The 72,089-nt window shown below is 34.3% G+C and overlaps 3 protein-coding genes across 18 annotated transcripts; 1 reads left to right on the top strand and 2 right to left on the bottom strand.

Moving 5' to 3' along the window:
* Positions 1–3,199: 3,199 nt before the first annotated feature.
* Positions 3,200–12,488, top strand: LOC113714863 (uncharacterized). The gene is made up of 13 exons (XM_027238983.2): positions 3,200–3,332; positions 3,568–3,938; positions 4,588–4,716; positions 5,094–5,186; positions 5,334–5,413; positions 5,911–6,024; positions 8,701–8,774; positions 9,660–9,736; positions 10,839–10,922; positions 10,995–11,087; positions 11,185–11,292; positions 11,370–11,444; positions 11,827–12,488. The coding sequence occupies exons 2-13, from the start codon at positions 3,657–3,659 to the stop codon at positions 12,277–12,279; spliced, it is 1,662 nt and encodes a 553-aa protein (XP_027094784.1). The 5' UTR covers positions 3,200–3,332; positions 3,568–3,656; the 3' UTR covers positions 12,280–12,488.
* A 1,658-nt stretch (positions 12,489–14,146) lies between these two features.
* LOC113714824 (uncharacterized) lies at positions 14,147–22,841 on the bottom strand. Of its 12 annotated transcripts, none has more exons than XM_072069102.1 (12): positions 22,772–22,841; positions 21,169–21,224; positions 20,913–20,971; positions 20,697–20,754; positions 18,499–18,594; positions 17,812–17,865; positions 16,174–16,215; positions 15,929–15,961; positions 15,683–15,724; positions 15,523–15,561; positions 15,374–15,390; positions 14,147–14,463 (listed from the first exon to the last, which is right to left on the bottom strand). In XM_072069102.1, exons 2-12 carry the CDS (start codon positions 21,177–21,179, stop codon positions 14,402–14,404), a joined length of 513 nt encoding a protein of 170 aa, XP_071925203.1. In that variant the 5' UTR covers positions 21,180–21,224; positions 22,772–22,841; the 3' UTR covers positions 14,147–14,401. The 12 variants fall into 12 exon arrangements, with proteins under 12 accessions (XP_071925203.1, XP_071925202.1, XP_071925200.1 ...); XM_072069101.1 differs by lacking the exon at positions 22,772–22,841 and adding an exon at positions 22,677–22,745; XM_072069099.1 differs by lacking the exons at positions 20,697–20,754; positions 22,772–22,841 and adding an exon at positions 22,353–22,380 and having other exon boundaries at positions 18,571–18,594.
* An 11,864-nt stretch (positions 22,842–34,705) lies between these two features.
* On the bottom strand, positions 34,706–39,693 carry LOC113714932 (uncharacterized). 5 transcript variants are annotated; one of them, XM_027239080.2, is made up of 8 exons: positions 39,471–39,690; positions 39,191–39,246; positions 39,019–39,085; positions 38,276–38,308; positions 36,930–36,968; positions 35,676–35,708; positions 35,493–35,531; positions 34,706–35,085 (listed from the first exon to the last, which is right to left on the bottom strand). In XM_027239080.2, the coding sequence occupies exons 2-8, from the start codon at positions 39,225–39,227 to the stop codon at positions 35,055–35,057; spliced, it is 279 nt and encodes a 92-aa protein (XP_027094881.1). In that variant the 5' UTR covers positions 39,228–39,246; positions 39,471–39,690; the 3' UTR covers positions 34,706–35,054. The 5 variants fall into 5 exon arrangements, with proteins under 5 accessions (XP_027094881.1, XP_027094880.1, XP_027094882.1 ...); XM_027239079.2 differs by having other exon boundaries at positions 39,443–39,687; XM_027239081.2 differs by lacking the exon at positions 38,276–38,308 and having other exon boundaries at positions 39,443–39,693.
* Between the last annotated feature and the right edge of the window lie 32,396 nt (positions 39,694–72,089).

The raw sequence follows: 72,089 nt of genomic DNA on the forward strand, positions 1-72,089 counted from the left end.
GAAGAATGTACACAATACATTTGCAGTGTTAAGTTTCCTTACAAAATGGAAACTAGATAGAGCGTACAGTAATGGCTTACCATCAAAAGCTGTCATCGATTCCTGCAGGAAGAGACCATATTTATTGAACCCTTTAATTGTTTCTTTCACCTAAGATAAACCATAGGCTAATCAATTAACTATATATGAAACAATCTTTCAGTCAAGAACACGTATTTAACGAACACACGGCTACGTTAGTTGTGAATCAACTTTTCATCACTGGATGGGCTCTCCATCTCTTTTTGCGCTTGATCATAAGCACGTTGATGCTCGCACATTTGTTATATATACAAGTGTTTCCAGCGCTGCACATAAATGAAAAGGACATAATACCAAATCAAATGCAAAGGGATTTAGGAGAAGGGACTAAAAGCTCACTTGGTTGAAGAGTGTCCATGTTCTAGCAGTGAGCTGCAAATCCATTACTTGGACAAAGAGGGACTTGGTTCAACATTTTTTCAGGATAGCAAAGCACAAGAAAGATCCAAGGAGTCCATTGATGATTAGAAGAGAAAAAATTTTTTAAAACCATGTATTCAACTAATACAGCACGAGCACTTCACACTGCATTCGGTCAAATGAGTAGACTGTCATCCTAAAGACATTTATCCAAACTCTAGGAGTCAAGCATTAATCAGAAAAAGGACCCTCACTGCACCCAAGGGGTACAGGTGTTTGAGGCAAGTTTACATAGGTCATAGACTACAGAAAGAAACAAAGGCCAAGTATTCCCAGATGTAAAATAAAGCTCATATACATAAATTTTAAAAGAAAAAAATATTGCATGAAGAAACAAAAGCATCATATCCTTTGATTTATTGTAATTTCGTGATACATATTCTTCTCTGTCTACCTGTCTCAAACTGAAGTTGGGCAGCTCGAAGCTTAGGAGGAAACAATGCTCCAAACATCAAGAGTGCCTTGAGTCGCTCTTTCTGGACCTGAAAGAGAAGGAATTGAGATTAATGGATGATTCTACAAACAACAGCTAAGTCTTCTATACTGACATGAACATAAACAAGTAAATTTTTTCTTCAAAAGAAAATCTGTCATCATAAGATTAGAGTTGCAACCTCTGTTTTCAAACTCGGACCGGACCGGCCGGTCGAACCGGTTGAACCGGGAACCGGCCAGGTAGCCGGTCCGAGTCACATTAGAAAACCGGAAATTTAAAACCCGGTCAAAGCCGGTCAAAAACCGGGTTTGACCGGGTTTGACCGGGAAAAAACCGGTTTTTCCGGTTCAACAGTATTTTTTTAAAAAAAAAATTCAAACTTTTTAATATTATGTTTTGACCCCCTAAATTGTTAAAACTTATTGATATACCTCAAATATTTGATACTTTATAAATATTGTCCTAAAATTTGATGTTATTTTTCAATTAAATTCATAATTTTAATTCTAAACTTGTTAATATTTATTAAATAATATAAATTGCTACTTGATTGTTCTAATTTCTTTGTATTTTCTTGTTAAATATATTTGAAACATCAAATATATATGAATATGCCTTTATTAATATCAATATATTATTAGATATTATATATATAACATTTTAATTTTAAAATAATTTTTATTTATGACGTCATCCGGTTCGACCCCTATCGACCCCCGGTCGAACCCATTGACCCCTGACCCCTGACCTCGGCCGAGTCGCTATCCGGTCCGGTTCTGAAAACATAGGTTGCAACACAGCGACAGTTGTAAATTCACATTGTTCAGTACTAAGGATTGGTAGTAACATGGACACTTACTTGGTGATGAACAGAAAGTGGAGAACCAGTATTTTTCCTCCCTTTAGACCCAAAAAAAAAAGGGCTTAGTCTCAATATATAGAGCAAGCACAAGAAGAAAAATAAGGGTGAAAGCTAACTAAAACTTTTGAAATGTCTTTTGCAGAACAATCCACTAGGTTAAAGGAAATTTATTGCAGAAATTAGAAATAGATTTTGGTCAAAGATTTCACGCAAATGGTCGAGTTTTACTGTAAATTATGACTCCTTGAGTAGAAAAGTATTCAACCTGTTAAAAAGATGGGAATTAAGACTGAACATCCTAATCTGAACTGGTTGGGGGAAAAATTATTCGAATATTAGAGCCAGAATGGGAAAAAAAAAAAAGAAAAAAAGATCCTCCTCTCCGCCCACCCTCCAATACTACTAATTGGGAGGAAGAGGAGAAAGAGGAGAATATGTGCATGGCTTTCTAGTGTCTCATAGAGGCGCGAACCTTTCACGTCTAAGTGACCACGCTTTTGTCAACATCTTCTTTAGGTATTGGGATAATTTCAAAAACATCCCCTCAGGTTTCTAAAAGTTTCACTATAATCCCCCTAAGATTTTGAAAATAATCACTAACCTTCCATAAAACCCATATCTTGTAACAATTTATCCCAATTCAAAAAAGTAACAATAAAAAAGTAATTTAATTTTAGGTGTAAGAAGATCACTTGACTTCAAAAATGTCCCTCACATGTAATAATAGTTAATTTAATGACTTGATCTAACTTATTATTTATTACACATGATTAACCAAAAATTTTTACCATATGTAATTAAAATGTAATAACTTTTAAAATTTAATAAAACAAAAAATTTTTTCTTACCTTAAGACTCTTGTTATTAGTTATCACCATGGTAAACAATAGAACCAAAGCCTCCTCACGTCTAATTCCTTTTAATCATCAAGTACATAAAAAAAGCAAGCATAATATTGGAACCCTTTTCTAATGTCAAATTAATTTTTTAGCATAACAAAATTATGGTTAATTATGGCTCAATTATTGCTCGTGTTTGAATCCTTTTATTTATTTGGTACATCATATATGATTCCTTTATCGGTCAAGTGCATTAAACACATCTAGTATTTTTTCCCTTTTTATTTAGCCAATTAGTTGATTTCTAAAAATTCAAAATATGGTTAATTTGGTTCAAAGCATTTTACTTGTTTCTCTCTACAAATATGTGTAAAGATATAATATTGAATTTTTAAGACACTAGTGTTGTTTTACTGTTAATGATGCAAGTATTAGGTCCCAAAATGTTGATAGGGAGATGAGTTAGTATTTTTAAAAATTTAGAGGAGCTAAGTGAAATTATTAAAAATCTCAGAGGAGGTTTATCAAATTATCACAATTAATTTAGAGAACTCCTGATGCCAATACAACAAAGACTCGCGCCGCCTTCTTTCATCTAAGTCCCCTCCCTCTCCTTCTGCTGCACCAACAGTCCGCCACCGCCACCGCCACCGCCGCCACTTATCAATCCTATAGTTTCCTCCACCATCTGCAGGTCCTCTTTCTCTTCTATATCTTGCACTCAACATTTATGTAAACATTAGTCTGTTTGAGCATCAAAGTCGTTTTCTTGCACAAATTATTTCGTGTATCAGAGCTTAATTATGGCGTTGTAGAGAGGGCATTTCGTGTATCGGAGCTTATTTTCTATGTTGAATCGTTTCTGCTTGTTCCTCCTTGATTAACGATTAACTATTCAATGTAATTTGTATTATTAAATTTTCTTTCAGGTTGAATATCCAACCCGAGCAAAAAAAAGAAAAAAAATGCAGAGGCTTTGGAATTGAAAGACAGCATTTTGACATTCGTACCATATAGTATGTCTTCTTCTGTAGAGAAAGTAGAGGCAGTAAATGAATCCGAAGATCAAGAAGATGACGAGGAAGAATTATCTTGGTCCTCAGATTCTGAAATTGGAGAGGCTTTGGATTATTTGGATTCGAAGGATGATTCAGAAATAATGGATGGAGCTGTAGCACTGCACACAAGGCGTCCAAATGCTCATGGAGGGCTTCACTCTCGCCCTAATGCATCTTCTCTTCAACCTCTGTCAAACAGGAACCAAAAGTATACCAGTCACATCAGAGCTTCACCACTGGAGGTAATTCTGTAACATGTTTGGTAATAATATGCTAGCATTCTCTTTGTTGTTTACTGGTTTTCTCTATGTGCTATTGTTTCAATTAAGAGTTTTCCATGGATGAAATTGGAATCCAGTATTCTTTTGGCATGCTGACTGTATGAAATTAATCTTCTGCTCATTCCTCTGGCACGTTGTTTCAGTTTTGTTAATGTCTTGAAATATTTTTTTGGTCCATTAAAAAAAAAAAAGAAATGAGGTAGTAAATACTGGGAATGTATGCTACACTCTTTCCATGCTCTTTCTCGTATTTGGTTTAAAATGTTTTCCAAGTTTCTAATATTTTTCTTGAAAGTAAGAGATGAGTTGCCTACCAAAATTATAAGCAAAAGATCAGAATGCATGATTTCTTTTTCCTAATTTTATAATTTCCTAGTTATATAATAAATCTTGAGATTCAATTTCGGTTGGAATTGAGTATGGCCAATGCAAAAAAGGTATTCACCAATTCTTAAGATGGAGATCTTTGGACGTTAGAAGCAAGACTTGATCGTCCATGCTGCCTCCATCTATTTTAAGATAATTGGCAGTTAGAAGTTTATTTTTTTTACTTTATTTTCCCTGCATGCTTGTGTGCATTTAAGGTTATTAGAATGTCTTGATGGTACAGGAATGGGAAGGAAGAGTGAATGTTGGTATGTCAAACTCTGTTACAACTGCAATTCGTGAGAGTGTACGTGACATGGCCATTGGAAAAACCAAAAGTACAGAAAAAGCGGACCGTGCAACTGTTGAACAGGTAAAATATTTGAGCTTGTAGGTAGAAGATCAGTTGCCTTAACCAAATGTTTCATTTGTTCATTTATTTATTTATTTTGGGGTTGAGAACCTTATGTTTACTCAGTTAATGCCATTTTGTTAGGTTTTCCTTTCTCTCATGCTAAGGGACCAAAATTCCATTATAAATCGAAGTATGCTTTCACCATTTTGTGTTTCTGACTTGGTGACTTAAATACAAAAAATTTCTGTGCATGCTTTATGATTGGATATATACAATAGTTACTGTATTAACTGTGAATTTTCATCCAGGTAGGCACTGTACTTTCTTTCATACTTAATTCTGTTCAGAAGCTTTAACAAGCCTTTCATTGAACTAGCCTTTTCCTTTAATTTCAGGCTATTGACCCAAGAACTCGCATGGTTTTATTCAAAATGCTGAATCGGGGCATATTTAATGATATTAATGGCTGCATTTCTACTGGAAAGGAAGTATGTTACTACTGAGCACTGAGAATCTAAAAGTCAATTATGATGTTTCTTTGTTTATCAATCAGACTTGAACTTTCTCCCAGAAATTTTCGTTTCTGATTGTGATCTTGTGTTGACATATCTTCTTTTCCTTTTCTATCCCTACAGGCCAATGTTTATCATGCTACAAAACCTGATGGTCAAGAACTTGCAATCAAAGTCTACAAAACTTCAGTTCTTGTATTTAAGTATGCATGGTGAACCTTGTTTCTGTTTAATTGATGTATAAGTTCATATAATTTGTTAAGTTATTAGAAATTCTTATCAAATCAAAATTGGGCAAGTTTGGGGGCAAGATTAATTTGTTTCTAGCAAATGTTACTTGGCTTTCCTTGTGCGCATTGATATTCTAGTCTTTGCAATTCTGTGAGATAGTTGCAATATTCTGACATAAATGAAAGCAACTGAATTTATGATGAATTTTTTATGTGAAGGGGAGGAACATACCTTAATTCTGGTATAATTGAAATAGGATTAAGATTCTCATGCTGTGTTCCTATAAATAAGATCTTATTATTGTGCTTTTTGTTCTTTTGGATTTTTGGAAGGCTAGTTATGTATCAAATATGGTTTTCTTCTTCTTTCTACTTTTGAATTCTGACAAATCACATTTCTTTGGTAATTTATGCTGCCCCTTACAAATCTATGACATGCTAATCTTGCAGTGTGCTATTCTGAATGACAGGGATAGAGATCGGTATGTACAAGGTGACTATCGTTTCAGATACGGATATTGCAAGCACAATCCCAGAAAAATGGTCAAGACTTGGGCTGAGAAAGAAATGAGGAATCTTATGAGGTATTAAATGTTTTGACCCTTCTATTTTTCTTCCTAGTTTTTAAATGAAGATGGATACTTTTGTGGCTGAAGTGATATATGTTTTATTTGAGTGCTTTGAATTTTTGGGATTTAATATGAACATAGTTTGTCAGCCTTCACAATGGATAGTTGTTTTTACATTGATGGACTTGGGTAATTCCAATTTGTTGTATTATTTTTATGTTACATGTCGTTAACGTTAAGCATCTATGCATCTTTTCTTTTCATGTGATGTGCATGTCAATAGAAGTTTTTTCTTGCTTTCATTACTTGCAGTTGCTTAACTTGATAATCTCTGGGCTCCATAGCTCATTACAGTGTGTCATGCCATTTGATTTAGCTTAGATTTTTTAGGGCAGATTATAGTGATTGCTAGATCTTTATTTGTTCTCCCATCTTCTTCTTTTCATCAATGAACCTAAACCTTTTCTTCCCCCATTTGTTTTGGCATTTTGTTTAGAGGAATTTATTTGCTCTGCTATTTCTTTTTCTTTTCTTTTCTTTTTTTTTTTTGGTTGTCCCCAGACCTCCTCCATCCACCCCTGGACCTTGTCACTCTTTGAGTAGCACTTTATTGAATCAGATGGAAGATTCACTGTGTACCTACAGCTGATGGATGAAATTTGAGAAACCGCATTAGGCTGATGGTAGTTACTACTGATACGCAAAATTATATAATTTATATTTCAGAGAATGTCCTTGTAGGAATCCACTTAATAAGTTCCTTTTTAGTCGAAATTATTCCAGCTATTATTTTTCTTAATCTGGTTGAAAATCTTTTTTCCTGATTAACCAGTGCCCATATGCCATATAGGTTATAGTGAAAAATCTTTGAGATTTCTTTCTTTGCATACCATCCACAGAAGGTAGAGAATTTTGGCTTTTAATGCTCCTCCTTGTAATAAGTTTGTTTGGGTTACAAGATGGATTTTATGCACCAGCTAGTGCAAGTTAAGTGTCATATATTCTGGCACAGTCTGCTTTTGAATGCGGCGGACTGTTCTGGAATGCAAAGATTCTCTCTTCCCTGACGATAAAATCAAGTTGATTAAGACCAATTCATAATCTTTTAACAGTTCAGCAATCCAAAGAGAAGCTAATGTTTCCACATGTTCCCACTTTATCTTGATGAAATCACGTTTTCAACTTTTAAACCTTTGTTGAAGTGAAGAAACACTGGAGTTATGGTATTGCATCAAAAGAGAAGGGCTATCGTGGCTAATGCAAAGTGCATTGTGAATCTATTAACTAGGCAATTCCGGTGATTGATTTATATTTTGTGGATTTTGTAGTTCAGAATATTTATTATCTCTTGGCATCATGTGCCATTCATCTTGAATATCTTTTTTTTTTTTCTTAATTTCAATCTGCATTATGTTTGTTATTAATGATGGTTTTTTCTGGAGGTGGCAATTTGTCCCAAGTCCCAATGGGTTACTCATGCCCAAAAGGACTTTGGGCGGGATGGGTATTGTAATTTGATATTGGGTTTAAAATGGGATGCATCCCAATTGTACCCATTATTTGATGGGAAATGTTGGGAAATACTTGGGTACCCATTGGGCCCAAATATCTTTCCAAAAAATTTCATTTATCCAAAAATTCATCTCTGAATTTTTTTTTTTTTTGCAAAATCTGATTTTTTTTCACTTCCATTTTCTTTCTTTTCCTTTCTTCACTTTCCTACGAAAGAAAACCAATTAAGTGAAAATGATTTCATTTAAACAGCTTTAAAAAAATAAAGATAACAATAAAAATAAAATGAATTGGTAAAATTTTGGTGTCTACAAGAATCAATGCTTTACTAACAACTGTTGGCACCCTTTATTTTGATTTTATGCTAATTGTTGAACTATCTACATAGATTTTTATATGCAACCCTGTTATCAATTTTTAATTAGCTTCTTCGTTTTTGTGCTAGCTTTATTCAGCATTTAATGTGAATTTCTTTTGTATCAAATTTTGGAAATTTTAAGAATGTCAATAAAAATGAATTTGGTGTTAAAAAATCCTATTTCTAGTCCTTGTGTCAAACAACATTGTGGGTAAGGTTGGATTATGACTATATACGTATCTTTTCCTTTATTTGTTAATCCAATTTTTGGTTTAATCCAGGGAGAAGATATGTTCATTCTTACCAAAATGTTATGTCTTTTTAAAGTAACTATTGATCGTTCTAGAGTGTAAATGAATTCAGAAAAATATAAGTTCACAATAAGATCAAAAGAAATTTAATAAATAAAAATATTAAAGTTATATAAAAAATAAAAAAAAAATTAAAGGAAAAAAATATAGAAAATAGATTAGGGTATTGGGCGGGATCAATCTAAACCCATTCCAAAGTGATCCCGCCCAAGTTAGTCCCAAAACACATATGGGTAAGGTTAGGGCCAAACCCATATGATTCGGTTCCATTTCGAACCCAAGCAAATCCCGCCCATTTTGCCACCTCTAGTTTTTTCCCAAAGGCATGGAGCCAAGCCTATAATGAATTTGATATCAGTAAGCCTCTTGCATTTGTTATATCTACTTAACCAGATATTGCTTGGAAGAAATCCTTCATTTCATGCATTGGTATATTTACTTAACCAATTATTCTTTTGAAGAAGTCTTCCATTTCATAGTTTGAGAGAACATGATCATGGTAAACTACAGGCTAAAGGCAGCAGGAATAAGGTGCCCCACTCCGATTCTGTTGAGACTTCATGTTCTGGTTATGGAATTCATAGGTACTCTACATACTTTTGTAATGCTAACGACTCTTGTCTTTTTCACCATTTGGTGAATGAAATTTAAGAAAAATTGTAGCTGCATGAAGCGCATCTCTTCCTGATATAGAAAGATTTTGTACCAATACCTGGAAGATAGAATAAGTTAGATGGAGTTAGAAACTGATAAAAATGACCTTCCTACAGAAAATTACTGATTCACCATGCAAGGTACTCATAAGGACAATGAAGGAGACAAAAAGTTTCACCAAATTGTATAAGCTTGCTGCAACTCATGCTTTTGTATGTTAGTTATGCTGTTCACATAGCTGACTTATATGTCAGTCAATTATGCTGCTAACAAAGCGGACTCATATGTTGTGTCTTGTAAATTGCATGGCAAATAAAGTTTCTGATAATCAATAGTGGTGGATCCTAAAAATTTAGATGTTTTTGGTTCTGCTTAAGAGAGAAATGCACAATGGTTAATTAGAGTAAGCAACAGGATAAAAGCTTATTTGATCTAATCTAGGCATGTCATCCCTTCTATACTGCACGTGCCTTGGTTTCAGATTCTTGTTTATAACTGTAACTCTGGGTTCTAACTCCAGTTGCTTACCGATATGCTGTTGCACATATAGAACTCAAGTAGATCTGTTTTGGGTGTTCATGGTCATTGCATGGTTTTAGTATCTAATAAAAATACTAATTAGATATTCATTGAAAGGAAGTCTTATACGTAAGCAGAAAATTGATTTCTAGCTGAAAGGTGTGTTTTCAAGAGTATTACTGCCTTGCTGCTGACTTTGCTGTTGCCTTTGCCGCATGTGGGTGAATAAGTCTTTTTGACACTGGAAGCATATTCTCTCAAATTGGTTCAGTTGATGATCACATTCTGTTTTGCAGGTGAGGGAGGTTGGGCTGCACCTCGGCTCAAGGACGCTGCTTTATCTCTGGACAAGTTACAAGAATGTTATGTGGAGGTAATTATGTGTTTCTATTTCTATCTTGGATATCTGATGATGGTGCCTGTGAGAAAGTATGATGGCAATATAACAAGTGCTGTGGACATGCTAGTTTCAGATGGCCCAAGTACCGTGCAAACAAAATAGGCTGTTGGCCCAACATACGTTTATATTATTACATTAAATAAATGATTGGATTCTTTCATGTCCACAGCTGATTCATGTATCTCAGATGCATTCTTGCTCAATATAAGCTCATTTAACTGATTCATGTGCTAAAGTTCTTTCATGGTAGATAAATTGCTGTCAATATCTTGAATATAACTTATAGGTATAACCAATCCATGCAGTGATAACTCAGTTTCTTACCATTTATTTATCGTTATTATCTATTTAGAATCTCAGCTTTGATTCAACACTTCCACATTGGTAAATTGATGTTATGAGTTCCTCAGTTTGGTCGTAGACAGCATAGCAAATACATGATGTAGTGAGTGTCATCAAAATCCACATTGCTGTAATTTTTTCCCTTTTTTTTGATGGGGTTTTTTGGTTTTTTTTTTCTTTTTTTTTGTTTTGGGGGGGAGGGGGTTGGGTTGGGGAGAGTAAGAAAAACTGAGAGAATCCACATCACTGCACAAAAAACTTGAGCATATATAAAACCAGTTATTTCCTGAAGGTTTAATTGCATGGAAGCTTCTTCTTCTGGAAGTTTAAGAGGAAAGAACATGAAAGTTGCAATCACTGGCTGTTTTTTTTCTCCCTTTCTTCTTTTGGATTTTTGGTCCACTTTACTCTGAAGTAGCTTTGCTGTCTTCTTTCAGTTCTCATATAATGCAATGCAATCTCAAATGTGATTGTTGGGCCTTAGAATAGACATGTAGCACCAAATTAAAACTTCTCTTGTTTGTCCTTGTTTGCCAAGTCATTGTAATACCAGATTGGTTCATTTTTTTCATTTTCTCTAGCTCTCGTTATGGATGTGGTTCAAATAGCTAGTTGTCCTAAAAATATCATTAAGGATAAGATTCAACTCTTTGTCTCTTGTGTTGCAGTTGTTTTTCAAAAAGATGGATTACCTAAAAGATTTGCTATTACAGTATTTTGCTTTGTCTTGCAGATCATTATGGTAATGCGCACACTGTACCAGAAATGCAAGCTGGTGCATGGAGACCTCAGTGAATATAATATTCTTTATTTTGAGGTAGGCCACGTCCCTTTCTTTTATTTCAAATTTGTTCTTCTATTCAGCAAACAAAAACCTCTTGATTTGCAGGGGCACTTGCACATCATTGATGTCTCACAATCAGTTGATCTTGATCATCCTCATGCCCTTGATTTTCTTCGAGAGGATTGTGTTCATGTTTCTGTGAGTCTTATCTTTCTTTGGTTGTGGTTCAGCTGAATTATTAATGGGAATGAGCTCCTGAATTGTATTGATAAATGGTTGGAATGATTTGGTTCAGGATTTCTTCAGGAAACATGATGTAGGTGTTATGACAATACGAGAATTATTTGATTTTATAGTTGATCCTTCTATTAATGATGATTCAGTGGATAGTTATTTGGAAGAGGTAAGACATGAGTGCATATGTGATTTATTGTTGCAGCTTGTGACTATTTGAACCTAAACTGTAATTCTATCTCGTAGGTGCAACAAAAAATTTTGGCTAGAGGCCATGTAATTTCTGCAGAAGAAGAAATTGCTGATTCTGTATTTATGCAGGTCCGTAGTTCTCACGATGTTTTTTCAATACCCGATATTGAGGATGTTCTTGTTGAAATGAATTTTACATAACTTCCAGGAACACTTCAAAAAACAAATCCATGTTGAGCATATATCATACATGAGACAAACCCTGTACTGAATCTATTTTGGCGTTTAGCAGACTTCATAAATGAATTAGGAGCTTTGCAAATATGCATCAACTCATTAACCCAATTAAGTCTAGTTAATCATTAAAAACCTTCTGAAATTTTGTTATTTCTTATAATTAGAAGCTCTTTAGCATGCATTTGAATGTAGAGTTGTCACCTTAGTATCAGACTGAGAACTCAGCAAAACTACAAGTCTTATTAATTTTGGGATCTTTTTTCTGTGATTCCAGTCATACATTCCAAAAACACTAGATCATGTCAAAAATGCAGAGGAGGATGTGCAGCGGCTGATTAGTGGTGCTGACACTGGAGACATGTACTATCAAACTATTACGGGTCTTAAGCAGGCCCTTTCTATTTCTGACTCTTCCTTGGCAGAAAGACAGTCACACGAGCAGGTTGGGCAACCTATGGAAGATGTTTCACTACAAGATGAAAACTCAGAATCAGCCAGCAGTGGGTCCAGAAGTGGAACGGATGAAGATGAAAGTGATTCAACTGACACAGAGGAATTAGATTCATCATGTGGAGGCAAGCAGCCGACTGCTGCTGATAGAAAAGCTGCTAGGAAGGAGAACAAGAAGAAAGTTAAAGAGGAGAAGAGGGAGGCTCGCAAACATAAAGTTCCAAAAGCTGTGAAGAAGAAAAAGAAAAAGTTGGCAAAAGCCAAGAAGTATAGATAGGCGGCTAGTTAGCAAGTTTATCTTTCACCGAGGCAGGTAAGAAGCTGCCGCGGCATGTTTGCCTGAGCTATTTTCTGTTTGATGAAAGCTCTCAATTTTTGATCTCATACGTTGCTTCGCACTTTCTCTGAATTCTGACGTCCCAATAGTAAGGTGGTTATTGATGAAGTAATAATAATTCAAGAATAATCAAGGTTTTTTTTTTCAAATTTATTCCTAATGTCAGTATTTTCTCTGATCTGTTTCACATCCCTTCTTTAAACGCTTATTAAGTTCTGTCCAACTTTGTTCTGCCTCAGCAAACAAATAGGCTTTAATGCAGTGATCCATGATGTTCATGATTCGTTTGCTTTGAATAAAAAACTATCACTCATCATTATCTTCTGTTGACATCATCAAGTTTTCTAGTAACGTGTTTCTAGGTAGAGGTGGCAAGATGGGTGATTTGGGCGGGTTTGGGTTGGGTAAAATGGGTAATGGGTATAAGTGAGTCAACTCATTTATATCCATTTAATTAGATGGGTATAAATGGATAAGTCAAAAAATGAGTTGGGTAACCCAATTATCCATTTATAACCCATTTATTCTAAATTTTTACAAGCTCATATAAATTCATTTTTAAACTAAATTATCAATTTATACCATTTTACACCCATCATTAATTTTAAATATTTACTTATTATGCCAAATAAGTCTAATAATCAATTTTTTTTCCATCCGCATGCCATGTCGCAAAATTACATATTATTTAATAATTGAACAATGAGAATCTAAAATTTTGGACTAAATAATATGAAAGTTAACAAAAAAATTTAATCCAAAACTTTGAACCCCTAGTATTTGTGATTTTTATTTTTTGGACACACTTTCAATAATATTACTTACTTGTTTTCGATGAAAGTTGAAGTGGGCATATAATGTAAGTGGTGCAAGTTTCTAACCTGATCCCCGAAATTCAAAGGAAAAACAGTCCGCAATGATCTATGCTAGACTAGCAACAAACATGCAATCCAACTCCAAATGCAAATAATTTTGAACAGGGCAGGGAGGATTTGATTGGAACATAGGAAGAGATTATGAGTAGGAAGTTTTAAATTCAATACCTTTTCTTTATAAAAAAAAAAGAAAAAAATTAAATAATTTTTGACAGCCTTTTTTTTTTCCATGGTTAAGAAGCTTTTTTTTTTTTTTTTTTGTTAAAGTTAAGAAGCATTTGGTTAAGTAGAAAAGACGAAATGAAGGGAAGGAAATGGGTGATTTGACGGGGTTAATTGTCGGTCAAAGAAAAAGTCTGGAAGTTGGGGTTGGGTGAGGTGGTGCCAACTCTTTTTCACCCCGAGAAATACAAAAAGTTTGGGAATGTAAGTTAAATGGGTTAAATGGGTTAGATGGGTTACCCAATTATACCCATTTAATAAATGGGTATAATTGGGTAACCCATTTATATCCATATATAAAAATTTAATATACCCATATTCAATTATTAATGGGCGGGTATGGGTAAAATTAGTTAAATGGTTTTATTTGACACCTCTATTTCTAGGGTTGCTATATTAGTAGTAAAATTAAACGTGCTTCTAGAGTGTAACTAAACTAGTAGTACAGTTAAAAACTTTAATTAAGGTTGTATAGGACTTGGCCGGCAAAGGAGGTGGTGGTTGGTTGAGGTGGAAGAAGAGAGGAGGAAGGGAATTTTTTTTTTTTTTTTTTTGTTTTGAATATTTTGAAGTGTGTAGGTTAAAAAACTTTGAAAAGTTTTTTGAAGTTATTATAGTTAAAATCGATAAACAAAAAATTAGTAGCAGACAAATTTGGGTAAAAACCCATTTGACAAACTGGCACACAATGTATGGTGAAAACACATATGTACACATAAACACATCTACATGTCTTCGCATAAAAATGCACCTCTTAACCGAGGTAGCACTCGGACCATCAAAAGCACAGTACAGTGTGGTGACTTTGACCAAAGTCATCTAGCATAACTCAAAAGCACGGTAGAGTCTGTCTTGACCCAAGTGATCTAGCATAACCAAATGTAGCAGCATAACTAAAAAGACTGACAGGGATTTAAATATCATGAACAATCTCAAAACACCAACGGAAGCATAGTTCCTCCCATTCAGAGCATAATTTCCAGACACTGATATCCAACTTCAGGCCTGTCCAAAGCCTCCAACATCCCTGAGGGGAGAAAAGGGCAAAAAAAAGAAAACAGGAAAAATGAGACCAAAGCTTCCACATGCCACCACAACATACCCAAACTACAGGCTACTCGGTCTTCAAGAATCCACTAAAAGACAGTGCAGCATAGGCACAAGGGAAAAATGACAAAGTGAACCTTTGACAAGCTCTACAAAATTTGAAAATCATCACAATTCAATGAATAAGCCTATACCTAATTAAAATGTCACCCACCAGTGAGAGTAATGCACATTAACACAAAAGTGACTCGTAAGAAAAGATTCTGAACAAAGTGATGCCTATGCTTCAGCGCAATATGCAACCACATCAAAGCTTAAATATATCCCAATCCAGTGTGAAATTTCTTTTAAATGCAAAAGATGTTCAAGGTTATTTGTCAGTAAAGTTGCTGATGAAAGTTGTCTATATTTTGACACAAATACGAAAAAAATAGAACCAAAAAAAAAAAAAAAATTAAGCGACACCCAAGTGTCATTTAAGGGGAAAAATACATGAGATGTGGTGGAAACATGCATGTTTAATGTTTCATTTCAATAAGGAGATCCATAATATGTGGAATCTTAAAGTGAGAGAAAATCTAACAAGATCATGAATTGGTTTACAAAAGACACCTAAAAGTCCTAAACCCCAATACAGTTGGGTAAGCAGGTAGGAGATAGAGGACACAAGGACCAGAAGGCCCTTGCTAAATTTGAATGTCCATCAAATACTTTGAGGTAGCGTACAAAAAGCATGATTTCGTGTATGTGATTTCAAGCAGTAAACATGCATCTGACCATTTTGGAAAGAAGCAAAGTACCCATCTGGTTGATTTAAATGCTATAACACGCATACACTGAAGCTGTCATATAACAAACCAAACAGAATCCCCAAAAACAAAGAGACTTACACATGGATAAGAAACATCTAATAGATAATCCAACCATCAATAGCCAATTGCCGCATGTAGTTCCACAACCAGCAATTGATCCATTCAGTTAAAACCCTTTTGCAGCAAATAAATGTAATAAAATATAGTTATTCAAATTTAGAAAAAACCTGGTGCTTTCCTGGTTTTCCATGGCAGCAACCGGGGAACTGCACCACAATCATAGGCTGTTAGTGATATTCTATATAGCATACAACAAAATATCAATAGGATGTGAAGTTTAAATAGTTTCCCGCTTAAATCCCTTCGCAGCAAATAAAGCACTTGAACCTTGTTGCGACATCCTGCTCTTCCAGGGCAGCAATCCGTGAACTGCACCATAGGCAAAAGTTGTTAGTGATATTTTCAATACCAAACAACGAAATAACCAAAGGATGCAAAGTTCAAATAATTTCCTAGCGTGTCAAAATTCTAGCAAATGCCAATAAAATATGAAAAAAAAATAGAAGTTCAATTAGCAATTCAAGTTTTGCAGCAAGTCTATTCAGCAAAAGAAGATTTTGAAGCAAGTCATACCGCAATCTTTCTATCCGGCGATGGTAGTATTCCCTGGCACAAAGGGCAAAAAGTGGAAACCATCAGTATAATAACCATCATCCTTTGTGTCTGTGGCTAAAAAGCACTCTCATTTTAATTATATGAGAAAAGCAAACTTCCTATTTTTGATCTTGCATGTGTGCAAACACTACTAACTCAGAAGCAAAAAAAAGGGCAAAGGAACTAGTAGTTCAGTAGCAAAAGTTCTGAAAGGAATTATCTACCTCATCCTGCAGTGTCCCTTTAATGTGTCTTCTACGGACGCCCTGCCAACAAAATGCCTTAAATTTAGAGATATATCATGACACAACAATAAACTATCAAAGTGTTTGCCTTTGACCATGAACTGAACATGCACAAAGAGACATAAATTTGTAAGGCAGTTTGAAAACCTTGTGCATCAAACAGTATAGTGGCTTATAAAAGCAATTAAGTATCCCAAAATGTGACACTGATAAACAATAGGTACAAACATCCGCCAAAGCAAAGACGGATACGGAAAAGGCAAGAAATGATTAACATGAATGTTTGAGAGTATCATTAATTCTGGAAATAAAAAGAACATAGGAAGTTGATTATAAAAAACTTGTTTATGTCAGGCTTGCCAATCAAGCCAAAAGAAAAAGGTAACCAGCCGACAAGCAATAACGACGCGTGGGGAAGAACAGTTTCTTTTTCCTCTTCCAATTGCACATCATTGTTATGTTCTCTCCAAAATTAAGTCACCAAAAACGGTCCAACAATAGCTCAACAAAAATCTAAAACATTTCCCACATAATCAACATTTCATCATGGCTAGTCTACTTTCCACATAAGTCGGTGGCTTAAGTATCAGGCAAAGGATGCAACCACATCAACCTTGTTGAAATTGAAGTACAGCAAGCATTGGGACATATGCCGTTGAGAAATGCTGTTCAAAAGGAGGCAGCAATATGCTACACCATGTAGTCTGTCATTCAACCAATCTCTTTGATACATGTACAAAATATTATTTTCTTTTACACAAAAGTCAATTGCTTCTATTTTACCTCCATTAGATCTCCGGCCTCCAATATCATTCTAGGTTTTGAAACAAATACATAATTGAAAAACATGTGATACATAGACATACCAAACTTGCAAAATGTTTTACAATGCAATTCAAATATATTTCTGCAAGCATATGTACTCCTATTCATTTCATGGAATAATCCTCAAAGGACCATTGCCATCAAAATCCATTATCCCTCAATCTCGAGAAAAGCAATCTACTTCTATGGATGTTCTATTTCGACCGACTGCAGTAACTCATTTAAAATCTGTATCCAGCTAGACTAATGAAGGATCACAAGTAGCATTAATATGGTTAAGGGATTGTAGAATCATCTGTGCCAAAATACAACTCCACAAGTATCTCTGCTCCTATTCATTTCATTCTATAAATCTCTAAGGAACATTACCAGCCAATCTGCAGAAAGCAACTTACATAATTTATCAATTGTCAGGATTAACTACGATATTTACAACTGCAGCAATTCATTAGGGAATCTGTTTGCAACTAGAGTAAAGAAAAATCGCAAGCAATGTTAAAATGGTTAAGAAAGCGTAAAATCCTGTCATCATCCTAAACTCAGTATCTAACTTGTTTATGTTTCTAAAAGAATTCCTTTTTTTTTTTCAAAAAGTACAGTCAATATTCTTTCTTGCAGAGAAAAAAAGCAGCTAAATAAGATCCCACATTAGTACACCAAAAGTTCTTTTCACCAAGAAGTAATTATACATTATCATTACCCGTTACATACATTATTATCAGTTTAAATGGAATTCATACAAAAATAGAGGAGAAAAAACTGAAGAGAAAAATTTAGGACATAATCACATACTTTCTATCCATTTCATACTGTTCTCGTTTTTCTGCATTTCGCCGGGCAATTTGCCTGTATTCAAAGAAGAGCAAATCAGCCTAAAATATAAAGAAGTTGAAATGACAAATACAAGTGGTATAAAGCAGCTCTATTCCATCTGTCCTAGCACAGCAAAAACTAAAACAAAATCTGAAAGAGTAATAATTAATAATCAAACACAAAACACTTTCAAAGACATCATAGAAACACCTTAACAAATGGTTGATAACATGCACACAAACGTTTCAATGCAACCATTTCAGGCCATCATCAAGACACAACTGAGAGAATAAGCTCCTAACAGAAGAAGGCAAAAGGCTAATGAACCACAATTACAATCCAACCATGTGAAATATAAACAAGCTTAAAGATACAGAAAAGAAAATAACCACTGTTTCTTCCTCCTCTTCAAGAAAACTGCTCGCTCACCACTATATTTCTGTTTCCTTTTCAAATAGGAAATGTACCCAAAAGGAAGAATTTCTACTCCTTATCAACAACCTGATACTGGTGGAAACTCACACGAGTCCCAGCATCAAACATCACCAGCATTGACATCCATCGATGTACACCATTTAAAATAACCAAGCAGCACAGAGTAAAATTTCAATTTGGGCATTCTTAAAATCTCAAGTCATTTTAGCAAGGCTGATATGTTGTACTCATCCGTTATTTTGTGTTGTCCCCCAAAAATACTTCCAAGGCCACAACTGAATGAGAGAAGAAGCTCGATTATACCTTCCACGAAAATCTGGAAAGAGCCTGTAACCCATGAAGAATAGAAGACTAAAACAGTGAGAAACTCATATCCACCAATACATGAGAGATTCACAAAAGAATAATCAATATAAAACCCAAAAGCACTTCATAAGTAGTAAAGGCAATAAATCCAATGCCCACTGATTTTGTCCATACCCCACACCAATCTGAAGCAACTTTAGAGTCAAGGCAACGGAGCCTAAACCGTTAGAGTTCTAAACTGGTTTCCCAAACTCACTTTCTGTTCTCATTGGATTATTTTATATGATCCTTGTTTGACTAAATGTTTTAACTTGCTCTAGGCCAACTTGATTGGACATCAGTCCAATTCGCTACTTAACTCTTGGAGGATAAAATATGTAAAAGTATGGCATATACCTAGGGCTGTCAACGGTCCGGGTCTGGACCCGGACCCGGCCCGGACCCGCCAATATTTGCCGGGTACGGGTAGGCATATAGTTCCGGGACCCGGATCCGGAACCGTTTAACCTAATAGATTTGCAGGTAGGATACGGAATATGCCGTTCCGACCCGTATAGGACCCGAACCCGTTTTTTAATTAATTAATAATTAAAAATATATACCCAATTTTGTTCAACCCTAAATCCCTAATAGTCTAATACCCACGTAACCCACCGCCGCCGCACTCTCTTTTCCTTTGCTCCTTACCCAGCCCCAGCGACCATTTTTCTCCTCTGCCTCCCAACTCCTGAGTCGCGCCTCCACCACCACCACTCACCACTCACCAGATCTGCAATTTTTCAGGAAATTGACTGAAGTTTGAGTCTGACCGAAAAGGACTAAACGTCTAAACCGAACGTCTTCAGTCTTCCTGGAGTTTCTGCTCGGCTGCCGCCGACTGCTTTTGCCGACTGCATGTCGCAGCTAACGTGGCACACTACAAGAAAGTGAGAAGACTGCAGTTCGTGGACGCGATTCCTAAATCTCCTTCAGGAAAGATAATGAGAAGGCTCATCAAGGAGAAGATGGCAGAAATTTAAATAAGAAGATGCGACCAGTGGGCGTTTTTGCTCAGAACCAACACGGGTTCTGTAGGAATAATCAATTCCCTCCTCTTAGTCTTCGGTAACATATGGGCTGCTATTCCATTCTCACCTTTACTATTGTGATTGTAATAAGCTAATGCGAAATTCACTTGGGTCGGTCCCATGGAGATATTTTAAATACTAGTACTATGTCTGGCTTAAAGCAGTAAAGGCCTCAAATAGTCACAACCACAGCACACCAGCAGTGCTGCCTTTCACACGCCACGAGGTTATCTCATCTCGAAGATCAACATAGGTAATTAAGTAGAGCTCCCAAAGTTTGCCACAGGTTTTAACGGGTCTGATTGCCGGGTAGACCCGGCCCGGATTCGGGACCCGTCGGATACGGGTCCGATGACAGATTAAAAGACCCGTCGGGTATTCGGGCCGAATCCGGAACTAATCTAGTATAACGGGTCCGGGTCCGGATATATGCATTCCGGCCCGGACCCGGCCCGTTGACAGGCCTACATATACCAAACATCCACCTATATATCAAATTGAGATAAGATCAAAAATTGTTTTATTTCCGATAAGTAAAACGAGGACAAAACTTTATCGTCTTCGAAATCAGCCAACCTTCTTAACCCCCTCGACTTTTGTCTTTACAGAACTTTTCCTCCCATTTGATATCTTTTTTTCCCTTCTTTCATTTTTCCTATTATTTGACATCAAATACCACATGTTCCATGGGAATTTATAAAAGAAACAAAAAACAAGAAAGATGCCAAATTAATGCAACATGGCGTACGTTATGACAGTACTACAACAATCCCAAAGTTGACAAGAGTTTGTTTTTGAATACATAACTGCAAAGCAGATAGAAATTAAAGTTCACAAAGCAATCTTTTTAATTGCTTTGGCAATGAAACCATGCGGCTCTCAAATTATCACGAGAGAATGATGTGCTACGTGTACTCTCAAACCGCAAAAATATAGCCCATTTGCGTTCCAATTACGACCATTGCAACTGGATATGCTCATGGACTTGGCTAAGCATATTGACAGACAGAGGAATGAAGGACAAGAGAGGGAGCACTGAAAGTATGAGAATCGTACCAGTTCACTATCATATCACTGACAAACACTCCAGAATAAGCGGCAAGCAAGAGGGCAACTGACACAAAAACGGAAAGCAGGAAAATTGAAAACATTCAGTTTCAACACATTCATGCCTCCAATACATAAGACATACAGGCGAATACTAGAATTTATGTAGTTTTGACAACACCAAAGGAGGCGGACAGGGAGAGAGTGTTTGACTTGGGCACATACGTGGAGAAGCGCCGAATCTCTGTGTAGCCTTCTGATTCATGGACCGGACTGCAACCAGTCTGCAGAAAAAAAAAAAGTAAGTTAATTGAAGACTACCCTAAATAGATCCGACAAGAAACGATAGCAATTCATGTCAAACAGTCTAAATACACCGGCAAATTGAAATAAAAAAAAAAAAGTTCAGCAAAGAAGACATATTGCATAAATCCAGAAAGAGAGCGCAGATAATTAGGTAAGAGATTGCAGAAAAACATACAAAGTCGCCATCTTGGTTTATCCACTCCTTTGATCCTTGGAACCCTTGCACAAAATCTGAAATTTGGACAACATCAACAGCTATTAGTTCCAGACAACATACATATACGCGCAGGGTATATTATATAAATATTAAAAAATTAGGGATCATTTTATAATTTTATAAGTTTTAATCCTAAGTGTAAGTGAAGTGGTTCACAGCCTCATATTCTAATCCCATATAATCCGCCTCTCCTCATCTTGTTTAAAGAAAGCGAATATTCTTGATGAAACCTAAACCAAATGAAGAAAATGAAGAAAAATTTGTGAAACTCTATCATAAAGATTGTTTATCCCTTTCATCCTTTTCATTTTTATTCTACCTCCATTGATCTTTCCTGCAAATTTTTCATCAATTCAATCAAAGATTTGTGTTTGGAACTCAAATTTTCTATTAGCTAGATAATTAAAACATTTGTGTGTTTCATTTATTTATTTATTTTATTGCAATTATGTATCTTAAATTTGTCTCTTTTATTTTAGTGAAAGAAATTTATTTTTCTTTTTCATCACCTTTAATGCCATACGGTCTATTCCAAAGATGTAAGAGAGTTGGGGAAGATTTTTCAAGTTTATTTTGATTATACTTTTTCTAAAAATTATCAGCTCTATTCAATTCTTTTCCGGACTTGATTCCACAGTCGACTCATTTGTGATGTAGTATTGTACCATAATATCCTTAAGAAAGTTGAAAAAATTGCCAAATACTTATTATCCTTATGTTTATTATGTTGTAAAAGGATGAAATGTGTAAGAATGATGATGTGCTCAAAATTATCATGAAATTTCGTTTTGCCTATTAGATATTATAATTCTAATATATACTAAATTTACGAAATCGGTTTGATTATTGGATGAAATGTGTGAGAATGGTGATGTCTGGACTTTGATTATAATATCTCTACCAATATTAATTGAAAAGCAAGTTTTTTTATTGGAAAACATGCTGATATTAAGTGAAAAGTAATTTTTTTATTGAAAAATAGTTTTTTTTTTAGGGGCGGGTACCCTATGACCAGCCCTTTTTTTTCAGGTACCCAAGTAGCGGGTATTTGAACACATTAGGTGTGGGTTAGGGTCGTAAAATAACTGATCTGATATATTAGAGTTGGATCAGTCAAATCATGTTAGAGACAGGTACCCAACCTGTGTCCCCCATAGTACGGATGGGACTCCAAGGGAAAAAGTCGACAACAATGATGAAGATGCTTGTTTGGTCATCAAAGAATAAAGTGGCTGAAGAGAGACTTGAAATTTCAGAGGAAAAGGCGGAGGTTGCCACCGACAGCCATGAGTCTATTAGCATGGAATTGTCGAGAGTTAGGGAAGACTCGGGCAATTCGTACCTTACTCAATCTGATCAAGACTAAAATCCCTAAAATAATCTTTTTATCGAGAACAAAAATGCTAAGTGATGAACAGGCCGAGATCACGATCCAAACTGGACACCAGCTGTTGTTTCGAACTGACCTGCAAAGAGCCGAACAGTCCCCGTTGTGACTCCGACGCCTAAGTTAGTTGCTAGAAAGAAGTAATAGAGGAAATGGTAGTATTGTATCGCATACCTTTTAGGGTCCTCCTCTTCCTTATTTAGAGTCTTGTAGGATAGTCATGAGAGAGTCTGAAGTTATCCTCCTACCCTTAGTAGTAATCTCATTCTCAAATATGAGTCCTATTAGGTTACTAGAAGCGGAGTCCCTCTTGAACTCTACCTCTGACCTTATCCCAAAGAATCAGAAGCCCTTAGTCAGTTCGGCCCCGGAAGAAGGCTGAACAGGCTCGTCAACAAGGCCGAACAGGCCAGTAGAACTGACACATGTCCATAGAGAATTGGCCCCTCGACACTAAGCAAAGACATTGGAGGAGTACGTAGAAAACAGGATTTAGATATGATTTTTTCGTAGATAGAGTTTGATTGAGTGGATGATACAAACCACCACAAAAATATGAACTCGTATCCCACGTAGTCCCAGATCTAGACGAAGAAAATCAAATTGAATTGCGAAATAACACTTGATCCTTCTAAACCCTAGATTGCGAACCTTGAATTGAATATCAACTCACAATCAAATGATCTAGTGAACCAATGTTAAAGGTAGAAGAACGCTACAACCAAGTTATATACTTGATTGATAAGTTCGTTGAATACTCTCAAGTCAAGTATTCAAAAGAAACTCTCTTGAACAAGAGAAAATGTGCTTAACACACAAAATTCTGATATATTCCCCAAAACTAATGAGTGATAGTAGTGTTTGACTATTTATAGCCTTACATAGATTTAAAACCTAATGTGTTTTAGAATTGTCTAGAAATTCTAATGTGATTTGGAATCACTTATTTTCCTAAAATTAATAACAAAAAGTCTGCCCATCTTGAGACACAATCTAACCGAATTAATTAAAGCAAATAAACAACTAAATTAGTAAGGTAATTAACATTAAAATCCTTGCTTAACAACACCAATTAAACGACCTAACTTGCAAAACAATTAAACCAACTAACTTTGAATTTCAAGAACTTGAGCTAGCTCTCAAACTTCTTCACTTGAATCAAAGACTCGGATTAGAACATCTTAAAGTTTCAAAATCAATATTAAACTTTGAATGACATATGAAAGGTGTTGCCAATTTTTCATTTTGCATCATTCCCCTCCTCTTGAAAGGCGATTTGTTCCCAAATCGAATGATTGTTTGCGATGGAGAATAGCAGGGAATATTTGGACGAACGCAAGCCAAGAAGCATGCCTTCTATGCAAACGGAACAGAACCAATGTGCACGCTTCAACTCACAATTATTACACTAATAGCTCAAGTTATTGACTCCTGGATCAAATACAAAGAATGAAGAATGAGTATCAACGAAGTAAATATAATAACGCTTCCACCAAGTTGATAGCAAGATAAAAATATGTGAACTCCATGTGTGATGTTAAGACCTATAACATGTCCTAAACACACATTAGTATCACTTAGTGAAATAGATGCAAACTCCCATGACAAGGACTTTTTCGTGGGTTAGAGAGGTCGAGATTTTTCCATCTTTTGTATCCATAATCTAGTCAAGATAGACCCTTCAGCTGCCTGATCAACTTGGTTCTTCAAGACAAGTTATTGCTGGGTCGAGATCGCATCAGTTGGTATCAGAGATTCGGTTCTTGATCCAGGTTAATATCCTTTTTTTCTTGTTTTTTCCTATTTGTTTTTCTACCAAAACCTTAACCGCCTTTTGATTTAGAAAAAAAAAATTTTTTTGATTCCTGTTTTTTTTATTTTATCGCTTGGGTCAAACTTACCTCCTTGATTGATCAAGATTGAAAATTTTTGGTGTGATTAAGTTCTTAGAAACAGGTTTTTCAAGGGTTTAACTCCTATTAAATTGCTTCCAAGTGAAGTCGTGACCCTGTATTGAGTCATAAAAAAAAATCGGTATTGTTCACGGTACTGTAACAATCATTGTTCATCGCTACTGTAGCGATTACTATCCATCTGAGTTACTGTTCATCTGAATTAAAAAAAAATTCAGATTGTATTTTTGTGTTTGTTTCTTCGTTTTTGATATCCATCCGTGGTTAAGTGGTAGAAGAGTCATTAGGGTTTCCAATTCCTAGTTTGCTTATGATTAGTAAGTCCGTGACTTTTTTTTTCTATTGTGTGCAACTTTCCTTTACTGTTCAATTTCTAGCATTTTTGGGAGTCCATTAAATCTATTATTTTCAATCCTTAATTGTGTGGAAAAAAGAAAAATTTTCAGAAATTCTAACTTCCAATTCCAGCCATAAGAAAATCTGCCCAATCGCAAGTTTCCTAGTCGGGTAGAGTGAATTTTATTGATCAAAAGAATGATTATGATAATGATGATGATGTTGTTGATGTTGATATGACATACCTGGATATAACTGATTTCTTTGAACATCTTGAAAATGTTAAATGATTATATGACAAATACCCTATGATTGTTTAAATATTTTATGATATTTTGTATCTTTTATGCAATTTATTTTCTATTCAATATCTATTTTCACATCTTTTATTAATATTTATTTTTGTTTGTAAATTTCTTTCTTAACAAGAAATGGATTCCAAATATTCGGGATCAAATAATAGTGATGCTAACATTTGTCTCATTGATAGTATTACTACACATATTATATTGAAAAATAAAAATATTTTTTATTTGAAAATGGGGGAGACAAATATTAATACTATTAGTGATAGTGCAAAATTGATTGAAAACTTCAGAAAAACCACTCTACCTCTCCCTCAAGGGACTAAAATTATCATAAATAATGCACTGCTCTCTCCCAAATCTCGAAAAAATTTATCGAATTTTAAAAATATCTGCGAAAATGAATATCATATCTAGACAATAAATGAGGCAAATAGTAAATTTTTATTAATCACAAATATCATTTCTGAGCAGAAATGCATTTTAGAAAAATTACCTTCATTTTCTTCCGGCCTATATTATACACAAATTGGTGCAGTTGAAATTCATCACTTAATAGATCAGAAGTCTACTCATCCCAATAATTTTATAATTTGGCATGATCGTTTTGAATATCCAGAATCTGTAATGATGAGGTGAATAATTTAGAATTCACATGATCACTCATTGAAAAATCAAAAGATATTAAAATCAAATGAATTTTCCTATGTTGTTTGCTCCCAGGAAAAATTAATTATTAGACCATTACTAGTTAAAATTGGAACTAAATTTTCTACATTTTTAGAATGAATTCATGGTGATATACATAAGCTCGTAGATCTATCATGTGGACCATTTCGATATTTGATGATGCTAATTAATACATCAATTAGATGGTCACATGTATGTTTATTATCTACTCGCAACTTGACATTTGCGAGATTACTTATTCAGATAATTAAGTTGCGAGCACAAATTTTAAATTATCCAATAAAAAGAATTCGTCTAAATAATGTTGGTGAATATTCATCACATACTTTTGACGATTATTGCATGTTCATTGAAATAACTATTGAACATCCTGTTACTTATGTTCACACATAAAATGGTTTAGTCAAATTATTTATTAAACTGTTACAATTAATTGTTAGACCATTATTGATGAGATGTAAACTTTCTTTATATGTTTGGAGATATGTTATATTACATGTAGCAACACTTGTGAGAATTAGACCGATAAATTATCATACTTATTCTCCCCTGCAATTAACTTTTGGTTATAGACCCAATATTTCTTATTTATGAATATTTGGTTGTGAGATTTATATTGTAATTGCACCACCTCAACATTATAAATTGGGCCCTCAAAGAAGATTGGAAATATATGTCGGGTATGAATCACTTTCAATAATTAAATATATTGATCCATTGACAGGTGATTTATTTATTGCAGAATTTGCAGATTGTCATTTTGATAAATCACATTTTTCTATAACAGGGGAGGTAAAGATCAACCGAAAAAAAATCACTTGAAAAATATCATTAAATTTCCTTGATTCTCGTACCAAAGAACGTGAACTAGAAGTTCAAAAAATTATAAATTTGTAAAAAATTACAAATCAATTATCAGGTTCATTTAATGACTCCAAAAGAGTTACTAAATCACATATTCCTGCTAAAAATGCTCCGATTAAAATTAATGTCCCTGAAGAACAAATTACAAATACTAACGAGTCTAAAGCACGCTTGAAATGTTGAAAACCTTTTGCTTCGAAAGATAAAAATTTTCGAAAGAAAAGAAAAATAAATGAATCAATAATTAGTGACAAAATTCAATCTTCTGAAGATCGAGGCTATTCCTGAAGAGCTAGCTTTTGAAGAGCCAACTCCTGAAGAGAACAAAATTATAGAAAATTCAATAAATTTTGTCACCACAAGAAAAAGATTGGAATCGAAGAGAAATAATTGTTGATAGTATTTTTGCATATAATATAGCACTTGATATTATGATAGAGGACAAGAATCATAAAACTAAATCGGTTGATGAATGTCAACGTAGAAATGACCGGCCAAAATGAAAAGATTTGATCCAATCTGAATTGGATTCACTAGTTAAAAGAGAAGTTTTTGAACCTGTAGTCCAAACACTTGAAGGCGTAATGCCAGTAGAATATAAATGGATATTTGTGAGAAAAAAAAGAAAAAAAAATGAAATTGTGAGATATAAAGTAAGACTTGTAGTTCAAGAATTTTCATAAAGATCTGGATTTGATTATGATGAAACGTATTCACCTGTTGTGGATGCGATCACATTTAGATATCTTGTGAATTTTGCAGTGCATGAAAAATTAGATACGTATAATGGACATTGTCACTATATATTTATATTAGAATTTTGAAAATGATATTTATATGAAAATCTCCGAAAGATTCAACATACTTGAAGCATGTAAATCAAATCCTAAAGATATTTATTGTATTAAATTACAAAGATTTTTGTATGATTTCAAGCAATCTGGACGTATGTGGTATAACCACCTCAATGAATATTTAACTAAAGAAGATTATATCAATGACTCAATATGTCCATGTGTTTTTATCAAGAAAAATAAGTCAAATTTTGTGATAATTACTGTATATGTTGATGATCTAAATCTGATTGAAACTCCTGAAGAGATCCAAAATACTATTGAATATTTGAAAAAAGAATTTGAGATAAAAAATTTTGAATAAATAAAATTCTGTTTTAGTTTACAAATTGAGCATTTGGGAGGTGAAATTTTTGTCTATTAAACTGCTTCTATTCAAAAGGTATTAATGCGATTTTATATGGATAATATACATACATTAAGCACCTCAATGGTCATTAAATCACTAGATCCTAATAAAGATCCTTTTAAATCATGAGAGGAAGATAAAAGATACTTCCTCCGTCCCATTGATAATGTCATGTTTCACCTTTTTCATTGTCCCAAAGTTAGAGTCATGCTACACTATTTGCCTTCTAACGTTCCGTCCTTTCCCTCATAGTGCATGTGCTAGAAAATCCAAAGAAATTTGGTAGGACTTGCTATTTATTATCCATTTGGAGAAGCTAGAGGAGTACGTGAGATTAACTCTCACTTTATAAGGCCAATAATAGCGCTTGTCTTTAACATGCAAAGGGATGCATTTGGTTAAGATGGGACCCACAAAATCATTACTCCATGAAAAACATAAAGTGCAGCTCACTATTGTACTTGCAATGGGGTAAATTTGGAACCAAGGGCTTGGTTGTCAATAATGATATCACTGTACATAAAAAGTTGCACTCCCAATAAACGTCCCTAAAATTGGGACAGAAGGAGTACTTAATCCTAAAGTACCATATTTTTAGTGCAATTGGTACATTAATGTATCTTACTAATTATACAACACTTGATATATCATTTGCAGTAATTTTATTAGTAAGATTTAGTTTCTCACCTACAAGATGATATTGGAATGATATTAAACACATATTTCTTTATCTCCAATGAACAATTGATCTTGATTTATTTTATTCAAGTAATACGAAATCTGAATTGCTTAGTTATGCTGATGCTAGGTATTTATCTGATTCACATAAAACAAGATCCCAGACTAGTTATCTATTTATATGTGGTGATACAATTGTTTCTTGGCGATCTATAAAGCAATCATTAGCCGCCACTTCATCGAATCATATTAAAATAATAGCAATTCATGAGGCCAATCAAGAATATGTTTGGTTACAATCAATGACCCACCACATCCCAAAAACTTATGGGTTATCTTCTGAGAAAAATATTCCTTTAACTATATTATATGAAAATAATGTAGTTTGTATAACTCAATTGAAAGGAAGATATATTAAAGGAGATAGAACGAAACATATTTCATCAAAATTCTTCTTTACTCATGATTTGCAACAAAATGATTAAATTGGTGTGTAAAAAATCTAATCAGATAATAATTTGATAGAAGGCATTACCGACTACAATATTTGAAAAATTGGTGAAGAATATTGGAATATGTGAACTAAAAGATCTCAAATGATATTTTGCATCAGGGGAAGAAATTAACACACAGAAATAGTGTACTTTTTTTTTTCCTTCATTAGGATTTTTGTCCCACTAGATTTTTCCTAGTAAGGTTTTAATGAGACATATTCTTTGTGTAATGGACATTCAAGGGACAGTGTTATGAAACAACTAAAGATGTGGATGTCCTTTTGTATTTTTGAGAAGATTAATTCATTAATCCTCCACAAGATCCAATGATACATTGAAAGAATCCTTTCGTTATTTGTTAGTTCATTTATAGAGCTATTCAATTGATGTATTTGAAATACTAAATTCATGAATGAGTATTTAATAGGATTCACATACTTTTGATCTTGTATTACCTATATATAGAGATATTCTAACCTCTCTTTGTAATGGAAGCAAGAACAATTTTCATCAGTTGGAATAATAAAAAATAATTATCTATTCTCTCCACTTCTTTATCTAATATTTCAATCCCTATTATAGTAGTTTATTTTATTAGTTTTTTGTTCATACACTTTTAATAGATTTAACAATTTTTTTTAATGAGTAAGTTTTTTATAGGGTTATTATTACTTTACCATGTTAACGTTCGATTCCACTTTCAATTTTTCTATTAACGTTACTTTTTAGTCACTTTACTCCCAAGACCAACGGTGAAATTTAACCAAATTTGTTAATTAAAGTGAAAAGACATGTTTACTCCTGAAAATTATTATCACTTTACTCCCATAATATATAACCTCATTATCAATTTATTCCACCATTAAATCAATTTAGAAAGTTAAAGAACATTCGAAAAAAGTACCCTCCTTTTTGTATAATAAAAAATTTAGAGCGGCTCTTATCCTTTTTAGTATCAAGAAAATAAGTCAAAGTGCTAATCTTTTTCTTCTTGACAATCTTATTAATATTGAAAAAAATAAAAAGATGGGGATAGGGAGAGAGAGAGAGAGAGCTCAACTCTTTTTTTAAAAAAATACAAATAAGAAAGAATTAAATAATTTTATTATTTTAAAATTATTTTACTTTTCTATTTACCGCCAAATTCCAATTCTTTCTCGACAACCTTAACGTAAAAGATAATGTCAAAATCTTTTTTATTTTCTTTTTTTGTAAAATCTAATTTTCTATTTCCTTTTTGAGAAAAATCATTTTATTTTTATATTTTTGGGATCTTTTAAAGTGAAAAAAAGGAAAAATAACCTTTCCAACTTTTTTATTTTTATATATACATAAAAAGGGTAAATATATTTAAAAATTTTTGACTATACTAGTTACGTTAACGATGAGATAAAATGTTTAGAAAATATTGTTAGGAATTAAAGCGATTGTATCACTACAATTTCAAGGGATAAAGTGATAATAACAATGTGATAATGTTATAGAATAAAGAGGTTTTTTTGTCCAAAATTTCTTAACATATTGAGTTGAATTACTTATAGGGTGAAGTGGGGGAGGGAGGGAGGGAATGTAAGCAAGAGGTCTCGGGTTCGAGTCCTCCTGCTTACGCTAAAAAAAAATACTTATAGGGTGAAGTGACTAAAGGATAACGTTAGAAGGTAAACTGATAGTAGTGATAAAGTTTAAGGGGGTAAAGTGATAATAACCCTTTTTTATACACTATCAATGTACAAATATTTTTATACTAACAAGTTTAAATCATACAACATAACATTCATTTAAATTTAAAAATCAAATTATGCACATGTAGCATACATCTATAGCTACTAATATAAAAAATCACTACATTGTTAATGCATAAAAAGTTAATTCTTTTTTAATTCAATATGGCCACTCAACTCACAAATGTGTATATTAATGGCCTTAAGTTTTGATACCTCAACCGTAGTGATTCAAAATTTAATTTTTGTACTACTGAAAAATCTAAAAACTCTAGATGAAAAAAAATTTTAAAATTGACGTTTTAATATCAAAATCTAGAATCAAGTAATAAAATAAAGATCTTAAAGAAAAACTGATAAAATTGCAACTAGTATACCACTTTGCTAAGTTCAATGAACAATTCGAAACGAAAAATCCTTTAGTGGCAAAAAAAAATGTACAATGTGAATAGATTGATGGTCAATAAAATTTGTTGCCTATGGTTGGACAAAATCGTCCTTGTATTTTGGCACTTGAATGCATATAGAGCTCATTTTATTAGCATTAACGGTAACATTTGAAGGAATGATCATTACTATACCAAATTAAGTTTAGTGACCATATTGGAACAAAAAAAATTGTTGAATGGAAAAAAGTGCGTAAGTTAAATAGTTTGGTGGCTGTTAATGTTTTGCCCTTCTATGTTGTGATTAGGAGGCATAATCCCCAAGTTGCGCGGTGGAATAAAATGTTACATATGCCTATATCGGTACGTGTTGCGGCAGTAAAAAAAAACTAGATCAATCCATGCCATCAGAAGACGAAGCAAGCTGTGCATGCACTCATGAAAAATGCTTAAAAGGGAGGGGCTTGTTGACACATTTGATGAGCTTTTCCCCAGAGCCGAACATAGATTCTGCGTAAGACAAAAGTAGGCTAACTTTGGTTTAAGGATAAGTCTCTTAGAGGCATAACGTGAGCAGCATCAAGAGATGGAGTAGAAAAATAGTAGAATCGCAGGCAACAGATGCAGATGCAGATGTAGATGCATACAAGTGGTTAAGTGCAATACTGCCACATCTATGGGCAAGGATACATGACAAGTTGGAAGAAATTATAGCTAAGTCAATCGACTATGAAACTATTCCAACTAGTAAAGAAATATGGGGAGTGACTAAATATGGTGTAAATTTCATAATTAAATCTTACTGGTAGTACATGTAGGGAATGGGGTAATAGTGGTGGTAGTGGAACCTCATCAGGAAGGGGTAATAGTGGTCATAGAACTTCATCAAAAGGAAGAGATTACAATGTAAATAAGGCTTCATCAACTGGATTACAAAGTGGGCAAAATATTAGGGGAACCAATTTAATATCAAATAGAGATATAAGAAGAGCAGCTGGGTAAGAGTTTGTAGAGGGAGAGGAAGGATTGGTGCAACTCATGTTCCATATTTAGGTATAGGAAATTGGAATGGCATTGGTATGTCCATTGGAACAAACTTTATGCCTGTTGATCTGGTAATTTTATTAGTTGTTGCATGATTATACTTCATCAATGTGATTTTTTTTTAACTTTTAGTGACACGTTTTACTTTTTTAACTTCCTAGGATGTGATTGTAAAGTTTTAATTAAATTCAAATTTTCACTACTATAAGTGCACAGATAATACATGAGTATAGAGAGGATTCGAGTGTAGATTCCATAGAAAAGATGGATCAATTAATGATGCTATTGGAACTCTTTTATTATTTAGACAATCACAACTAAAAATAAGTAAACCTATCCTACAAACATGAAACAAAAGTAGTAAAATCAAGAATGAAAAAGCTCATAGAATTATGTAATTTCTAAATACTCTTGCTAATAAAGTTACCGGTTAAACGAATTTGATTATATGGGCTAAATTATGGCATAATTTTCTAATTAATATTTGTGATACCTACCTTCGTCAATATACAAATTATACCTATAACTAATCCAAACCTACTTTTATAGTTGTAAAACTAGCTATAAGGTCATTAGATTTGATGAAATTACTTGGGTAAAAGCCATAAGGGTTACTCCTCTACTTTCATTAGTGTACCATAGATTTACCACTTTCTTGAACTAATATTAGATCCCAATTTTCATTGATGATTCGATAACTTTCAAATAATCACAACCTATGATGAATTAATCATGATTGTAATTGCAAAAGTGATAAATAATTTGTTCAAAACAATAGTATCAAATAATCAAGAAAAGAACATATGACAATCAGAGAAAGTTCATTCAAACCCTAAGTATAAACTCAGCAAAACATGAAGGAAATGAAAACAAGAACCAAACTTGTATTACTATAACCAAATATTAGAAACAAATACATACAAGATCTAAAAAGTTTAGAGAGAAAAAACCGTTGTCATATGAGCCTCTAATCTCTCCATTTTTATCCTCAATCTTCATCCATGTTTTCCATACAAAGTTTGGATAAAACCTACCTAATCTAAGCTAGAGCTATAAACAAGCCGAATCGAATCAAGTATTTTATGTTTGAGTTCTGTTCGTTAAGCGATTCGAACAATGTTCGTGTTTGTTCGTTAATTTTTGAATTCCAAACCTGTGTTCGGCTCGTTAAGCAATGTTTATGTTCGAGTTCAAGTTCGTATTCAGCTTGTTTAACAAAAACAAGTTGTTTGCGAACATGCTCGAAAAGCTCGAATCCAAATTATTTTAAATCTTAAACATGCCATACAAATCATTAATCATCCTCAAAAACAATTAAAGTACTAAGTTACTAAATTCTATTATTCGTTAACTATATAACTAACATTAACATAAAAACAAAAAAAAAAAAAACAAAGCAATTTGCCCTCCAAATATAAAAGTTCAGCCATAAAATTAACCCTAAAATTTGTCAAATGACAATTATGTCTGTTTGCGAACGTTCGTCAAAACTTGTGAACGTGCTCGTGTTCGCTCAATTATTAATCGAACAAAAAAATTTGTTTGAACTCGATTTGTCTAAGGTTTCGAACGAGCCTTTCACAAACACGAACGAGTCGAACAGCTGGGTTCGTTTAACCGCTCTAATCTAAGCTCACCTAACAAGAGTTTGTAGTTTTAGATCTACATTTTTTGTTTTTTGTAGTATTTTTCTTCTCCTTGTGCTTCTAAAATTGTCCATAAAAGTCTCTATATATAGGGAATAGAAAAATCTTACAACCTGTGCAACTTGCGCACTGTTCTGTCGATATGACGAACGAATTCTAGGCTGGACGAATTCTAAACTGGATTTCTTACACTATTTCGGTCTCTGAGACGAAGCTATTCAAATTCACCTTGATGCACAATTGAATCCATGGTCAAATTCACCTTGCTTTGTTTCACTTTGATTCGTTTCCTGTTGTGCTTTTACCACTGAATTAATGTGAAAATATCTCTACCAAGGAGATGGAATCAGCATTTATGAAAATCGATGCAAATCATCACAGCAGAAAAGTAGTTCGGTAATTCAAATATTTGGCCATCAAAACATAAGAACTAGATTTCAATGCCTTCGCAAGAAATGTAGACAATTTAAAATGTGTCAAGGGTAATCCAAATCCACTCTCTATAGTTTAAATTATGGTCAAAATACCAAAATATATCATTTTTACCAATCATTTAAGCATCTTCTCGCCTCAATTGATTATTGAATCATTAAAACCTAAAATCATAAAGAAAATGGTCTTTTTGACATCTGTCTAATAATAGTATAGAAAATAATAATTAAATTAATCATTTCTTCCCAGAGTGCAATATAGAAATTGCTGTCAGACAGGTGGTTTTGAGGTTTAAAAAAGTTGCTGATGCAAAAGATTTTTCTTAGGCCACATATATAAGATTAAAATAGGATGAACTGACAAAATGAAGAAAGCAAGGCCAATCTATCGGATGAATTCACACAACCAAAGCTCTGTCTCGGATAGCAGAAGGCCATGTCCATGCGCCTGAATAGACAAAAAAAACAGCAATCCATTAACGTCAACAGCATTAATGAGGCCTCTAAAATCCCAACATTAACCTTTCAGATGAGGGAGCGGACTGGACGCAGAGGGAGTTTCTCCAAGAAACCAAAGAAAGCACCCCACGACAAAATATAATATTACAACCACATAAATCATTTATAAGCCGCTTAATTACATGCGCATTCTTGAAAAACAAGTCAGACTTCTCAGTTACGAGCAACAGTTAGAACTATTAGATGGATTCCATTTGCTGACGTCATCGTATCGATTCCGGCCTTCATCACTGAGAATTTCCAACTCCTCCAGCTTCCCTGATTACAAAGCAACTTGGGTAAACTTCAAGCATAAGTCCATTAACAAAGCAAGCTGTAACATAATAAAGATAGACATTGCGAGTACCAAGTAAAAAACATAAAAAGTAATCTCAAAACATGCATTCCAGCATACAATAACAATGATACAAAGGAAAAAGTTCCATCGCTTGCTTCGATAACAACAAATCAAGAAAAAGACAAATAATGAGCACTGCAATCCAACTAAAATCCCATATTCGTTTTACAAAGTTATGATATCAGAAGCAAACAGATTGGAGTTCCCAATTCATGGAGTGACATATCTCAATTCACCACAACATGCAAAATTTAATTGCCGCTTCATACAAAAAATTAGTTGTTATGCAGCATCGAAGGTCGAGTTAAAAAAAAAAAAAAAAAAAAACCTTAGGCGCTTCTTTTCTTCTAAAGAATCCAATTGGCAACTGCAGCATGAACAGAGTTGCAATTAGACAGCAGATAGCAGACAAATATTTGACAAAATAGCACCACAGTTGTTCAGTACATAAGTTGCAACCATACAACCAACTGCTAATACAGGTTAGATGATAAGTCAGTTTATGACTCACCTCAATTCTGCTATTTTTTGCCAATAAAGCTCCCTGACACAAAATATGATTCACCATAATTAAAATGACCATCATATATATGCATATACACCAAATGGTAATAAACACTATGCCGTACCAAGCATACGAAAAGAAATTTACTAGGAATTAAATTGGAGAATATAAAACACAAAGTTCAGTACGAGGATTAAAAAAAATTATCAGTCTGAAAATGTTGCTAAGATTAAATTTCTACCTTTCAATTTTGAAAGCATCCTGAAGGCTTCTTACCTTTTCCCTCTCAACATCATTTTTGACAAATCAGTAAGTATACCAACCCAACAAAAAACCCCCTTTAAGACCATAAATATAGTCCCTAAAAGTTCCTCAATTTTTCTTCATTGCTAACAACATAGAAACCTTCAAAACGACATAATATATTTGCAAACCTATTCTAGAAGTTCAATTGAAAAAACACTGTACAACATAGCAATTCAATCTGTCCCCTACGACCCCTACAGGCAGTTTCTTTGTATCAAAAGGAGCTATCACTTATATGAAGATAAGCTATTGAATAAAATTGCTAACAGAAATTACCATCATCATTATTTTTTAAGTATTTCCATGCGGTTGCTTGCAAAAATTTGCACATTAACCCTAAAACTGTACTGAACCCTTGCCAGTATCTGGTTTCACGTGGAAAGATGTATCCGAACTAGCTATGTCCCTTGCACGTTTATCAGCAGAATCACTTGTGGAATAATAATTTGGCAGCAATTTTCACAATCAGGAACTATGAGTAGAACGCTAGTTTCGCCAAATAAAATTAAAACCTGTATTGTAAATTTTAGAAACTTAAACAGCAAAGCTCTTACAAATTTTACAATCCAAGGCTTCCAGAAGTCAATAAGCTCAATCTCTTTGCTTCATCAAATACATGTTTAAGCCTCAATACTTTTGACAAATTATGCATTCATTTATGAAAGTCAGACTCAGAAATTTACTCCTTTTTTTAAAGGAAAAACAGAAGCCAGCACACGAAGTCCTAGTCAGACACTGTTTCATGATAAAGAAAATCACTTGAATTCTATGTGATCAGCACCAGCAAGAGAGTCTTCCACATATATGTTTCACCAGAGATTAATTATCTACCCATCTTGAAGACGTAGCATTAGCACAAAATCAAATATTCAACACAATAAGCAGAGCAGAGTGTGTAATATTGCTATCTCAATAAATCTATGCCATATCAAAATTTATTAACTCAGATCATACTTCGCTTCAAACTCTTTTTGTGTCAAGACGAAATTTTCCCTGTAAACCATAGTAGCAGGAAAAAATTAGTTCAAAGAGAAAGGGTAAAGACAAACTAGAAAGCCATACACAAACTGTCACATAAGTAGCCAATAAATGAGATAATAAAAAAAATCAACTTGAGAAAACTTTCAATCAGTGTACAAAAAGTCCTTAGGTTGTCCTCAATTCATTGCTCCAAAACAGAGAGAATAGGGCTGGTACAAAGAAGTGACCATTCACCAAACAGTTAAAGATGTGCAAAAAGACTTCAAGAACATACATCCTTCTAGTCATGACCACGCTTCATAAAATTCTTTACTTTGAATCAAGGTCTTCCTCTAAAATTGAAATCTCAACTACCATGCCCCCAACCCAGACACAGGAAACAGACAAAAGAAAAAGTTTGGCCAAACCAGCTTTATAAAGCATTTTTACTGACAGAAAAATAGCTAACCTGGGAGAATGTATGCAACTGATATTCCTAATAGCTAACTGACATCCTTAATGTCCTGGTGCCTTGTGCCCACTCATGATTTTTTATTTAGATTCCTTCGAAAACCACATAGAGGTTGAGGAAACTCCAGAACACTCATTAACTAAGCCCAAAATGCAGCTAAGATTGATCAAAGAAACATTTATGGAGATGTAGATCTGCAATTCAGATTTCATCATGCACATATATCTTTTTCTTACTAGAAAAACTCTGATAAAATCATTTATTACTCAATACATAAGATGACGCCCTATAGAAAAACCACATGTCAAACTGATGACCTCTCATTGTCTTTTTCCATATTTTTTGCTCAAAAAAATTAAATGGAATTAAATGGGAACACAATGTACCCCTTCCTACCTGTCAATGTACTGCTCATACAAAAGCATGCTTAATTGAATACAGATTCCAATCATTGGACTAATATGCGTCTGTGTGATACACACAGTCCCAATTGGAGATAGTGAATGAACAGTAGGTTAGATTTGACCAGAAAATGCTTGAATTCTGCAAGGAGACTGAAGAGTTGAATAGGGAAAAGTGGAAGAATAAAGCATGCTGGAAGAAACCCAAGTTATTCAGTTAAGGGCAGCCCTGAATAATTCCATTTGCAGATGCTTTTCATTAGATGCAAAATAGTTAGAGGGAAAAAAATTACATGTACCAGGATGTCACAAGAAAAGGAGAATTAAGGTGAAAAAGAATACAAATTTGTTAGGTAGATATTCTTCCCAAAAGTCACCAACAACAGTCATGTCACATAAAGAAATGTTTCTACATTTCGAAATACTCCACAAGGAAACCATTCATTGGGTGAGTAGGGAAATCTTACACTCGGTCAAGGCCATATAACTTCTTAAACACACTGTACCCAACAAAGAAAAGGAAACTGTTAGTAAATTAACCAAAAACATTGACAAACAATGAGACAACCAACAAGAGTACAATGAAAAGCTAAGTGATTAAAAAATATTCACATGCATCAAACAGTCAAATGCCTAGTAACTAGTGGTAGATGTTGGAACACAATTAGCTGTAAAGCAAAAATCACATTGCTAACCACCTAGAATTGATGTCTACCATCACATGACTAATATGAATGCACTTGTCATTCATTTGAACTTCTCATTGAAAGTAATTATAGAAAGTTTTAAAACACAGAAAAGACTTAAAACACTGTAAATCATGCATATACATGCAACTGGCCTACAGAATACCTCAAATAGAATGACTAAAAGTGACATTTTGGTTTTAACTTATATTTCTTTCATAGATATGCAAAACAGAATAAGATGGCAGTAAATTAATATATTACAGAAGTCAAGAAGATAAGAATGAGCCTCTCCTATCAACTGGACTAAATTAAAATTTTATATTTATATGATGTCTAGACACTCAAAATACTTTTGGAAGCCAGTTTGAAAGTTTTGGCGTATACAAGAAACAACACGAATTCAATTCATTGGTATAACAAGACATTGTATATACTTTTAATAAGGCATTTTATAGATTTCAGATAAATGACTTGCACAGGTTTTCATTGAAGAGTAGAAAGAATTTCGATTAGAAACATACGGAGCTGCCACGAAATGTCCCAAAAAAAGGCCGGCTCCACCACCCACGACAGCCACGACAATGTCAGCTGAAGCAAGAAATAAGAAATTCAGCCAGTGAGTTTGTGAGTTTGACTGGAACTAGAATAGACAGTCAATTTCTAACTATATTATGGTGTCCAACAGTAACGTACGGTTATTGAAAAGCTTATCTGCAGAGTTGCGAGCCATTGACCTAAAAGCACCCAATCTGCAAGAGCAACAGATTACAAATGATAAGTATCACAAAAAAAAATATCAAAAGAATTACTTTTTTCAAATCTTTGACTAACCCTAGATCAAACAAACAAACAGAAATTAAACCCTAAAATCAGAAACGTAAAATAACCCAAATCAGGTTAAAAACCCAAAAAATTAGTAAATTAAGAAAGCGAAGAATAACGTACAAAGCAGCCATGGATGATGTTTCAAAACCTGTCGAAAAGTGGAGGGAAGCCTTCCACCGCTTGAAGAAGAAGACGGGGAAATTTGCGGCCAAGGTCTTTGTGTGGGTTAGCCGTTTCACGGGCTGGCGGATCGGGTTGAAACACGGATATTTCAGACAACTCGCCGACCTGAACTTGAATTACAATGTTCGCGGGTCATCCAAAGCTGACCCTTTCGACATGCCAAATTTTAATGATAAGTTTGATAGGAAAAAACATATTGAGAGAATCTATCAAAGAGCCCAATATATAAGTCAGGAATCAAGTTTTAATCCAAAATCTTAAGCTTTTAGGTTTTGGACTCTTATTTATATATTAACCGCTCTTTCTCTATTTCTCAAACTAATGTGGAACATGATCTTTTATTTATGAACCTAATAAATCTTCCCCTTCATGAGTAATCCCCACATTAAACCCAAATTTACAAGCTCTTCTTCGAACTCATTTTAATACTCAACGCAAGTCCACCTTATCAACTAATATCATATCTTCTCCTAATCATAGACCCAATCTTCTTCAACATCCAAATTGCATTCTGGACCCCTGCCAGCCCTTGACTCCTTAGTCTAACCCCAACTGGACCCTCTACCAAATCCATGGCACACTTGGTCCAACATCAACCAAAATCCTTGGTACTTTGGTCCACTATCAAGAAGAAAATTTTCATCGGTCCAACTCTGAGAAGGATCTACTTAACCATGAGTGGCTCAGTCTCGCAACCTGAAACTCTGATACCAATTTGATAAAGGATCTCGAGAGAATCCACCAAAGAGTTCAATATGTAAGTCAATACCCAAGTCTAACCCAAAAGCTTTGTTTCTCCTATCAAAGTTGATCACCTAAAATAGAAGCATAGAACTACTACTAATCAGACTAATAACCTCCAATAATAAGTAATGTCAATTGCCTATCCAAATTCAGAAATCCATTCAAGCAATGAGCAATCATACTCAAAAGGTAATGACGACAGATCCATGGCTGATCAAGCTCCTCAAAGGTCGAAACTCGAAAGTCTTAAGTTCAAGTGATGCTCAATTGATTCCAAGCGGTCCAATGACAAAAGTTCGTGCTAAGAAGTTTAGGGAGTCATTCCAAACCTTATTTCGTGAAGTACAAGCTCAAGTGGGTGATACAAGTAGCATTCGAGGGCTTGAGCATGAAGATTCAACACTCTATACGCTCATGCAAGTTATCGACACAAGTGAAGAGAGGTAAAGAGTAAATCGGATTCGCTACTCAATCTATGGCTAGATTCGCCATTCAATCCGTGGCCGGATTTCCTATGCACCCGATTCAATCCATGGCCGGATTGAATTGCATCTTGTATTGGAGACTTGGAGTTAATGTTGAGTCGTTAGTTTCATATAATAAAAGCTAAGATTATGTTGACCATAGTATAGCTGAACTAGAATTAGGCTTAGTTTTCTATTATAGTCGAATTAGAGTTTTAGAAAAGTGAAAAACATAGAAAGAAAACAAACAGATTAGGGTAATAGGGTCAGATATTTTAGGAATTAGGATTTTGATAAAATATTTTTTCCATTAATTAAATTATTTTTAATTTATAAACAGGTTAACTAGGTCAATCGGGTCAACTCGTGATTGACCTAGACTCAACCTGATTTTTTCGAGTCTAACGGGTTTGACCCAATTTCGACCCGAACCCGTGAAGACTTAATTTAAACCCATTAATTTCGTATTAAATTCGTGTCGTATTTTTGGGTCGTGTCGAAAATTGTTACCTCTAATTTAGGGCTACAATTGATAATAAACCAGATTTATGGCTTCAGTTGGGAATCGATGTATTTTTTTTATTCTCTCTTTTTTGTCACCACATTTATGGCTTCAGTTAGGGGTGGCAATCGGGTTGAATTCGGGTTGGCGGGTCAGGTTGAGACCCAAGTATAACAAAAAATCCGCTGATCCGAACCTGACCCACCAATCCGAAACGGGTCAGGATACCTGACGCGAATCCGAAAATTTCGGGTTTGCGGGTCAATCCGAAATGACCCAAAACTAAATTTTAATTTATTAATTTACTACTGTAATTTCTAATAAAATCAACTTCTCACAAAACTAATTACATAATCAAGTAATAAAATTTTAAATAAATAATTTCAAACCAAATTTAAAAGAAATTAAACACCGTAAGAGTGTTTTATCCCAAACCAAATATAAAAAAAATTAAAACAGTATAAACGTAAAAAAATATAATATATTATTTGTCCAAATATAAACCTTACCAATAATTTGCAAGGTAATTGCACACAAGAACATCAGATTCCATCTCAAAATATATCCATCAATAAAGTGGAAACCAATATATTTTGCAAATTTTGCTTACCGAAGGTTCTAATGTCCTCCAACTGCTGGCTCTTAGTTGTTATGTTGGTACTGTTATCCCCATGTTTAGCACTACTAAAAAGTGCTTAGTCTTACCTCTAAATGAATAAAAAACATTGACAAACAATCAAATAAATAGTGATAGTATAATAAAAAACTAAATGATTAATGAATATTTACATGTGAGGTATTGGGTGGCAAAGGAGGAGCGATTGTAAGTAGGAGGACTTCTATTTATGAAAAGCAAATTAAAAAAAATAAATATTCACATTCATTGAAAAGTCAACAGCTAGTAACTAGTGTACGGAACACCTCAAGTGGAATAACTAAAGTGATATTTTCATAGAATTTACATATATTTCCTTCATAGATATGTAAGTAGATATGCAAGCAGAATCAAGTGGCAATATGTTAAACTTTACTCTCTAACCAAACAAAAGTTGGGAAGATTAGAATGAGCCTCTCCTATCTACTGGACTAAATCAAAATTCAATTTCTTCAATTTGTTGTTTAAACCTCTATGTACTCTCTAAGTAGTTCCATTGGTCAAAAAAAGAAATTCTTAGTCTCCTAAAAGATAGCAATTGAAATATGTTGAGAACGTTTTACATGTAGTTTACCATTGCTTGCTTATGAGTTTATTGGTTAATTTGAATAATTACTTATTAAAGCTAATAATTTTTGTAGATGATTATTCATATTTTTTACATGATGTGTAGATAGAAAGTATTACAGTCAGGTCAGGTATCTAGAAATATCAACACAAATTTTAACTTTCTAGTAGAAACAGAAGTTTTTTACCTCCTTATAGCTGATTTTTTGCAAATCAAACGCTGGTTTAGGGAAACCATTTTTGTGGGTGAAGTTGTTTCTAAAATAGAGATATATTTTTCCTATTATTCTTTTAATTTGATAGTTTTAGTTTATATGATTTCTTCCTAAATTGTTAAGGGACATTCATAAGTTGCAACTTGCTCACCAAAAAGAATGGTTTACATTTGATAGAATTAGGCTAGAAGCAATTTTTTGGAGTTAAAAAGAACTAAGGATTTTATTTTCACATATAAGCCAGATAGGAATTTCTATGCATGCTTGTATTAATTAACATATTTTCTTTCATTGACTTCAAATGAAGTGAAGCAATCCACTTTATATATTAGAGCATATGAAAGGAGTTGGGTTGCAAGAGTTAGGTGGGGCAAATATCTATGGATAATTGATGGATGTGTTGGACGGTCAATTTAATGTGTGGGAAAAGTTCTAAAAGGAATGATCAAATACTTAGATTTTTATTGAGGAAAATTTTCAAATTTTTTTCAATTGGAAAGAAAAAATATGAATTTTTGATAAAATGAACCTAATACAGAACTTAAAAAATATACTAAACTAAGATCAATTACTGTGTGATCTAATCCTCAATTCTGAGTACTAAATTGGCGATTGCCCCTATATTGTTCCTCTAGAATCATTTGCCACATTGACATTGACAAATTAGTAATATGTATATGTTTGTACCAAAATCTGCATTGGAAGCTCAAATTGGTTTCACTTTAAGATTGGCATGCCACTCATTTTCTACTAAACACAAAAAGAAATCTCTATGATATCAGGGCAAATTTCTTCGAATTAAAAAAAAAAGTTGCACAAATAGGGGAATTGGGGGCGCTTTTTCTTCTTTTAGGAAGATGCGGCTGCAAAGAAAAATTATTTTTTTAAGCTACGGGACTGCTGCACATGCCACGTGTAGTGGCCAAAATTACACTTCCAGTTCTCCAAGTCCAAGGATTGGAATTAAAAAAGGCACACAAGTTTCTTTTTCATGTGCGATGGCCCATAAAAAAGAAGATTTTTTTTTGTTTTTGAGATGTTAAGGAAATGTAAGTACTCTTGTGAAATTGTATTATAATTATTTGAGCAATTAAGTATCCCAAAATGTGACACTGATAAACAATAGGTACGAACAAGGAATTGTTGGAATATGAGCAAGCAAGGATGGAAGAAATAGAGCAAAGTGATACGGAAATCAACAGGGAGCTTCAAACAAGAAGACAAGCAGCAAGGGAGGATGAAGTTTGCTTGTTCACAGATGCTGCGATATCAGCAAGGATGATAAGGACGGGACAAGGAATTGTTGCAAGAAAGTGGAACGGAAGGATCATGAAAGCAAAGGCAATAGTCAACCAATATAAGGGGGAACCAATGAAGGAAGAAGCTTTGGCAATTAGAAATGCAATGCTGATGGCTAAGAGGGAAGGATGGACTAAAATTAAAATCCATTCTGATAGCAAATCAGTTTTAGACCAGATACATAGAGGCAATGGGTATGTTGGTAACATTGCAACTATTCTGGAAGATGTGCAGGATTTGACAACTCATTTTGAAAAGTGTAGTTTTGTGTTTTTACCTAGAACAGAGAATGAAATCAGCCATGCTCTAGCTAAGTTTGCTGTACAGCTAGTGGATGACATAGAATGGGAACAAGATTTCCCAGTTTGGCTGATGGATTTAGTGAGGAAGCAAATGAGGGTAGTAGCCCCTTTTTGTAATTAATTCTTGTACTATCAAGGGTTTATTATATATATATAACGGTTAACGTTTGTGGAAAAAAAAAAGATAAACAATAGGTACGAACATCCGCCAAAGCTAAGATGGATATAGAAAAGGAACATTACCAGCCAATCTGTAGAAAGCAACCTACATAATTTATCAATTTTCAGGATTAACTATGATATTTACAACGGCAGCAATTCATTAGGGAATCTGTTTGCAACTGGAGTAAAGAAAAATCGCAAGCAATGTTAAAATGGTTAAGGAAGCGTAAAATCCCGTCATCATCCTAAACTCAGTATCTAACTTGTTTATGTTTCTAAAAGAATTCCTTTTTTTTTTTCAAAAAGTACAGTCAATATTCTTTCTTACAGAGGAAAAAAAACAGCTAAATAAAACCCCACATTAGTACACCAAAAGTTCCATTCACCAAGAAGTAATTATACATTATCATTACCCGTTAGATACATTATTATCATTTTAAATGGAATTCATACAACAATTGAGGAGAAAAAACTGAAGAGAAAAATTTAGAACTTAATCTCATACTTTCTATCCATTTCATACTGTTCTCGTTTTTCTGCATTTCGCCGGGCAATTCCTGTATCCAAGGAAGAGCAAATCAGCCTAAAATATAAAGAAGTTGAAATGACAAATACAAGTGGTATAAAGCAGCTTTAATCCATCTATCCTAGAACAGCAAAAACTAAAACAAAATCTGAAAGAGTAATAATTAATAATCAAACACAAAACACTTTCAAAGACATCATAGAAACACCTTCACAAATGGTTGATAACGTGCACACAAACGTTTCAATGCAACCATTTTAGGCCATCATCAAGACACAACTGAGAGAATAAGCTCCCATGCAGGAAAACGCGTTTGACTAACAGAAGAAGGCAAAAGGCTAATGAACCACAATTACAATCCAACCATGTGAAATATAAACAAGCTTAAAGATGCAGAAAACAAAATAACCACTGTTTCTTCCTCCTCTTCAAGAAAACTGCTCGCTCACCACTCTACTTCTGTTTCCTTTTCAAATAGGAAATGTACCCAAAAGGAATAATTTCTACTCCTTATCAACAACCTGATACTGGTGGAAACTCACACGAGTCCCAGCATCAAACATCACCAGCATTGACACCCATCGACGTACACCATTTACAATAACCAAATAGCACAGAGTAAAATTTCAATTTGGGCATTCTTAAAATCTCAAGTCATTTTAGCAAGGCTGATATGTTGTACTCATCCGTTATTTTGTGTTGTCCCCCAAAAATACTTCCAAGGCCACAACTAAATGAGAGAAGAAGCTCGATTATACCTTCCACGAAAATCCGGAAAGAGCCTGTAACCCATGAAGAAGAGAAAAGACTCAAACAGCGAGAAACTCAAATCCACCAATACATGAGAGATTCACAAAAGAATAATCATTCTAAAACCCAAAAGCACTTCATAAGTAGTAAAGGCAATAAATCTAATGCCCACTGATTTTGTCCATACCTCACACTAATCATGGTTCAAAGTTGCGGTCGGGGTTGCGGTCGCGGCCCGAACTGTTCCGTATCGGTTTCGGCATATCAGTCACTGTCTCGACGAGACGCAAATTTTTGAAATGTTTAATATTTTAAAAATTATTTAAAAAGATATGATAAAAAATAATTAAAAAATTAGCAAAAATAATAAAAATTCGACCTGACTCGGAATGACTCGGGAAAACTCGACCATTTTTATTCGTCTCGGAGAGGGATCGACCGAGTTCTCGGTGACTCGGTCGAGTTTTCGGCGATTCATTATCTCGGAGTCATCTCGTCTCGGTATCAGATCGGAAAACCCCGTTCCGGTGACGACTTGGCCGAATTTTTGAACCATGACACCAATCTGAAACAACTTTAGAGTCAAAGCAACGGAGTTTAAACCGTTCGAGTTCTAAACTAATTTTCCAAACTCACTTTCTTTTCTAATTGGATTATTTTATCTGATCCTTGTTTGACAAAATGTTTTAACTTGCTCTAGGCCAAATTGATTGGACATTAGTCCAATTCGCTACTTTAACTCTTGGAGAATAAAATATGTAAAAGTATGGCATATATCAAACATCCACCTATATATCAAATTGGAATGAGATCAAAATTTTTTTTATTCCCGATAAGTAAAACGAGGACAAAACTTTATCATATTCGAAATCAGCCAACCTTCTTAACCCCTTCGACTTCTGTCTTTACAGAACTTTTCCTCCCAATTGATATCTTTTTTTCCTTTTTTCATTTTTCCTATTATTTGACATCAAATACTACATGTTCCACAGGAATTTATAAAAGAAATAAAAAAAACAAGAAAGATGCCACATTAATGCAACACGGCGTACATTATGACAGTACTACAACAATCCCAAAGTTGACAAGAGTATGTTTTTGAATACATAACTGCCAAGCAAATAGAAATTAAAGTTCACAAAGCAATCTTTTTAATTGCTGGGAGTTTGAGATGCAAATTCGGGAGTTCACAATGTTGAAGACAAGAGTCCTCTTCCCTCTATTAAAATGTCTGTTCACCTACTCTGCCCTTGAAAGGTCAAATGATAAATTCATTTGGGGACACTTTTGAAGAAGTTTCTGTATGCTACTAGTGTCCAGCCAAAGCCAACACCCCTTCCGTTTTTGTAATGAGAATTTGTTACTCCGTTTATGTCATAACCAGCACTTGGTTGGTCAGTAAATTTTATTGGATCTCACGTGTATGTAAGTTTTTTCATTATGAATTGTTTTAAAAAAGAAAGGATCAAGCTTAGGACAGAATCATTAACTTTAAAAATCTTTTTGTGTCTATGGTGAATTTCGTGGTTGATTTGATCAATAACACTTCAAGATTTTTTTAGGGACTAATGAGAGTTCAAGATTTGCTATGAGGAGTTCTTTTTAGGGCTCAGGATGGCTCATTATGTGGAGTAATAGACATGTTCTCTAAAGATTCAGACCATTCATTTTATCATCAGATTTTCAATTTGGACAAGTCTTTGCAGCTTAAAATATAAAGGAAGAAGAGTATTTTGTAATTCTTTATCTATTATGTCTGTCTTTTCAAATATGAACTTATCTTTCCATTTTCACTGTAAGCATCCACAAACATTGTTTTTTCACTTGAATAACAAATTAAAGTTGACTTTAGGCTGAGAGCTTGAAGCTTGATATTATGTGCATAAAGGAAAAAAGACATTTCTCGACTTATTAGTTTCTTAACATGTATCAAAATTTTCCTTTGTATAAAAACGGATTAATCGTTTATGACATGTCTTCATGCTTTGATTGAAGTGTGCATGGGCGTTTTGCCAGAAGGCATTTTAGCAGCACTTGATCAAATTCTGGAGTCAATGGCAATAGAGCCACGTGGTTGAAGTTAGGTAAACAAAATTTATTTTTTTGTTACGTAAGTAATAATCAATTTTGAAATGGATTCAAATCTATTGGTGACTTTGGACAGCACATGATTTCATATTCTCTAACGGGGCGGTTACGTATTGTACCGTCTTATGTGGTATTTATGGTTCGGTAGTGGCTGCTACTACCCTACTTGAGTCATATCGCGGATCAAAGACACGGTTGAGTGTGCTGCACAAGTTGAAGGAAGAGTTGAAGGGATTGAAGGATGAGAAAGAAACAATGAATGTTGCAATGGGGATGCTAGTGGAGAACTTGCACGTGGAGCAAGTTAAGAGGTACGTTGCTGTTGCAGGCCTATCGAGAATGGAGGATGTCGTGGACACCCTTCCAGCCGAGAATGAAGCTTTAAAAGAAAGTCTGAAGAGGTAAATTGCGGCACTGAAGGAACTTGTGAAGTGACCCATCAATATTTATGTGCCGCATTATTCCACTCAGCTTGAAACTTTTATCTGTATATATTTGTTTCCGAGCTAAAACTCGTGTACTAATGACTGTTTTTTTGAATTGTATCCCACCTAAAATACTAGGTATATTGGGTAGCTTTTGTGGGTATTGTATCTATCTAAACCACAGTCTTCCACGAGTTTTCTCTACGTTGGATTCTATGATATGCTCTAATGCAGTTTCAGTTATGATATACTTTTTACTCACTAGAGGCATCTCTTTATTTGAGACATCAATCCATTTCCCCAAAATAGCTACAACTTTGGTCAATACTTTCTTGCAATCAAAGTCACCCAATATTAAGCGACACCCAAGTGTCATTTAAGGCGAAAAATACATGAGGTGTGGTGGAAACATGCACGTTTAATGTTTCAATTCAAAATATGGAGATCCATAATATGTGGAATCTTAAAGAGAGAGAAAATCTAACAAAATCATGAATTGGTTTATAAAAGACACTTAAAAGTTCTAAACTCCAATGCAGTTGGGTAAGCAGGTAGGAGATAGAGGACACTAGGACCAGAAGGCCCTTGCTAAATTTGAATGCCCATCAAATACTTTGATGTAGTGTACAAAAATCATGATTTCCTGTATGCGATTTCAAGCAGTAAGCATACATCTGAAGAGAAAAGACTAAAACAGCAGGAAACTCATATCCACCAATACATGAGAGATTCACAAAAGAATAATCAATCTAAAAGCCAAAAGCACTTCATAAGTAGTAAAGGCAATAAATCTAATGCCCACTGATTTTGTCCATACCTCACACCAATCATGGTTCAAAGTCGTGGTCGCGGTTGCGGTTGCGGCCCAGACCGTTCCGTATCGATTTCGGCATATCAATCGCGGTTTCGGTGTGACGCAAAATTTTGAAATATTTATTATTCCAAAAATTATTAAAAAAGATATGATAAAAAATAATTAAAAAATAATAAAAATTCAAGCCGACTCGGAATGATTCGAGGAGACTCGGCCATTTTTACCTGTCTCGGTGACGGATCGACCGAGTTCTCGATGGCTCAGTCGAATTTTCGGCGATTCATTATCTCGGATTCATCTCGTATCTATATCAGATCGGGAAGCCCCGTTCTTTGAACCATGACACCAATCTGAAGCAACTTTAGAGTCAAAGCAATGGAACTTAAACCGTTCGGGTTCTAAACTGATTTCCCAAACTCACTTTCTTTTCTCATTGGATTATTTTATCTGATGCTTATTTGACTAAATATTTTAACTTGCTCTCGGCCAACTTGATTGGACATCAGTCCAATTCGCTACTTTAACTCCTGAAAAATAAAATATGTAAGAGTACGGCATATACCAAACATCCACTTATATATCAAATTGGAATGAGATCAAAAATTTTTTTATTCCCGATAAGTAAAACGAGGACAAAACTTTATCGTCTTCGAAATCAGCCAACCTTCTTAACCCCCCCGACTTCTGTCTTTACAGAACTTTTCCTCCCATTTGATATTCTTTTTCCCTTCTTCCATTTTTCCTGTTAGTTGACATCAAATACTACATGTTCCACGGAAATTTATAAAAGAAATTAAAAAAACAAGAAAGATGCCATATTAATGCAACATGGCGTACACTATGACAGTACTACAACAATCCCAAAGTTGACAAGAGTATGTTTTTGAATACATAACTGCCAAGCAAATAGAAATTAAAGTTCACAAAGCAATATTTTTAATTGCTGGGGGTTTGAGATGCAAATTCGAGAGTTCATAATGTTGAAGACAAGAGTCATCTTCCCTCTATTAAAATGTCTGTTCACCTACTCTGCCTTTGAAAGGCCAAACGATAAATTCATTTGGGGACACTTTTGCAGAAGTTTCTGTATGCTGCTAGTGTCCAGCCAAAGCCAACACCCCTTCCATTTTTGTAATGAGAATTTGTTACTCTGTTTATGTCATAAACAACACTTGGTTGGTCAGTAAATTTTATTAGATCTCACGTGTATGTAAGTATTTTCATTATAAATTGTTTCAAAAAAGAAAGGAGCAAGCTTAGGACAGAATCATTAACTTTAAAGATTTTTTTGTGTCTATTGTGAATTTCGTGGTTGATTTGATCAATAACACTTCAAGGTTCTTTTTTGGGACTAATAAGAGTTCAAGATTTGCTATGAGGGGTTCTTTTTAGGACTCAGGATGGCTCCTTATGTGGAGTAATAGAAATGTTCTCTAAAGATTCAGACCACTCATTTCATCATCAGGTTTTCAATTTGGACAAGTCTTTGCAGCTTAAAAGATGAATGAAGAAGAGTATTTTGTAATTCTTTATCTATTATGTCTGTCTTTTCAAATATGGATTTATCTTTCCATTTTCAATGTAAGCATCTACAAACATTGTTTTTTCACTTGAATAACAAATTAAAGTAGACCTTAGGCTGAGGCTTGAAGCTTGATATTATGTTCAAAAAGAAAAAAAGACATTTCTCGACTTGTTAGTTTCTTAACATGTATCAAAATTTTTCTTTGTATAAAAACGGATTAATCGTTTATGACATGTCTTCATGCTTTGATTGAAGTTTGCGTGGGCGTTTTACCAGAAAGCATTTTAGCATCACTTGATCAAATTCTGGAGTCAATGGCAATAGAGTCACGTGGTTGAAGTCAGGTAAACAAAATTTATTTTTTTGTTATGTAGGTAATAATTGATTTTGAAATGGATTCAGATCTATTGGTGACTTTGGACAGCACATGATTTCATATTCTCTAATCGGACGGCTGCGTATTGTACCGTCTTATGTGGTATTTATGGTTCGGTAGTGGCTGCTACTACCCTACTTGAGTCATATCGCGGATCAAAGACACAGTTGAGTGTGCTGCACAAGTTGAAGGAAGAGTTGAAGGGATTGAAGGATGAGAAAGAAGCAATGAATGTTGCAATGGGGATGCTAGTGGAGAACTTGCACGTGGAGCAAGTTAAGAGGTACGTTGCTGTTGCAGGCCTATCGAGGATGGAGGATGTCGTGGACACCCTTCCAGCTGAGAATGAAGCTCTAAAAGAAAGTCTGAAGAGGTAAATTGCGGCACTGAAGGAACTTCTGAAGTGACCCATCAATATTTATGTGCCGCATTATTCCACTCAGCTTGAAATTTTTATCAGTATATATTTGTTTCCGAGCTAAAACTCGTGTACTAATGACTGTTTTTTTGAATTGTATCCCACCTAAAATACTAGGTATATTGGGTAACTTTTGTGGGTATTGTATCTATAAAAAACACGGTCTTCCACGAGTCTCCTCTATGTCGGATTCTATGATATCCACTAATGCAGTTTCAGTTATGATATACTTTTAACTCACTAGAGGCAGCTCTTTATTTGAGACATCAACCCATTTCCCCAAAATTGCTACAACTTTGGTCAATACTTTCTTGCAATCAAAGTCATCCAATATTAAGTGACACCCAAGTGTCATTTAATACGAAAAGTACATGAGGTGTGGTGGAAACATGCACGTTTAATGTTTCATTTCAGTGAGGAGATCCATAATATGTTGAATTTTAAAGAGAGAGAAAATCTAACAAAATCATGAATTAGTTTATAAAAGACACCTAAAAGTTCTAAACCCCAATACAGTTGGGTAAGCAGGTAGGAGATAGAGGACATTAGGACCAGAAGGCTCTTGCTAAATTTGAATGCCCATCAAATACTTTGAGGTAGTGTACAAAAATCATGATTTCCTGTATGCGATTTCAAGCAGTAAACATGCATCAGAAGAGAAAAGACTAAAACAGCGGGAAAATCATATCCACCAATACATGAGAGATTCACAAAAGAATAATCAATCTAAAACCCAAAAGCACTTCATAAGTAGTAAAGGCAATAAATCTAATGCCCACTGATTTTGTTCATACCTCACACCAATCATGGTTCAAAGTCGTGGTCGCGGTTTCGGTCGCGGCTCGGACCGTTCCATATCGATTTCGGGATATCAATCGCGGTTTCGGCGAGACGCAAAATTTTGAAATATTTGATATTCTAAAAATTATTAAAAAAATATGATAAAAAATAATTAAAAAATAATAAAAATTCAAGATGACTCGGAATGACTCGAGGAGACTCGACCATTTTTATCTGTCTCGGAGACGGATCGGCCGATTTCTCGGTGACTCGGTCGAATTTTCAGCGATTCATTATCTCGAAATCATCTCGTCTCGATATCAGATCGAAAAGCCCCGTTCTTTGAACCATGACACCAATCTGAAGCAACTTTAGAGTCAAAACAACAGAGCTTAAACCGTTCGGGGTTCTAAACTGGTTTCCCAAACTCACTTTCTTTTCTCATTGGATTATTTTATCTGATCATTATTTGACTAAATATTTTAACTTGCACTCGGCCAACTTGATTGGACATCAGTCAAATTCGCTACTTTAACTCTAGGAGAATAAAATATGTAAAAGTATGGCATATACCAAACATCCACCTATATATCAAATTGGAATGAGATCAAAAATTTTTTTATTCCCGATAAGTAAAACGAGGACAAAACTTTATCGTCTTCGAAATCAGCAACCTTCTTAACCCCCTCGACTTCTGTCTTTATAGAACTTTTCCTCCCATTTGATATTCTTTTTCCCTTCTTTCATTTTTCCTGTTAGTTGACATCAAATACTACATGTTCCACGGAAATTTATAAAAGAAATAAAAAAAAACAAGAAAGATGTCACATTAATGAAACATGGCGTACATTATGACAGTACTACAACAATCCCAAAGTTGACAAGAGTATGTTTTTGAATACATAACTGCCAAGCAAATAGAAATTAAAGTTCACAAAGCAATATTTTTAATTGCTGGGGGTATGAGATGCAAATTCAGGAGTTCATAATGTTGAAAACAAGAGTCATCTTCCCTCAATTAAAATGTCTGTTCACCTATTCTGCCTTTGAAAGGCCAAACGATAAATTCATTTGGGGCCACTTTTGCAGAAGTTTCTGTATGCTGCTAGTGTCCAGCCAAAGCCAACACCCCTTCCATTTTTGTAATGAGAATTTGTTACTCCGTTTATGTCATAAACAACACTTGGTTGGTCAGTAAATTTTATTTGATCTCACGTGTATGTAAGTATTTTCATTATAAATTGTTTCAAAAAAGAAAGGAGCAAGCTTAGGACAGAATCATTAACTTTAAAGATTTTTTTGTGTCTATTGTGAATTTCGTGGTTGATTTGATCAATAACACTTCAAGGTTTTTTTAGGGACTAATGAGAGTTCAAGATTTGCTATGAGAGGTTCTTTTTAGGACTCAGGATGGCTCTTTATGTGGAGTAATAGAAATGTTCTTTAAAGATTCAGACCACTCATTTCATCATCAGGTTTTCAATTTGGACAAGTCTTTGCAGCTTAAAAGATGAAGGAAGAAGAGTATTTTGTAATTCTCTATCTATTATGTATGTTTTTTCAAATATGGACTTATCTTTCCATTTTCAATGTAAGCATCTACAAACATTGTTTTTTCACTTGAATAACAAATTAAAGTTGACCTTAGGCTGAGGCTTGAAGCTTGATATTATGTTCAAAAAGGAAAAAAGACATTTCTCGACTTGTTAGTTTCTTAACATGTATTAAAATTTTTCTTTGTATAAAAACGGATTAATCGTTTATGACATGTCTTCATGCTTTGATTGAAGTTTGCGTGTGTGTTTTACTAGAAGGCATTTTAGCAACACTTGATCAAATTCTGGAGTCAAAGGCAATAGAGCCACGTGGTTGAAGTCAGGTAAACAAAATTTATTTTTTTGTTACGGTGGTAATAATTGATTTTGAAATGAATTCAGATCTATTGGTGACTTTGGACAGCATATGATTTCATATTCTCTAATCGGACGGCTACGTATGGTACCGTCTTATGTGGTATTTATGGTTCGGTAGTGGCTGCTACTACCTTACTTGAGTCATATCGCGGATCAAAGACATAGTTGAGTGTGCTGCACAAGTTGAAGGAAGAGTTGAAGGGATTGAAGGATGAGAAAGAAACAATGAATGTTACAATGGGGATGCTAGTGGAGAACTTGCACGTGGAGCAAGTTAAGAGGTACGTTGCTGTTGCAGGCCTATCGAGGATGGAGGATGTCGTGGACACCCTTCCAGCTGAGAATGAAGCTCTAAAAGAAAGTCTGAAGAGGTAAATTGCGGCACTGAAGGAATTTCTGAAGTGACCCATCAATATTTATGTGCCGCATTATTCCACTCAGCTTGAAACTTTTATCTGTATATATTTGTTTCCGAGCTAAAACTCGTGTACTAATGACTGTTTTTTTGAATTGTATCCCACCTAAAATACTAGGTATATTGGATAGCTTTTGTGGGTATTGTATCTATCAAAAACACGGTCTTCCACGAGTCTCCTCTATGTCGGATTCTATGATATCCACTAATGCAGTTTCAGTTATGATATACTTTTAACTCACTAGAGGCATCTCTTTATTTGAGACATCAACTCATTTCCCCAAAATTGCTACAACTTTGGTCAATACTTTCTTGCAATCAAAGTCATCCAATATTAAGCGACACCCAAGTGTCATTTAATACGAAAAATACATGAGGTGTGGTGGAAACATGCACATTTAATGTTTCATTTCAATGAGGAGATCCATAATATGTGGAATTTTAAAGAGAGAGAAAATCTAACAAAATCATGAATTAGTTTATAAAAGACAACTAAAAGTTCTAAACCCCAATACAGTTGGGTAAGCAGGTAGGAGATAGAGGACACTAGGACCAAAAGGCCCTTGCTAAATTTGAATATCCATCAAATACTTTGAGATAGTGTACAAAAATCATGATTTCCTGTATGCGATTTCAAGCAGTAAGCATGCATCTGAAGAGAAAAGACTAAAACAGCGGGAAAATCATATCCACCAATACATGAGAGATTCACAAAAGAATAATCAATCTAAAACCCAAAAGCACTTCATAAGTAGTAAAGGCAATAAATCTAATGCCCATTGATTTTGTCCATCCCTCACACCAATCATGGTTCAAAGTCGTGGTTGCGGTTGCGGTCGCGGCTCGGACCGTTCCATATCGATTTCGGGATATCAATCGCGGTTTCGGCGAGACCCAAAATTTTGAAATATTTGACATTCTAAAAATTATTAAAAAAATATGATAAAAAATAATTAAAAAATAATAAAAATTCAAGCTGACTCGGAATGACTCGAGGAGACTCGACCATTTTTATCTGTCTTGGAGACGGATCGGCCGATTTCTCGGTGATTCGGTCGAGTTTTCAGCGATTCATTATCTCGAAATCATCTCGTCTCGATATCAGATCGGAAAGCCCCGTTCTTTGAACCATGACACCAATCTGAAGCAACTTTAGAGTCAAAGCAACGGAGGTTAAACCGTTCGGGTTCTAAACTGATTTCCCAAACTCACTTTCTTTTCTCATTGGATTATTTTATCTGATCATTATTTGACTAAATATTTTAACTTGCACTCGGCCAACTTGATTAGACATCAGTCAAACTCGCTACTTTAACTCTTGGAGAATAAAATATGTAAAAGTATGGCATATACCAAATATCCACCTATATATCAAATTGGAATGAGAGCAAAAATTTTTTTATTCCCGATAAGTAAAACGAGGACAAAACTTTATCGTCTTCGAAATCAGCAACCTTCTTAACCCCCTCGACTTCTGTCTTTACAGAACTTTTCCTCCCATTTGATATCTTTTTTTCTTTCTTTCATTTTTCTTCTTATTTGACATCAAATACTACATGTTGCACGGGAATTTATAAATGAAATAAAAAAAATAAGAAAGATGTCACATTAATGCAACATGACGTACATTATGACAGTACTACAACAATCCCAAAGTTGACAAGAGTATGTTTTTGAATACATAACTGCAAAGCAAATAGAAATTAAAGTTCACAAAGCAATCTTTTTAATTGTTGGGAGTTTGAGATGCAAATTCGGGAGTTCACAATGCTGAAGACAAGAGTCCTCTTCCCTCTATTAAAATGTCTGTTCACCTACTCTGCCCTTGAAAGATCAAATGATAAATTCATTTGGGGACATTTTTGAAGAAGTTTCTGTATGCTACTAGTGTCCAGCCAAAGCCAACACCCCTTCCATTTTTGTAATGAGAATTTGTTACTCCGTTTATGTCATAACCAGCACTTGGTTGGTCAGTAAATTTTATTGGATCTCACGTGTATGTAAGTTTTTTCATTATAAATTGTTTTAAAAAAGAAAGGATCAAGCTTAGGACAGAATCATTAACTTTAAAAATCTTTTTGTGTCTATGGTGAATTTCGTGGTTGATTTGATCAATAACACTTCAAGGTTTTTTTAGGGACTAATGAGAGTTCAAGATTTGCTATGAGGGGTTCTTTTTAGGGCTCTGGATGGCTCCTTATGTGGAGTAATAGACATGTTCTCTAAAGATTCAGACAACTCATTTTATCATCAGGTTTTCAATTTGGACTAAACTTTGCAGCTTAAAGGATGAAGGAAGAAGAGTATTTTGTAATTCTTTATTTATTATGTATGTCTTTTCAAATATGGACTTATCTTTCAATTTTCAATGTGAGCATCCACAAACATTATTTTTTCACTTGAATAACAAATTAAAGTTAATTTTAGGCTGAGAGCTTGAAGCTTGATATTATGTGCAAAAAGGAAAAAAGACAATTCTCGACATATTAGTTTCTTAACATGTATCAAAATTTTTCTTTGTATAAAAACGGATTAATCGTTTATGACATGTTTTCATGCTTTGATTGAAGTGTGCGTGGGCGTTTTACCAGAAGGCATTTTAACAGCACTTGATCAAATTCTGGAGTCAATGGCAATAGAGCCACGTGGTTGAAGTCAGGTAAACAAAATTTATTTTTTTGTTATGTAGGTAATAATTGATTTTGAAATGGATTCAGATCTATTGGTGACTTTGGAAAGCACATGATTTCATATTCTCTAACCGGGCGGCTACGTATTGTACCGTCTTATGTGGTATTTATGGTTCGGTAGTGGCTGCTACTACCCTACTTGAGTCATATCGTGGATCAAAGACACGGTTGAGTGTGCTGCACAAGTTGAAGGAAGAGTTGAAGGGATCGAAGGATGAGAAAGAAGCAATGAATGTTGCAATGGGATGCTAGTGGAGAACTTGCACGTGGAGCAAGTTAAGAGGTACGTTGCTGTTGCAGGCCTATCGAGGATGGTGGATGTCGTAGACACCCTTCCAGGTGAGAATGAAGCTCTAAAAGAATGGCTGAAGAGGTAAATTGCGGCACTGAAGGAACTTCTGAAGTGACCCATCAATATTTATGTGCTGCATTATTCCACTCAGCTTGAAACTTTTATCTGTATATATTTGTTTTCGAGCTAAAACTCGTGTACTAATGACTGCTTTTTTGGATTGTATCCCATCTAAAATACTGGGTAGCTTTTGTGAGTATTGTATCTATCTAAAACACAGTCTTCCATGAGTCTCCTCTACGTCGGATTCTTTGATATGCACTAATGCAGTTTCAGTTATGATATACTTTTTACTCACTAGAGGCATCTCTTTATTTGAAACATCAACCCATTTCTCCGAAATTGCTGCAACTTTTGTCAATAATTTCTTGCAATCAAAGTCACCCAATATTAAGCCACACCCAAGTGTCATTTAAAGGGAAAAATGGATGAGATGTGGTGGAAACATGCACGTTGAATTGCTGGGAGTTTGAGATGCAAATTCGGGAGTTCATAATGTTGAAGACAAGAGTCATCTTCCCTCTATTAAAATGTCTGTTCACCTACTCTGCTTTTGAAAGGTCAAATGATAAATTCATTTGGGGACACTCTTGCAGAAGTTTCTGTATGCTGATAGTGTCCAGCCAAAGCCAACACCCCTTCCATTTTTGTAATGAGAATTTGTTACTCCATTTATGTCATAAACAGCACTTGGTTGGTCAGTAAATTTTATTAGATCTCACGTGTATGTAAGTTTTTTCATTATAAATTGTTTCAAAAAAGAAAGGAGCAAGCTTAGGACAGAATCATTAACTTTAAAGATTTTTTTGTGTCTATTGTGAATTTCGTGGTTGATTTGATCAATAACACTTCAAGATTTTTTTAGGGACTAATGAGAGTTCAAGATTTGCTATGAGGGGTTCTTTTTAGAACTCAGGATCATAGTTATTAAACCCAGCCCGGCCCGGTGGTCGAACCGATCAAACCGGTGGACCGGTCATTGGACCGGGCTGGGTTTGGAATCAGATCGTTTGTGCACAGAGACCGTTGATTTAGTCAACGACCCGGCGGTCGAACCGGGTTAAACCTGAAACCCGGCCGGTTTTGGCCGGTTTTGTCACTAACCGGATTTTGTGGAAAAATTATATTGCTATTGTTGGGAATCGAACTTCCGACATCTGCCTCCACACTACCGCTTGCTTACCACCAAACTACTTCCAAATATGTTGATATAGTAGCTTTAGTATGATATATAAATGTTTTTTCAATTCTATCTTTTTTTCTCTAAAACAAATTTATTTGGAATCTTTTAATAAAAATTTATTACCCTCCAAACTCTATAAGTTATAAAATGGATTCCAAAAATAACATATTACATAATTCATTTAAAGACAAATATTATTTTTAATAAATTTTTACACTTAAAATTCATAAATAAGCTAGATAATTACACTAAATATAGATAAAATTTTACACTTGAAGTTTGGTATATTAATAACTTTATATTTGATTGATTCTTATATGAATTAATTATTTTATAACAAATTAAATTAAATGAGCTTTTGTTATGGCATTATTTATTATAATTTATATCATATATCTTATATAAATAATTATGAAATATAATATTTAAATATATGTAGTGACCCACCGGTTCAACCACTCACCCACCGGTTCAACCAATAACCCGTTGACCCACCTCCTTTGCCGGGTTCCTTCCCGGGTTGGGTTTAATAACTATGCTCAGGATGGCTCCTTATATGGAGTAATAGAAATGTTCTCTGAAGGAACTTCTGAAGTGACCCATAAATATTTATGTGCTGCATTATTCCACTCAGCTTGAAACTTTTATCTGTATATATTTGTTTCCGAACTAAAACTCGTGTACTAATGACTGCTTTTTTGGATTGTATCCCACCTAAAATATTGGGTAGCTTTTATGAGTATTGTATCTATCTAAAACACAGTCTTCCATGAGTCTCCTCTACGTCGGATTCTATGATATGCACTAATGCAGTTTCAGTTATGATATACTTTTTACTCACTAGAGGCATCTCTTTATTTGAGACATCAACCCATTTCTCCGAAATTGCTACAACTTTGGTTAATAATTTCTTACAATCAAAGTCACCCAATATTAAGCCACACCCAAGTGTCATTTAAAGGGAAAAATGCATGAGGTGTGGTGGAAACATGCACGTTTAATGTTTCATTTCAATGGGGAGATTCATAATATGTGAAATTTTAAAGAAAGCGAAAATCTAACAAAATCATGAATTAGTTTATAAAAGACACCTAAAAGTTCTAAACCCCAATACAGTTGGGTAAGCAGGTAGGAGATAGAGGACACTAAGACCAGAAGGCTCTTGCTAAATTTTAATGCCCATCAAATACTTTGAGGTAGTGTACAAAAATCATGATTTCCTGCATGCGATTTCAAGCAGTAAACATGCATCTGAAGAGAAAAGACTAAAACAACGGGAAAATCATATCCACCAATACATGAGAGATTCACAAAAGAATAATCAATCTAAAATCCAAAAGCACTTCATATGTAGTAAAGGCAATAAATCTAATGCCCACTGATTTTGTCCATACCTCACACCAATCATGGTTCAAAGTCGTGGTCGCGGCCCGGACCGTTCCGTATCGATTTCGGCATATCAGTTGCGGTTTCGGCGAGACGCAAAATTTTGAAATATTTAATATTCTAAAAATTATTTTAAAAGATATGATAAAAATATTTAAAAATAATAAAAATTCGAGCTGATTCAGAATGACTCGAAGAGACTCGGCCATTTTTATCTGTCTCGGAGACGGATCGGCCGAGTTTTCGGTGACTCGGTTGAGTTTTCGACGATTCATTATTTCGGAGTCATCTCGTCTCGATATCAGATCGAGAAGCCCAGTTCTTTGAACCATGACACCAATCAGAAGCAACTTTAGAGTCAAAGCAACGGAGCTTAAACCGTTCGGGTTCTAAACTGATTTCCCAAACTCACTTTCTTTTCTCATGAATTATTTTTTCTGATCCATGTTTGACTAAATGTTTTAACTTGCTCTAGGCCAACTTGATTGGACATCAGTCCAATTCGCTACTTTAACTCTTGGAGAATAAAATATATAAAAGTATGGCATATACCAAACATCCATCTATATATCAAATTGGAATGAGATCAAAAAATTTTTTATTCCCGATAAGTAAAACGAGGACAAAACTTTATCGTCTTCGAAATCAGCCAACCTTCTTAACCCCTTCGACTTCTGTCTTTACAGAACTTTTCCTCCCAATTGATATCTTTTTTTCCTTCTTTCATTTTCCTGTTATTTGACATCAAATACTACATGTTCCACGGGAATTTATAAAAGAAATAAAAAAAACAAGAAAGATGCCACATTAATGCAACAAGGCGTACATTATGACAGTACTACAACAATCCCAAAGTTGACAACAGTATGTTTTTGAATACATAACTGCCAAGCAAATAGAAATTAAAGTTCACAAAACAATCTTTTTAATTGCTAGGAGTTTGAGATGCAAATTCGGGAGTTCACAATGTTGAAGACAAGAGTTCTCTTCCCTCTATTAAAATGTCTGTTCACCTACTCTGCCCTTGAAAGGTCAAATGATAAATTCATTTGGGGACACTTTTGAAGAAGTTTCTGTATGCTACTAGTGTCCAACCAAAGCCAACACCCCTTCCACTTTTGTAATGAGAATTTGTTACTCCTTTTATGTCATAACCAGTACTTGGTTGGTCAGTAAATTTTATTGGACCTCGCGTGTATGTAAGTTTTTTCATTATAAATTGTTTTAAAAAAGAACGGAGCAAGCTTGGGACAGAATCATTAACTTTAAAGATTTTTTTGTGTCTATTGTGAATTTCGTGGTTGATTTGATCAATAACACTTCAAGGTTCTTTTTTGGGACTAATAAGAGTTCAAGATTTGCTATGAGGGGTTCTTTTTAGGACTCAGGATGGCTCCTTATGTGGAGTAATAGAAATGTTCTCTAAAGATTCAGACCACTCATTTCATCATCAGGTTTTCAATTTGGACAAGTCTTTGCAGCATAAAAGATGAAGGAAGAAGAGTATTTTGTAATTCTTTATCTATTATGTCTGTCTTTTCAAATATGGACTTATCTTTCCATTTTCAATGTAAGCATCTACAAACATTGTTTTTTCACTTGAATAACAAATTAAAGTTGACCTTAGGCTGAGGCTTGAAGCTTGATATTATGTTCAAAAAGGAAAAAAGACATTTCTCGACTTGTTAGTTTCTTAACATGTATCAAAATTTTTCTTTGTATAAAAACGAATTAATCGTTTATGACATGTCTTCATGCTTTGATTGAAGTTTGCGTGGGCGTTTTACCAGAATGCATTTTAGCATCACTTGATCAAATTCTGGAGTCAATGGCAATAGAGCCACGTGGTTGAAGTCAGGTAAACAAAATTTATTTTTTTGTTATGTAGGTAATAATTGATTTTGAAATGGATTAAGATCTATTGGTGACTTTGGACAGCACATGATTTCATATTCTCTAATCGGACGGCTGCGTATTGTACCGTCTTATGTGGTATTTATGGTTCGGTAGTGGCTGCTACTACCCTACTTGAGTCATATCGCGGATCAAAGACACAGTTGAGTGTGCTGCACAAGTTGAAGGAAGAGTTGAAGGGATTGAAGGATGAGAAAGAAGCAATGAATGTTGCAATGGGGATGCTAGTGGAGAACTTGCACGTGGAGCAAGTTAAGGGGTACGTTGCTGTTGCAGGCCTATCGAGGAAGGAGGATGTCATGGACACCCTTCCAGCTGAGAATGAAGCTCTAAAAGAAAGTCTGAAGAGGGAAATTGCGGCACTGAAGGAACTTCTGAAGTGATCCATCAATATTTATGTGCCGCATTATTCCACTCATCTTGAAACTTTTATCTGTATATATTTGTTTCCGAGCTAAAACTCGTGTACTAATGACTACTTTTTTGAATTGTATCCCACCTAAAATACTAGGTATACTGGGTAGCTTTTGTGGGTATTGTATCTATCAAAAACACGGTCTTTCACGAGTCTCCTCTATGTCGGATTCTATGATATCCACTAATGCAGTTTCAGTTATGATATACTTTTAACTCAATAGAGGCATCTCTTTATTTGAGACATCAACACATTTCCCCAAAATTGCTACAACTTTGGTCAATACTTTCTTGCAATCAAAATCATCCAATATTAAGCGACACCCAAGTGTCATTTAATACGAAAAATACATGAGGTGTGGTGGAAACATTTACGTTTAATGTTTCATTTCAATGAGGAGATCCATAATATGTGGAATTTTAAAGAGAGAGAAAATCTAACAAAATCATAAATTAGTTTATAAAAGACACCTAAAAGTTCGAAACCCCAATACAGTTGGGTAAGCAGGTAGGAGATAGAGGACACTAGGACCAAAAGACCCTTGCTAAATTTGAATGTCCATCAAATACTTTGAGATAGTGTACAAAAATCATGATTTCCTGTATGCGATTTCAAGCAGTAAGCATGCATCTGAAGAGAAAAGACTAAAACAACGGGAAAATCATATCCACCAATACATGAGAGATTCACAAAAGAATAATCAATCTAAAACCCAAAAGCACTTCATAAGTAGTAAAGGCAATAAATCTAATGCCCACTGATTTTGTCCATACCTCACACCAATTATGGTTCAAAGTCGTGGTCGCGGTTGCGGTTCCATAACGATTTCGGCATATCAATCACGGTTTCGACGAGACGCAAAATTTTGAAATATTTGATATTCTAAAAATTATTTAAAAAATATGATAAAAAATAATTAAAAAATAATAAAAATTCAAGCTGACTCGGAATGACTCGAGGAGACTCGACCATTTTTATCTGTCTCGGAGTCGTATCGGCCGATTTCTCGGTGACTCGGTCGAGTTTTCAGCGATTCATTATCTCGAAATCATCTCGTCTCGATATCAGATCGGAAAGCCCCGTTCTTTAAACCATGACACCAATCTGAAGCAACTTTAGAGTCAAAGCAACGGAGGTTAAACCGTTCGGGTTCTAAACTGATTTCCCAAACTCACTTTCTTTTCTCATTGGATTATTTTATCTGATCATTATTTGACTAAATATTTTAACTTGCACTCGGCCAACTTGATTGGACATCAATCAAATTCGCTACTTTAACTCTTGGAGAATAAAATATGTAAAAGTATGGCATATACCAAACATCCACCTATATATCAAATTGGAATGAGATCAAAAATTTTTTTATTCCCGATAAGTAAAACGAGGACAAAACTTTATCGTCTTCGAAATCAGCAACCTTCTTAACCCCCTCGACTTCTGTCTTTATAGAACTTTTCCTCCCATTTGATATCTTTTTTTCCTTCTTTCATTTTTCTTCTTATTTGACACCAAATACTACATGTTCCACGGGAATTTATAAATGAAATAAAAAAAAACAAGAAAGATGTCACATTAATGCAACATGGCGTACATTATGACAGTACTACAACAATCCCAAAGTTGACAAGAGTATATTTTTGAATACATAACTGCAAAGCAAATAGAAATTAAAGTTCACAAAGCAATCTTTTTAATTGCTGGGAGTTTGAGATGCAAATTCGGGAGTTCACAATGCTGAAGACAAGAGTCCTCTTCCCTCTATTAAAATGTCTGTTCACCTACTCTGCCCTTGAAAGATCAATGATAAATTCATTTGGGGACATTTTTTAAGAAGTTTCTGTATGCTACTAGTGTCCAGCCAAAGCCAACACCCCTTCCATTTTTGTAATGAGAAATTGTTACTCCGTTTATGTCATAACCAGCACTTGGTTGGTCAGTAAATTTTATTGGATCTCACGTGTATGTAAGTTTTTTCATTATAAATTGTTTTAAAAAAGAAAGGATCAAGCTTAGGACAGAATCATTAACTTTAAAAATCTTTTTGTGTCTATGGTGAATTTCGTGGTTGATTTGATCAATAACACTTCAAGGTTTTTTTAGGGACTAATGAGAGTTCAAGATTTGTTATGAGGGGTTCTTTTTAGGGCTCTGGATGGCTCCTTATGTGGAGTAATAGACATGTTCTCTAAAGATTTAGACAACTCATTTTATCATTAGGTTTTCAATTTGGACTAGACTTTGCAGCTTAAAAGATGAAGGAAGAAGAGAATTTTGTAATTCTTTATCTATTATGTCTGTCTTTTCAAATATGGACTTATCTTTCAATTTTCAATGTGAGCATCCACAAACATTATTTTTTCACTTGAATAACAAATTAAAGTTGACTTTAGATTGAGAGATTGATGCTTGATATTATGTGCAAATAGGAAAAAAGACAATTCTCGACATATTAGTTTCTTAACATGTATCAAAATTTTCCTTTGTATAAAAACGGATGAATCGTTTATGACATGTCTTCATGCTTTGATTGAAGTGTGCGTGGGCGTTTTACTAGAAGGCATTTTAACAGCACTTGATCAAATTCTGGAGTCAATGGCAATAGAGCCACGTGGTTGAAGTCAGGTAAACAAAATTTATTTTTTTGTTATGTAGGTAATAATTGATTTTGAAATGGATTCAGATCTATTGGTGACTTTGGAAAGCACATGATTTCATATTCTCTAACCGGGCGGCTACATATTGTATCGTCTTATGTGGTATTTATGGTTCGGTAGTGGCTGCTATTACCCTACTTGAGTCATATCACGGATCAAAGACACGGTTGAGTGTGCTGCACAAGTTGAAGGAAGAGTTGAAGGGATCGAAGGATGAGAAAGAAGCAATGAATGTTGCAATGGGATGCTAGTGGAGAACTTGCACGTGGAGCAAGTTAAGAGGTACGTTGCTGTTGCAGGCCTATCGAGGATGGTGGATGTCGCAGACACCCTTCCAGGTGAGAATGAAGCTCTAAAAGAATGTCTGAAGAGGTAAATTGCGGCACTGAAGGAACTTCTGAAGTGACCCATCAATATTTATGTGCTGCATTATTCCACTCAGCTTGAAACTTTTATCTGTATATATTTGTTTCCGAGCTAAAACTCGTGTACTAATGACTGCTTTTTTGGATTGTATCCCATCTAAAATACTGGGTAACTTTGTGAGTATTGTATCTATCTAAAACACAGTCTTCCATGAGTCTCCTCTACGTCGGATTCTATGATATGCACTAATGCAGTTTCAGTTATGATATACTTTTTACTCACTAGAGGCATCTCTTTATTTGAGACATCAACCCATTTCTCCGAAATTACTACAACTTTGGTCAATAATTTCTTGCAATCAAAGTCACCCAATATTAAGCCACACCCAAGTGTCATTTAAAGGGAAAAATGCATGAGGTGTGGTGGAAACATGCACGTTTAATGTTTCATTTCAATGAGGAGATCCATAATATGTGAAATTATAAAGAGAGAGAAAATCTAACAAAATCATGAATTTGTTTATAAAAGACACCTAAAAGTTTAAAACCCCAATACAGTTGGGTAAGCAGGTAGGAGATAGAGGACACTAGAACCAGAAGGCTCTTGCTAAATTTGAATGCCCATCAAATACTTTGAGGTAGTGTACAAAAATCATGATTTCCTGTATGCGATTTCAAGCAGTAAGCATGCATCTGAAGAGAAAAGACTAAAACAGCGGGAAATTCTTATCCACCAATACATGAGGGATTCCACAAAAGAATAATCAATCTAAAATCCAAAAGCACTTCATATGTAGTAAAGGCAATAAATATAATGCCCACTGATTTTGTCCATACCTCACACCAATCATAGTTCAAAGTCGTGGTCGCGGTTGCGGTCGCGGCCCGGACCGTTCCGTATCGATTTCGGCATATCAGTTGCGGTTTCGGCGAGACGCAAAATTTTGAAATATTTAATATTCTAAAAATTGTTAAAAAAGATATGATAAAAATATTTAAAAATAATAAAAATTCGAGCTGATTCAGAATGACTCGAAGAGACTCGGCCATTTTTATCTGTCTCGGAGACGGATCGGCCGAGTTTTCGGTGACTAGGTTGAGTTTTCGACGATTCATTATTTCGGAGTCATCTCGTCTCGATATTAGATCGGGAAGCCCAGTTCTTTGAACCATGACACCAATCAGAAGCAACTTTAGAGTCAAAGCAACGGAGCTTAAACCGTTCGGGTTCTAAACTGATTTCCCAAACTCACTTTCTTTTCTCATGGATTATTTTTTCTGATCCTTGTTTGACTAAATGATTTAACTTGCTCTAGGCCAACTTGATTGGACATCAGTCCAATTCGCTACTTTAACTCTTGGAGAATAAAATATGTAAAAGTATGGCATTTACCAAACATCCATCTATATATCAAATTGGAATGAGATCAAAAAATTTTTTATTCCCGATAAGTAAAACGAGGACAAAACTTTATCGTCTTCGAAATCAGCCAACCTTCTTAACCCCTTCGACTTCTGTCTTTACAGAAATTTTCCTCCCAATTGATACCTTTTTTTCCTTTTTTCATTTTTCCTGTTATTTGACATCAAATACTACATGTTCCACGGGAATTTATAAAAGAAATAAAAAAAACAAGAAAGATGCCACATTAATGCAACACGGCGTACATTATGACAGTACTACAACAATCCCAAAGTTGACAAGAGTATGTTTTTGAATACATAACTGCCAAGCAAATAGAAATTAAAGTTCACAAAGCAATCTTTTTAATTGCTGGGAGTTTGAGATGCAAATTCGGGAGTTCACAATGTTGAAGACAAGAGTCCTCTTCCCTCTATTAAAATGTCTGTTCACCTACTCTGCCCTTGAAAGGTCAAATGATAAATTCATTTTGGGACACTTTTGAAGAAGTTTCTGTATGCTACTAGTGTCCAGCCAAAGCCAACACCCCTTCCACTTTTGTAATGAGAATTTGTTATTCCTTTTATGTCATAACCAGTACTTGGTTGGTCAGTAAATTTTATTGGACCTCGCGTGTATGTAAGTTTTTTCATTATAAATTGTTTTAAAAAAGAATGGAGCAAGCTTGGGACAGAATCATTAACTTTAAAGATTTTTTTGTGTCTATTGTGAATTTCGTGGTTGATTTGATCAATAACACTTCAAGGTTCTTTTTTGGGACTAATAAGAGTTCAAGATTTGCTATGAGAGGTTCTTTTTAGGGCTTAGGATGGCTCCTTATGTGGAGTCATAGATATGTTCTCTAAAGATTCAGACCATTCATTTTATCATCAGGTTTTCAATTTGGACAAGTCTTTGTAGCTTAAAAGGTGAAGGAATAAGAGTATTTTGTAACTCTTTATCTATTATGTCTGCCTTTTCAATATGGACTTATCTTTCCATTTTCAATGTAAGCATCCACAAACATTATTTTTTCACTTGAATAACAAATTAAAGTTGACCTTAGGCTGAGGCTTGAAGCTTGATATTATGTGCAAAAAGAAAAAAAGACATTTCTCGACTTATTAGTTTCTTAACATGTATCAAAATTTTCCTTTGTATACAAACGGATTAATCGTTTATGACATGTCTTCATGCTTTGATTGAAGTGTTCGTGGGCGTTTTACCAGAAGGCATTTTAGCAGCACTTGATCAAATTCTGGAGTCAATGGCAATAGAGCCATGTGGTTGAAGTCAGGTAAACAAAATTTATTTTTTGGTTATGTAGGTAATAATTGATTTTGAAATGGATTCAGATCTATTGATAACTTTGGGCAGCATATGATTTCATATTCTCCAATTGGGCGGCTATGTATTGTATCCTCTTGTGTGGTATTTTTGGTTCGGTAGTGACTGCTACTACCCTACTTGAGTCATATCGTGGATCAAAGGCACGGTTGAGTGTGCTGCACAAGTTGAAGGAAGAGTTGAAGGGATTGAAGGATGAGAAAGAAGCAATGAAGGTTGCAATGGGGATGCTAGTGGAGAACTTGCACGTGAAGCAAGTTAAGAGGTACATTACTGTTGCAGCCCTATCAAGGATGGAGGATGTTGTGGACACCCTTCCGGCTGAGAATGAAGCTCTAAAAGAAAGTCTGAAGACACCCTTCCAACTTGAGTAGATATTCGCTAGTCCATAAAGCTATCTATACTATACATATCGCACCTCCAACATTGAAGTATCTACCCTTTTAAGTGAAAAGTCCATCATAAAGTTTTCTTACCAATAATCTGCAAGGTAATTGCACACCATAACATTAGATTCCGTCTCAAAATAGTTGTATAACCAATTCATCCATCAATAAAGCGGAAACCAATATGTTTTGCAAATTTTGCTTACCGAAGGTTCTAATGTCCTCCAACTGCTTGCTCTTAGTTGTTATGTTGGTACCGTTATCCCCATGTTTAGCACTACTAAAAAGTGCTTAGTCTTACCACTAAATGAATAAAAAACATTGACAAACAATCCAATAAATAGTGATAGTATAATAAAAAATTAAATGATTAATGAATATTTACATGTGGGGTTTTGGGTGGAAAAGGAGGAACGATTGTAAGTATGAAGTCTTGGATTAAGGACTTTCATTTATGAAAAACAAATAAAAAAATAAATATTCACATTCATTGAAAAGTCAGCAGCTAGTAACTACTGTACGGAACACCTCAAGTGGAATAACTAAAGTGATATTTTCATAGCATTTACATATATTTCCTTCATAAATATGCAAAGCAGAATCAGGTGGCAATATGTTAAACTTTACTCTCTAACCAAATATCACAAAAGTTGGGAAGATTAGAATGAGCCTCTCCTATCTACTGGACTAAATCAAAATTCAATTTCTTCGATTTGTTGCTTAAACCTCTATGTACTCTCTAAGTAGTTCCATTGACAAAAAAAAAAAAAAAAAATTCTTAGTCTCCTAAAAGCTAGCAATTGAAATATGTTGAGAACGTTTTACATGTAGTTTACCATTGCTTGCTTATGAGTTTATTGGTTAATTTGAATAATTACAGCTAATAATTTTTGTAGATGATTATTCATATTTTTTACATGATGTGTAGATAGAAAGTATTACAGTCAGGTATCTAGAAATATCAACACAAATTTTAACTTTCTAGTAGAAATAGAAGTTTTTACCTCCTTATAGCTGATTTTTTGCAAATCGAACGCTGGTTGAGGGAAACCATTTTTTGTGGGTGAAGTTGTTTCTAAAATAGAGATATATTTTTCCTATTATTCTTTTAATTTGATAGTTTTAGTTGATATGATTTCTTTCCTAAATTGTTAAGGGACTTTCGTAAGTTGCAACTTGCTCACCAAAAAGAATGGTTTACATTTGATAGAATTAGGCTAGAAGCAATTTTTTGGAGTTAAAAAGAACTAACCAGATAGGAATTTCTATGCATGCTTGTATTAATTAACATATTTTCTTTCATTGACTTCAAATGAAGTGAAGCAATCCACTTTATATATTAGAGCATATGAAAGGACTTGGGTTGCAATAGTTAGGTGGGGCAAATATCTATGGATAATTGATGGATGTGTTGGACGGTCATTTTAATATGGGGGAAAAGTTCTAAAAGGAATGATCAAATACTTAGATTTTATAGAGGTGAAATTTCAATTTTTTTTCAATTGGAAAGAAAAACTATGAATTTTTGATATAATGAACCTAATACAGAACTTAAAAAATATACTAAATTAAGATCAATTATTGTGTGATCTAATCCTCAATTCTGAGAACTAAATTGCCAATTGCCCCTATATTGTTCCTCTAGAATCATTTGCCACATTGACGTTGACAATTAGTAATATGTATATGTTTGTACCAAAATCTGCATTGGAAGCTCAAATTGGTTTCACTTTAAGATTGGCATGCCACTCATTTTCTAATAAACACAAAAAGAAATCTCTACGATATCAGGGAAAACTTCTTTGAATTAAAAAAAAAAGTTGCACAAATAGGGGAATTGGGGGGGGGCTTTTTCTTCTTTTAGGAAGATGCGGCTGCAAAAAAAAAAATATTTTTTTAAGCTACAGGACTGCTGCACATGCCACTTGCAGTGGCCAAAATTACACTTCCAGTCCTCCAGGGATTGGAATTAAAATAGGCACACAAGTTTCTTTTTCATGTGCGATGGCCCATAAAAAAGAAGATTTTTTGTTTTTGAAATGTTAAGGAAATGTAAGCACTCTGGTGAAATTGTATTATAATTATTTGAGCCTCTTTACTACAGTTCATGACTGAAGCCACTGAGTTGCATATTCAATTTTTTCAGCAAGAATGTGACCTGGAATCAAGAGCATTATTGACTTATGTAGATGTAATTTTATCTTTTTATACATACTTTTGGTTCTCATGTAGGGCTGTAAACGAGTCAAGTCGAGTCGAGATTTGGTCTAATCGAGTCGAGTTTTGACATAATTTCATTGAACTCGAACTCGAGTTCGAGCTCGACGAGCTGACAATTTCAAGCTCGAGCCCGAAAAAAATAAAAAATAATTATTTTATTTTTTAAAAACTAAATGAAATAATAATTTTTTCTTAATAAATAATAAATATTAAGGATATATATTTAATTTTACTATTAAAATTAAAAAATAAAAAATATATATACTTAAAAAAATAAATATATATATATATACTTAAAATAAAAAATATAAAAAATATAAAAAAACCTTAAATATAATGCAAGTTTCAATGGACAAAAAATAATAGAAAAGCTAACCAAATAAATCACCAACATTTACATGCAAAGTTAGATTCATTATCTCTATTGAATTGATAAACGAAAGAAAATGATAATAATAATGTTGCGACATGTCATTCCTAAATTGTAACACTATTCTAACATATTTGATTGAAAAGGCAATGTTCCAAATTACTTTATTCTCTTCCAATTAAAAGAGTTATTAGTTCTAGAAACATGCTATAAAAATACTCGTTTTCCTAGTTCATGCTTTTCTTTTGGCTTTTCTTTTCTTTTTTGGGGGTAATAAGTGAGACTATGGAAACTTTTTTTTTCCGGTCTTGGCTATTTCTTTTTATCTAGTTACAATAGAGTTTTTCTTTTCATTCATTCCCCCAGTGGTAGGACAATGCGCTACAAGTGGAGGATCCTTGGTTTTTTTTTTTTTTCTCTTTGTTAAATTAAAAAGCTTTGAGCAAGGCTTTCACCAGGTCTATCCATGTGTCAAATGCTTGGATTGCTACAGTAAATCAAGTTGTCTTTTTTATTGTACTAGTTTTTTCAGCCTCACGCGATGCGTGAGGATGCCCTGGGTCTATGTTGAACAAGTTAAAATGAAGACAAGTGAATTAATATAAAATAGTTATATATTAAATACATGATGGGTGCGAGTAACTATGGGGAATTTAACTTTAGGTAAATTGGTTATTATCGTTATTCGTTTACTCAATTTATTTATGAAGTTGAAGAGATTTTTGTACCTACTGGACTTGGACTACTAATTGACTTAATATGAGATATCGATACGATATATTAGTATTTCATATCTGCGATAAATTATCAACGATCTAACAGTCGTCATGTGTGTGGGTGTGTATTTTTTCCTAATTGCACTGATAAATAAGACCTTGAAATTAGGTTATCTAACATTCTTAATGTAGCATTAATCAGTAAGTAATGACTAAAATTAGGTGGAATTATAAGGCATGGTTA

The sequence above is a fragment of the Coffea arabica genome, chromosome 10c, assembly GCF_036785885.1.
Source record: "Coffea arabica cultivar ET-39 chromosome 10c, Coffea Arabica ET-39 HiFi, whole genome shotgun sequence".
In the NCBI taxonomy this organism is placed as follows: Eukaryota; Viridiplantae; Streptophyta; class Magnoliopsida; order Gentianales; family Rubiaceae; genus Coffea; species Coffea arabica.

Excerpts from the sequence above, each read along its gene's own strand:
- LOC113714824 (XM_072069102.1), bottom strand. Across the intron at positions 18,595-20,696 it reads AGTGATATGATAGTGAACTG|GCTCTTTCCAGATTTTCGTG; the intron begins GTACGATTCTCA and ends CATGGGTTACAG. Across the intron at positions 15,725-15,928 it reads CGCCGGATAGAAAGATTGCG|TTCACGGATTGCTGCCCTGG; the intron begins GTATGACTTGCT and ends CCTATGGTGCAG.
- LOC113714863 (XM_027238983.2), top strand. The coding sequence starts at position 3,657 with ATGTCTTCTTCTGTAGAGAAAGTAGAGGCAGTAAATGAATCCGAAGAT. Across the intron at positions 9,737-10,838 it reads TACAAGAATGTTATGTGGAG|ATCATTATGGTAATGCGCAC; the intron begins GTAATTATGTGT and ends TTTGTCTTGCAG. Across the intron at positions 10,923-10,994 it reads ATAATATTCTTTATTTTGAG|GGGCACTTGCACATCATTGA; the intron begins GTAGGCCACGTC and ends CTTGATTTGCAG.
- LOC113714932 (XM_027239079.2), bottom strand. Across the intron at positions 39,086-39,190 it reads AGATAAGCTTTTCAATAACC|CTGACATTGTCGTGGCTGTC; the intron begins GTACGTTACTGT and ends TTCTTGCTTCAG. Across the intron at positions 38,309-39,018 it reads GGACATTTCGTGGCAGCTCC|TGTGTTTAAGAAGTTATATG; the intron begins GTATGTTTCTAA and ends TGTTGGGTACAG.